General features: G+C 38.1%; 1 protein-coding gene across 1 annotated transcript; it reads left to right on the top strand.

The window, feature by feature from the left end:
• The first annotated feature begins 41,507 nt into the window (after nt 1-41,507).
• LOC127123244 (uncharacterized) lies at nt 41,508-42,770 on the top strand. Its single transcript, XM_051053480.1, has one exon. The coding sequence runs from the start codon at nt 41,508-41,510 to the stop codon at nt 42,768-42,770; it is 1,263 nt and encodes a 420-aa protein (XP_050909437.1).
• Nucleotides 42,771-72,089: the final 29,319 nt, after the last annotated feature.

Below are 72,089 nucleotides of genomic sequence, written 5' to 3'. Positions count from 1 at the left end.
AAAATTAAGTCCAAAAGACAACAATTGGCATATGAATGAAAATGAACAAATGCATCATCCAAATGTGTGACACAAATTGTCACGCCATATATTCATGTGTCTAAAACAGTAATGGAATATGCTAAAAATTCCAAACAAAATCCAAAAGATCATGTTACATGTTATGAATGAGCATGTTAAATTTCAAAGCAATGGGATCAAATATGAGCATTTCACAAATCAATTAGCACCACATGTCACATTTGCACCATGTTCAATCACACAAACACATTTAAAAATCCAGCCACAATAAAATCAGGCAAATGACATCAAAAAATAATAGACATCACAACAATCATGTGGAAAAAAGTTGCATTCAATTTGGACAAGTTTTCTATTTGTTATGATTTTTCAAAGTTGGTGAAAAATATTGAGATAATATGAACATCATGTAAAATAATAAAATGAAATGTGAAAATGGAAAATGCCATAGCTAGGTGATTAACACAGGTATATGAGGTTTAAGGTGCGCTTAAGAGGAATTAATTTGGAAATTGCAAGCGCGAAGAATCGAACAGAGGAGCATAAGGTTGCAAAGCGCTTAAATGAAATCAATTAAAACCAATGCCACATGCTGGATTCGAACAGGGAACAAGCATGTCACCAGCGCGTTTAAGCAAAACGCGGCGTTTGGATTCAAGGGAGGAAAATAAAAGGAATTTCACAAACATTTGGCAAGGGATTCGAACCGTGGACAGTGAGGCTGCAAGGCGCTACAGTGCAAACCCTAACTCATGAACCAGATGACCGGAACAGTATTTCCGATCATCTTCTCCGGTGGTACACCGATGAGGGTTCATCAAAAAATTCCAGAATCATGCAAAAATGATATGGATCGAAAGCTTGCATAACGTACATTCCAAATCCATGCCTAATTCACTCTAAATCATCATATATCTCATGGATCGAGCAAGAAAAAATTTAGCATACAAACTTTAATTCATCATAACTCACTCAATTCCAAGCCAAAATCAATAATATTCATATCAGAATCATCAGTGAGACGAGATCTCTCTAATCCTGGCAATGAATTGGAGAAACGTGAGATTCAAATTTTCACCAACCTGTTATGCAGTGTGATGAAACAGTGGATTCAAGGCCTCAAATGATCCAGATCTCCTCTATCATCCTTGTGGTGAAGCTTTATGCACGAAATATCAGCTGAAAAGGTTTGGATCTTGCTAAATTTCGGAACACCATCTTCATCTTCAAGCTTCGTGTATGCACGTTTCTTGTCCAATTTCTTTAATCCAATGCTTGATTCCTACTCAATCATGCATGCTAAACCAGAATATGCAAGAAAATTCATGTGTTATGTGAAGGATTTTGATGTTTGAATTGAGAGAATTTTTGGAGGGAAATGAGATTTTGAGATATAGAATTGTTCATCTCATCCAATTCAGTTAGGATTAGGCTTATATACTCCCCACTAATCATGCTGAAATCAAGTTTAAACATTGGCTAATTGTGATTAAGGAAATATGAGGTGTGATCAAAAATTGGTAAATGCACCCATGCATGGTTAAAGTACACATGAACAGTGCCATATTAGGGTTCAATTCCACCTAAAATCAGCTCATGAACATGATAAGATTGGTATTTGGCTCATGTGATCAACCAATTTCAAATTATGCATTTTCCCTCCAAAATGCACTTGAATGAACAAGTGGTCATGTGATCCTCTTTCATGCAAGGCAATGGATGATTTGAAAAATATTGGTCATGACAAGCATTTTGCAAAAAGAGTGGCTCAATTTGGAGTTTTTGATCAAAAGTTATGGCACTTTGAAGTTCCATGTACACATTGTGATCCTTTGCTAATAACTTCTCAACCATTCATCAGATGCTCATGATCTTGGAATTTTTGGAAATGGTAGAGAAACATCTTCAACTTTCATGTTCACCAAAAATTCATTTGAAGCTTCGTTGATGTTGGAAATTCAAGTTGAATGTGGTCCAAAAACTTGCCATTTTTGGAAACTTTGAATTACAGGTCACTTTCCATTTTTGGAAACTTTTGATTTGACTTCAAAATCTTCAAGATGGGTGTTTGACATGATGAATAGGCCTCTTTTGAGCATGAATGAAGTGTCTCAACTCAAAGCCCTCAGTTGACTGCACAGTTGACTTTTATGGGCCTCAGATGACCTGGAGATGCACTGATGAATTTGGGCCTCTACCACTTGGTAAAGTTGCTTCAAAATGAACCTTGGCTCATATAAGATCTTTTAGAATAATCATGTGGCCTTCATCTCAAGGAAAAACTTGCTCTTTTGTACTGATGAATCTCTTGATGCCAATGCTCACTGCCAAGATGCAATGCAATATGGAATGATAAATGACAAAAAAAATGGAATGAATGCATTAATGGGTGAGGGCAAATTTTAGGTGCTACAGCTGCCCCTATTCAATTAACGGAGAACCTGAACGGATGAAAGCAGCGGCTGTTAGAATTTCAAGGTAAACAGGGATTGAATACCAAAAGAACCGTAAAATTTGCACTCTGCAGGCGACGAAGTGAAGGAAACGAGGCTCATTTATCGATGGCGGCTTCCACTGCAGGATTTGATATTTTCCGATGTCAAGGAAAGCGAGGCTCATTTACCGATGGCGGCTTCCACTGGGGAGACTTGATATACACTGATATCAAGGAAAGCAAGGCCATTCACCGATGGCGGCTTCAAAACAGACGACTTGATATGCACTGATATCAAGGAAAGCGAGGCCATTTACCGATGGCGGCTTCAAAACAGACGACTTGATATGCACTGATATCAAGGAAAGCGAGGCCATTTACCGATAGCGGCTTCAAAATAGACGACTTGATATGCACTGATATCAAGGAAAGCGAGGCCATTTACCGATGGCGGCTTCAAAACAGACGACTTGATATGCACTGATATCAAGGAAAGCGAGGCCATTTACCGATGGCGGCTTCAAAACAGTCGACTTGATATGCACTGATATCAAGGAAAGCGAGATCATTTACCGATGGCGGCTTCCACTACAGTCGACTTGATATGCACTGATATCAAGGAAAGCGAGGCCATTTACCAATGGCGGCTTCAAAACAGATGACTTGATATGCACTAATATCAAGGAAAGCGAGGCCATTTACCGATGGCGGCTTCCACTGTAGTCGACTTGATATGCACTGATATCAAGGAAAGCGAGATCATTTACCGATGGCGGCTTCCACTACAGTCGACTTGATATGGACTGATATCAAGGAAAGCGAGGCCATTTACCGATGACGGCTTCAAAAGAGATGACTTGATATGCACTGATATCAAGGAAAGCGAGGCCATTTAGCGATGGCGGCTTCAAAACAAGACTTGATATTCACTGATATCAAGGAAAGCGAGGCCATTTACCGATGGCGGCTTTACTGGGGAGGAAATAGATGTTTACAACTGGAACAAAACCAGACGGTTACTGACGACTCTACTGAGGAATTGATATTTATCAAAGAAAGGATACATGACCAGACATTTATCGATGACTGGGAAGAAAGAAACCACGACCAGACATTTACCGATGACTGGGAAGAAAGGATACATGACCAGACATTTACCGATGACTGGGAAGCAAGAAACCACGACTAGACATTTACCGATGACTGGGAAGAAAAGATACATGACCAGACATTTACCGATGACTGGGAAAGAACTCGATGTTTACCGACATCGAAAGATGATCTTCAGAAGTGAAACAAGACCAGACATTTACCGATGACTGGGAAGAAACTCGACGTTTACCGACATCGAAAGATGATGTTTACCGACACTAAACAAAGATACACGACCAGACATCTACCGATGACTGGGAAAGAACTCGATGTTTACCGACATCGAAAGATGATGTTTACCGACACCAAAGAAAGATACACGACCAAACATTTACCGATGACTGGGAAAGAACTCGATGTTTACCGACATCGAAAGATGATGTTTACCGACACCAAAGAAAGAAAGGACACACACGGTTGTTGACATGACACATACCGGTATCACAAGGATGAAATCTACATATGTCAAAACAAGGCAGATGCTTGCCGGGGACTAAACCGGGGAGAATCAAGCTTTCCCTTCACGGACGGGTGAGGAAATAAATCTCTCTGGGGATTATCCATTCTGAATGCTACCAAGAGCAACCGCTGCAAATGTGCCATACAGATGTTGAAAAATGATCTGCCTCCGCTGGGGATATGATCCAATCTGCAAGATGCAAGGGGAGGAAAACTCCTGCTGGGAAAGCAAATGATCACTTTGCTGAGCACACGACTCTGATTCGATCTTCCAACTCTGTGGGGAAACACAACAATTCTGCTTCGGATACTTACTGATCTGACATTCTCGTAACGGCAGAGAAACCAGTTCAAATAGGGAGTCACTTGTTGGGAAAACACCAACCTCTCGACCATGCTGGGGAAACAGATTCTGAAACCGACCTAGATGACCCAACGTCGTGATGCTAAACTCCTCAGACCAACATATTCACCAACCAGCTAAACCGATCCTCGAACGGTAACCACGGCTTGGGACTAGCTTATGCTTGCAATGCTGATGCATGAATTTTACAGCGTAATTCTCCATAACCATGGAAATGCTACGCAATTAATGATGCAATATGCTATGCTCCATTAAATGATGAATGCATAAAAAATATCCCCCTTCGAAGACAACACGAGCAACTCTGCTGAGGAACTCAATATCACTCCAATCTCCACCCTGCTGGGTAATAGCACCGCTGCTGGGGAACGGATAACCCTCACTGGGGACGACCTCCACTGAACCCGATCTGCTTGGGGAGATCACTGGGGAAACAACCAACGCCTACCTCCGTTGGGGAAACAGCAACCTTCAGACTTGCTGGGGAAATAACACTCTCAACCCTGCTGGGGGAAACAACAAACTTCAGGCCTGGCTGCTGAGGGAAACACTGATCTCGAACCCGCTGGGGAGATAACAATCTCAAACCGCTGGGGAGGTACGAAATTTTGACATGGAACACCTGTCGACTCGTCGAACACCGGCATTCACCATCTAATCATAGTGTCAATTTTTCACTTTTGAGAGCTCCCAGACTCATCTGGTCTCTTCTGATTCATCACCTTGTATCCTCGGTTTTTCTCTACTTCGAGACAATCGATCTCCTCAGATCCGGGCCAACTCTCTAGTCCTCAGACTTTGAAGAGTCTTCTTGATTAACCCTCAAGGATCGTCGCAATTCTTTCAACGTCTTTACACCGTTCTTCTATCTCTCGTCCCTGATTGGACTCGAAGGATTCTTTCGTTAAAGAGCTCCACATCATAACCTGCAAGTGAATGAAAATAACCGACAGTACCTGCAAAGGAGATCGTTAGATAAAACGTGCCCCAGGCGTGCCAAAATTTCAACACCTAGGTCACTCAACCTTCCGAATAAGATTTCACGTTTTCAACCTTATAAACATGCATAGGAAGGGACCCCTATGTTTCAAAATGCAAAGATTCTTATCAAAATAAACGGATGTTTTTTGCCATCAAAGCGGTAATGAAAACAAAAAACAAGATTATTTGACTGAGCATGCATTTATTGATTGAAAAAGGTGGCTCATGACTGAGCAAAACACAGGAAGCAATCCCTGAAAAGAGGTAATTGCGTACAAAAGGAGAAACCTATCCTAATGGCAATGTGAAACCGTGATCTCATCGAGTTCCAACTCGGTTACACCCCATATGTCCTCAAGACTCTCCGCGCTTTCTGCCTTCTAAACAAGACGCTTCCGACCGATCTCTGTCGGGGATTATCAAGGTGTCATAACCAAAACACAAACGATCACGCTGGACGTAGTTGTTCGTTTCAATCCCTCTTTTGCCTGGACCGCCCTTTCGGGTTTTCAGTCCATCGGGATACCCTTTTTTGCCCAAGCCGCCCTTGTGGGGTTTTCGACTTGTCGGGTGTACAGTTTTTTCTTTTTATCCCTAATTTTTGCCCGAACCTTTTTCATTTTTTTTTTGGTTCGCCGGGATGCCCTTTCTTGCCTGGACTATTTTATTCTTTTCGTCCAGCGGGGCTCTTATACGAAGTATTTTTTAACTGCATCCGCATTCGCAGGGGATGGAAAATCCTCGCCATCCATGGTCGTCAACAACAAGGCTCTGTCAGAGAAAACCTTCTTGACCACGAATGGGCCTTCATAATTGGGTGTCTACTTTCCCCAAAGATCGTTCTGAGGAGGAAGTATCCTTTTCAACACCATATCTCCTACGTGATACACACGAGATCGCACCTTTCGGTCAAAAGCACGCTTCATTCGTTGCTGGTACAACTGCCCATGACAAACGGTTGCCAGCCTCTTTTCCTTAATCAGGCTCAACTCTTCATACCGAGTCCTTACCCATTCAGCCTCTTTCAATTTCACGTCCATCGGGACTCTCAATGACGGAATCTGGACCTCAACTGGTAGAACGACTTCCGTCCCATACACAGCGAGAAAGGCATTGCCCCAGTAGATGTACGCACCGAGGTTCGATACCCGTGCAATGCAAACGGTAACATCTCGTGCCAATCCTTATAAGTCACGACCATTCACATTAACGACCCCATCAAACATCAGAATCCATTCGGACTCAGGGTCAGGCCCCTCCTCCGGGATCGGTTCCTCACAATCTTTCGATTTGAGAACCATGATGTCCTCATCAGGGAACTCAAATTTCATCGGTTAATAATCCTCAATGGGTTGCTGGGCGAGGTAATCAGACAATACACTCCCCTTGATTGGTTTTTGAGAGGTGCACTAAATATCGTATTCAGTCAAGATCATTTGCCATCTCGCAACCCATCCGGTCAATGTTGGCTTCTCAAATATATACTTGATAGGATCCATCTTGTAAATCAACAAAGTGGTATGAACCAAAATATACTATCTTAGTCGGCGAGCAGCCCAGGCCAAAGCACAACAAGTTTTCTCGAGCAGTGAATATTTCGTTTCACAATCGGTAAACTTTTTGCTATGGTAGTAGATTGCATGCTCTTTTCGACCAGACCCGTCATGTTGCCCCAGTACACACCCCATAGACCCCTCGAGGACCGTCAAGTACAGAATTAACGGTCGTCCCTCCACAGGCGGCATTAGAATCGGAGGCTCCTGCAGATATTCTTTTATTTTTTCGAATGCCGCTTGGCAATCATCATTCCACCTGACCATTTGATCTTTTCTTAACTGCTTGAATATGGGTTCACTCGTGGCTGTTAGATGAGATATAAACCGTGAAATGCAGTTCAATCTACCTAACAAACCACGAACCTCCTTTTCTGTTCTCGGTTCAGGCATTCCTTGTATTGCTTTTATTTCAGCAGGATCAACCTCGATTCCCTTTTTTTTTGCTCACAATAAACCCCAGCAACTTACCGGACTGCACTCCAAAAGTGAACTTATTCGGATTCAACCTCAGTCTGAACTGTCTCAATCGGTCAAATAGCTTGGCCAGATCCACCAGATGCCCCTCTTCTGTTTGGGACTTTGCTATCATGTCATCAACATAGCATTCGATTTCATGATGAATCATATCATGAAACAAAGTCACCATAACTCTCTGATACGTGGCACCGGCGTTCTTGAGACCAAATGGCATCACCTTATAACAAAAAGTGCCCCACGGTGTGATGAACGTTGTTTTCTTCATATCATCTGGCAATATTTTAATTTGATTATGGCCAGAAAAGCCATCCATGAAGGAAAACACCGAGAATTGAGTTGTATTATCTACCAACACATCGATGTGAGGTAATGTTCCAAAGCGGCCCTAACCTTTACTTCCTTTCTGACCTCTTCGGTGCCCAGATTGACATCCTCAACTCGCTCCTCGCACGGTTGAATCACCTTCTCCTCTTGTTTCAACAACCTGGCTAATTCCTCCGGCAGTTCACAATCTTCTTCGCCTTCTTCTTCGATATGATAGATCAGATTGTCGAAGTCATATGAGGGTGTAACAGGATTGTTATCAATGAGATCCAGAGAATACGAAAGTCGAAATGAAGCCAATCAAAAGGAAGGAAAAATGAAAATAAACATTGCCATTTTTATTATTTTTAAACTGCAAAAATAAATGAAAAACAGGGAACACCGTTTTTAATGTGAAAAAACATCCTTTTATTAATGATGCAAAACGTTGCAAGATGAAACACATGAGGTGGCCCTTACAATGGACCATTACGTTTCGGGCAAAACGTATGGCTTTCATGCAAACAGAATTGAAAAACAGAAATATTACTCTTCACGTAGAGAGACAGTGATGATCTTTTAGGCCTTCCAGTTCTGGATCTCCATCCCTGGTACGCACGGTTTTATCCACGATTCGAGCTCGCAGTCACTGTCAATCTCTTCACCCACCGCACAGACGCGATTTGGATCTAGCATCCCAGCACTCGTGAACGTGAACGGTTGACGACGTCCTCTATTCTTCCCCAAGGCGAACCCTTGCATGACGTTGATCAACTCACTCATCTTCTCTTTCAGCTCGAGAATGTCAACGTTGGATGGATCCATTAGTCTGGGTTTGTCGAGTCTGGCAGGATATCTGAGCGGACGAGCTACGTGCAGAGGAATGACTCGGCGTGCACGAGCACTGATTCCTAAGTCAATCAAACATGTTAGAAACCAATACCTGCAAAACAGAAGACAGGTTATTATGACTCACGCATGCATGCAATGTCTATCCGTATGAGGAACACTCTGTCTTTCGATTCTGGCTTCATCGAGACGGATAATAATTTGACAATAACATTCTGACATCAGGATGTCTCTCAACCAGAGTCTCAATCGAGAATGTACCCTGAGTATGGATAAACATGGGTTAGATGCGGATGAATGCAAAATGGTAATGATGCAGATGCATGAATGCAAGTCACAGTGCCATCCTCCAAGTCATCTGAACATCAACTATACGGACATTCTGGTTTCTGAACTGATCACAGCCATTTGAGGGACCAAGTAACCACAAATCCAACTTTGGGAGTTCCGAAATAAACGGAACGGAGGATATACCACCATCATCATAGGACAATCTCTGGACAAATAGCCACAAGATCCTCTGAACAGGTACCTTCAAACTCAACCCGAGGATCTAAAATAAACGGAACCCGCTGATAAATACCGCGGACAGAACTCCGGCGTCCCAGAAATAAACATCCATAAATCTGACTGAACCAAAGTCACCATCACAGAATCACTGACAGAACCTGTACTTGTAGGAATCAAACCCCTCCCCTCACAGGTGAAGTCTAATAAGGTCATCCTAAGGCGGATAATGGTCTCGACAATCGGGCAAGATACTCAACGGGTTTTCCCTTTCGGGTGTGCCGTTGTAGCTCTCATAAGATCATCTAAACCAAAGATCCGGGAAAGAACGGTCACCGAAGTCAACAACTCAAAGGAGATAACCCAACCTGAGTGGAATACTCCAATCGGAAGGACTCTCTCAAAAGAACCTCGTCCGGCTGTGGCATGTCATGTCTCAACATCATGTCATGACAACATGTGAGGAAACATGAGACCACGCTAATCCTAGGTGTATACTCGGGCCTGGGTTTTAGCCCCACTCAGAACACCCACCCCAAATCAGAGGAACCAACCTGTACAGGATCCAACACAATGATAATATGATGCATGCACACATATATGCAAATATATACAATCACAGTATAATAATCACAAATGCAATAAATAAAGCAGTAGAAGCAACCAAAACTATCCTAGAGAGCGCTAGGATTGACTCGTTTAGGGAAGATGGACCAGCAAGAGGTCAACTTCTTTAGTCCCCAACAGAGTCGCCAGCTGTCGCATCGCGAAAAACAACCGGCGGGAAAAAACACACAGCCGCCACCGTGCGTTATTTATCCCAAAGGTGGGAAAGGAAACGCTCGAAGTAAACCTGAAAAAGGGAAAGGAATGGTCTTACGACCAGGGATTACAAGGTATGGGAGTCGGTTACGCAAGGGGAAGGTATTAGCACCCCTCACGTCCGTCGTACTCGACGGGATCCATGCTCAAAAGAATAGAAAAAGGTTGCTAAATAACTGCTCAAAGAGAATGCACACGCTGGAATAATAAACAGGAGGAAGAAGATGGATGAAGGGGACTCTGCAGGATGTCGCATCCTGGGCCTACGTAGTTTATTAAAAACAAACATCAGAGTCAACGTAGTTCGGGGAATGGGGAACGTGCTCGCTAGGATATCGCGTCCTATACATACGTATCTTCTCTAACCAGAGAAAGAATCAGAGCACTCGTAGCTCGGATAACGCACGCCGAAACAAAACACTGAAAGGAGACGCTGAGACGTCAAAAGAAACACACAACAGGAAACGGAATGCCAATAGATGGACTCACATCCGACTCCCGACAAGCAAACATAAACAGGAAACAGAATGCCAATAGATGGACTTATATCCGACTCCAAACAAACAAACACAAACAGGAAACAGAATGCCAATAGATGGACTTATATCCGACTCCTGACAAACACACACAAAAAAGAAGAATGGTGCACACCCACACAACAAAAAAATAAAAGGGTCTCGATTGCAACGAGGGCAAGAGAAAAGGAAGGTCTCGATAGCAATGAGGGCGAGAGAAAAGAATCGCAGCGAGGGCGAAAACCAGCAAGGATTAAATATTAGTCGTCAGTCAAACTCGACAAGACATCGCATCTCGTGCCTACATATCTCATATGAACATGAGAATCAGAGTTACCGTAGTTCGGCTAAACTATTCCTGTTTGTTTTGTATTTTTTAGGTGAACGACGTTACTACGTAATCTACCGGATGCTCGACCTTGGGAGACTTACTCACCTGTAGTAGAAGTAGTTAACGTGTCCTTAAGGGGAGATAAAGTTTGTTTGTGTTTTAGGAATGCTCACGCAAGAAAGGAAGTCCTAGACGAAGGAACCGTGCTACCTTAATTGACATGCAAACGAGAGACTGTACGAAGTCTAGCAATCCTATGGGAAGACACCGAGAATTGAGTTGTATTATCTACCAACACATCGATGTGAGGTAATGTTCCAAAGCGGCCCTAACCTTTACATCCTTTCTGACCTCTTCGGTGCCCAGATTGACATCCTCAACTCGCTCCTCGCGCGGTTGAATCACCTTCTCCTCTTGTTTCAACAACCTGGCTAATTCCTCCTGCAGTTCACAATCTTCTTCGCCTTCTTCTTCGATATGATAGATCAGATTGTCGAAGTCATATGAGGGTGTAACAGGATTGTTATCAATGAGATCCAGAGAATACGAAAGTCGAAATGAAGCCAATCAAAAGGAAGGAAAAATGAAAATAAACATTGCCATTTTTATTATTTTTAAACTGCAAAAATAAATGAAAAACAGGGAACACCGTTTTTAATGTGAAAAAACATCCTTTTATTAATGATGCAAAACGTTGCAAGATGAAACACATGAGGTGGCCCTTACAATGGACCATTACGTTTCGGGCAAAACGTATGGCTTTCATGCAAACAGAATTGAAAAACAGAAATATTACTCTTCACGTAGAGTGGCAGTGATGATCTTTTAGGCCTTCCAGTTCTGGATCTCCATCCCTGGTACGCACGGTTTTATCCACGATTCGAGCTCGCAGTCACTGTCAATCTCTTCACCCACCGCACAGACGCGATTTGGATCTAGCATCCCAGCACTCGTGAACATGAACGGTTGACGACGTCCTCTATTCTTCCCCAAGGCGAACCCTTGCATGACGTTGATCAACTCACTCATCTTCTCTTTCAGCTCGAGAATGTCAGCGTTGGATGGATCCATTAGTCTGGGTTTGTCGAGTCTGGCAGGATATCTGAGCGGACGAGCTACGTGCAGAGGAATGACTCGGCGTGCGCGAGCACTGATTCCTAAGTCAATCAAACATGTTAGAAACCAATACCTGCAAAACAGAAGACAGGTTATTATGACTCACGCATGCATGCAATGTCTATCCGTATGAGGAACACTCTGTCTTTTGATTCTGGCTTCATCGAGACGGATAATAATTTGACAATAACATTCTGACATCAGGATGTCTCTCAACCAGAGTCTCAATCGAGAATGTACCCTAAGTATGGATAAACATGGGTTAGATGCGGATGAATGCAAAATGGGAATGATGCAGATGCATGAATGCAAGTCACAGTGCAATCCTCCAAGTCATCTGAACATCAACTATACGGACATTCTGGTTTCTGAACTGATCACAGCCATTTGAGGGACCAAGTAACCACAAATCCAACTTGAGGAGTTCCGAAATAAACGGAACGGAGGATATACCACCATCATCACAGGACAATCTTTGGACAAATAGCCACAAGATACTCTGAACAGGTACCTTCAAACTCAACCCGGGGATCTAAAATAAACGGAACCCGCTGATAAATACTACGGACAGAATTCTGGCGTCCCAGAAATAAACATCCATAAATCTGACTGAACCAAAGTCACCATCACAGAATCACTGACAGAACCTGTACTTGTAGGAATCAAACCCCTCCCCTCACAGGTGAAGTCTAATAAGGTCGTCCTAAGGAGGATAATGGTCTCGATAATCGAGCAAGATACTCAACGGGTTTTCCCTTTCGGGTGTGCCGTTTTAGCTCTCATAAGATCATCTACACCAAAGATCCGGGAAAGAACGGTCACCGAAGTCAACATCTCAAAGGAGATAACCCAACCTGAGTGGAATACTCCAAACGGAAGGACTCTCTCAAAAGAACCTCGTCCGGCTGTGGCATGTCATGTCTCAACATCATGTCATGACAACATGTGAGGAAACATGAGACCACGCTAATCCTAGGTGTATACTCAGGCCTAGGTTTTAGCCCCACTCAGAACACCCACCCCAAATCAGAGGAACCAACCTGTACAGGATCCAACACAGTGATAATATGATGCATGCAAACATATATGCAAATATATACAATCATAGTATAATAATCATAAATGCAATAAATAAAGCAGTAGAAGCAACCAAAACTATCCCAGTGAGCGCTAGGATTGACTCGTTTAGGGAAGATGGACCAGCAAGAGGTCAACTTCTTTAGTCCCCAGCAGAGTCGCCAGCTGTTGCATTGCGAAAAACAACCGGCGGGAAAAAACACACAGCCGCCACCGTGCGTTATTTATCCCAAAGGTGGGAAAGGAAACGCTCGAAGTAAACCTGAAAAAGGGAAAGGAATGGTCTTACGACCAGGGATTACAAGGTATGGGAGTCGGTTACACAAGGGGAAGGTATTAGCACCCCTCACGTCCGTCGTACTCGACGGGATCCACGCTCAAAAGAATAGAAAAAGGTTGCTAAATAACTGCTCAAAGAGAATGCACACGCTGGAATAATAAACAGGAGAAAGAAGATGGATGAAGGGGACTCTGCAGGATGTCGCATCCTGGGCCTACGTAGTTTATTAAAAACAAACATCAGAGTCAACGTAGTTCGGGGAATGGGGAACGTGCTCGCTAGGATATCGTGTCCTATGCATACGTATCTTCTCTAACCAGAGAAAGAATCAGAGCACTCGTAGCTCGGATAACGCACGCCGAAACAAAACACTGAAAGGAGACGCTGAGACGTCAAAAGAAACACACAACAGGAAACGGATTGCCAATAGATGGACTCACATCCGACTCCCGACAAGCAAACACAAACAGGAAACAGAATGCCAATAGATGGACTTATATCCGACTCCAAACAAACAAACACAAACAGGAAACAGAATGCCAATAGATGGACTTATATCCGACTCCTGACAAACACACACAAAAAAGAAGAAGGGCGCACACCCACACAACAAAAAAATAAAAGGGTCTCGATTGCAACGAGGGCAAGAGAAAAGGAAGGTCTCGATAGCAACGAGGGCGAGAGAAAAGAATCGCAATGAGGGCGAAAACCAGCAAGGATTAAGTATTAGTCGTCAGTCAAACTCGACAAGACACCGCATCTCGTGCCTACATATCTCATATGAACATGAGAATCAGAGTTGTCGTAGTTCGGCTAAACTATTCCTGTTTGTTTTGTATTTTTTAGGTGAACGACGTTACTACGCAATTTACCGGATGCTCGACCTTGGGAGACTTACTCACCTGTAGTAGAAGTAGTTAACGTGTCCTTAAGGGGAGATAAAGTTTGTTTGTGTTTTAGGAATGCTCACGCAAGAAAGGAAGTCCTAGACGAAGGAACCGTGCTACCTTAATTGACATGCAAACGAGAGACTGTACGAAGTCTAGCAATCCTATGGGAAGACGATAAGCAAGTCTCAAAAGAGAACAACAAAAACTGGAAATGGAATGCCAATCAATGGACTTACATCCAACTCCAAAAACAAACGGGAAACAAAAAGCCAATCAATGGTCTTACATCTAACTCCTCAAAACAAAACAGGAGACAGATAGCCAATCAATGGTCTTACATCTAACTCCTCAAACAAAACAGGAAACAGATAGCCAATCAATGGTCTTACATCTAACTCCTCAAACAAAACATGAAACAAATACCCATTCAATCGTCTTACATCTAACTCCTCAAACAAACACGAAACAAAAAGGTTGAACACACTCAAAACAAAAAAGGGTGAAAAAATAAAAAGGGCGCCCGGAGAGATCTCGCTCAATCTCCTGCCTACGTATCTCATCTGGTATGAGAATCAGGGCGACATAGTTCCCCTTAACAGGGGCAAAACTCTCTCCTAACCAGAGACTAGGGAGATAACAGACTAATAGGGAGACTACGACTCGAGCCTAAAAGTTGTCATGCAAACGATCCCTAAGTTGAGGTCTCTAATCAGAACCTAACTCATACAGGCAGCAAGTCAATCTAAACAACAAAAAAATAAACATGCATGAAAAGAAAACACATGACAGATTCACAAGTAAGCAAACAAGCAATCAAGCATCACCCTCTATATACAAACAAGAGGCTCAGACAAGTCGGTTGGGCTTTAGTCAAGAGGGGTCATATCAACCTCGACAAACAAGCCAAAACTGTAGGGGTGTTCTGAACCTCTTAACTACTAACATTGAGAGTTAGGGTGAAGCTGATGAAAGGAAATGAGGATTAGACCTCATGCTCTTAACCTTGGCATGGGTGAGCTTGAATCAAAGAAGACGTGGGGATCCAGAATGAGGGACCCTATTCCACTTGACTGACTCTATACAAGATCTTGGGTTATGTTCAAGAGCATCAGCACGTAGTGCGAGCATAATGAACGACTCAACAAATAACAGGGGATTGATTGCTAATCCCTTCTATCTGTCAATTGCCTCTTCACTTAGGAGGACTTAACAAGTAACATGCCTCAACAAGGAGGTCTTTGGCACAAATATAAACAAGCACAATCATTGCCTCTTAAGGAGGACTTCAGCCAAATGCCTGCCAAAAAAGCGACAGGGCTTCCAGACTACATGGAGAAAAAAGAGTGGTTACCTAAGTGGTATACCAACCACAACCAAAGAAAAGCTCAAGAAAGAGCTAAAAGCGACTAATGTACCTGTACAAAAGCCAAACAATTAATATTTGCATTCGGAAAACCAAAACAGACAACAGAGGAATCATCCAACAATTATACACAAGGTAAGTCTCAAATACAAGCACTCAAGTAAGTTCATCACATCCATGGACCTACAACACAACAAAGGTTAGTAAACAAAGCAAATGGCATCTCAAATGATGAGGCCACACCAATCATTAGTGCTAAATACCTGAAACACAAACACAATTGGTGAGTACAAACCACTAGTACAAAGACTAGGGTCAAAGGCAAGTCAAATGACCAAAATAGAAGTCAACAATTCATATGAAGCACATTTAATCAATCAAGAAGAAAGCCTCAAAAGGACCAAAGCCAAATCATTAAGCAAAGCCATCACATGAACAAGATGAGGCAAAGGCAAACAATGTGATCACAATTGGATATCAAACATAGAAAATCCACATTAAAACAGAAATGAATCCAATGATCATGAATATTTTTATGTGCATACAACATGTTAAGAACAAGCATCATACCAAAAATTAAGTCCAGAAGACAACAAATGGCATATGAATGAAAATGAACAAATGCATCATCCAAATGTGTGACACAAATTGTCACGCCATATATTCATGTGTCTAAAACAGTAATGGAATGTGCTAAAAATGCCAAACAAAAGCCAAAAGATCATGTTACAGGTTATGAATGAGCATGTCAAATTTCAAAGCAATGGGATCAAATATGAGCATTTCACAAATCAATTAGCACCACATGTCACATTTCCACCATGTTCAATCACACAAACACATTTAAAAATCCAGCCACAATAAAATCAGGAAAATGACATCAAAAAATAATAGACATCACAACAATCATGTGGAAAAAAGTTGCATTCAATTTGGACAAGTTTTCTATTTGTTATGATTTTTCCAAATTGGTGAAAAATATTGAAATAATATGAACATCATGTAAAATAATAAAATGAAATGTGAAAATGGAAAATGCCATAGCTAGGTGTTGAACACAGGTATATGAGGTTAAAGGTGCACTTAAGAGGAATTAATTTGGAAATTGCAAGCGCGAAGAATCGAACAGAGGAGCATAAGGTTGCAAAGCGCATAAATGAAATCAATTAAAACCAATGCCACACGCTGGATTCGAACAGGGAACAAGCATGTCACCAACGCGTTTAAGCAAAATGCGGCGTTTGGATTCAAGGGAGGAAAATAAAAGGAATTTCACAAACGTTTGGTAAGGGAATCGAACCGTGGACAGTGAGGCTGCAAGGCGCTACAGTGCAAACCCTAACTCATGAACCAGATGACCGGAACAGTACTTCCGGTCATCTTCTCCGGTGGTATGCCGATGAAGGTGCATCAAAAAAATTTCCATAATCATGCAAAAATGATATGGATCGAAAGCTTGCAAAACGTACATTCCAAATCCATGCCTAATTCACTCTAAATCATCATATATCTCATGGGTCGAGGAACAACAAATTTAGCATACAAACTTTAATTCATCATAACTCACTCAATATCCAGCCAAAATCAATAATATTCATATCAGAATCATCAGTGAGACGAGATCTATCTAATCATGGCAATGAATTGGAGAAACGTGAGATTCGAATTTTCCCCAACCTGTTATGCAGTGTGATGAAACAGTGGACTCAAGGCCTCAAATGATCCAGATCTCCTTTATCAACCTTGTGGTGAAGCTTTATGCACGAAATATCAGCTGAAAAGGTTTGGATCTTGCTAAATTTTCGAACACCATCTTCATCTTCAAGCTTCGTGTATGCACGTTTCTTGTCCAATTTCTTCAATCCAATGCTTCATTCCTACTCAATCATGCATGCTAAACCAGAATATGCAAGAAAATTCATGTGTTATGTGAAGGATTTTGAAGTTTGAATTAAGAGAATTTTTGGAGGGAAATGAGATTTTGAGATCTAGAATTGTTCATCTCATCCAATTCAGTTAGGATTATTAGGCTTATATACTCCCCACTAATCATGCTGAAATCAAGTTTAAACATTGGCTAATTGTGATTAAGGAAATATGAGGTGTGATCAAAAATTGGTAAATGCACCCTTGCATGGTTAAAGTACACGTGAACAGTGCCATATTAGGGTTCAACTCCACTTAAAATCAGCTCAAGAACATGATAGGATTGGTATTTGGCTCATGTGATCAACCAATTTCAAATTATGCATTTTCCCTCCAAAATGCAATTGAATGAACAAGTGGTCATGTGATCCTCTTTCATGCAAGGCAATGGATGATTTGAAAAATATTGGTCATGACAAGCATTTTGCAAAAAGAGTGGCTCAATTTGGAGTTTTGGATCAAAAGTTATGGCACTTTGAAGTTCCATGTACACATTGTGATCCTTTGCTCATAACTTCTCAACCATTCATCAGATGCTCATGATCTTGGACTTTTTGGAAATGGGAGAGAAAGATCTTCAACTTTCATGTTCACCAAAGATTCATTTTAAGATTCATTTTAAACTTGCCATTTTTCGAAACTTTGAATTATAGGTCACTTTCCATTTTTGGAAACTTTTGATTTGACTTCAAAATCTTCAAGATGGGTGTTTGACATGATGAATAGGCCTCTTTTGAGCATGAATGAAGTGTCTCAACTCATTTCCTCAACTAAAAGCCCTCAGTTGACTGCACAGTTGACTTTTATGGGCCTCAGATGACCTGGAGATGGACTGATGAATTTGGGCCTCTACCACTTGGTAAAGTTGCTTCAAAATGAACCTTGGCTCATATAACCTCTTTTATAATAATCATGTGGCCTTCAATGTGTGCATACAATTTTCGAACATTTGAATATTCATATTGCATTTTTTTTGCCATATATCTTCTGTCGTTATTCTCTGCTAGTTGGTAATACTTTTCCCAAGCAGGTGTCGGTGTCTGGTCCCTCAACGTAGAGTCAGCACATTAAGCATAAAGTGTTTATCTTTCCTTCCGCATTCCCCATTGAGTTATATCCTCGTGGACGATGGTTGTTTTCGCTTCCTCCCAGCACATATATTGGGATGGGTTTCCCTGTTGAGTTATATCCTCACCAGGACAAGTCTTGATTCAGTTTGCCTTTTTGGTTTGATCCTAAATTGGCCCCTCGAAGCTGTTTCCTTTGTTTCCCCGCGGTATAAATGAAAATTACTCGATAATTAGTAATCATTCATATTATCCCCGGCGGAGTCTGTAATTTTCTACCCTGATACCGGTAGTTGTAAACCTTTTTTTCCCCCTTTGCAGAGTTAACATTTGGTTCATCATAATCGATGACGGTTACTTTTCTGTGGTTTCCTACCCAGTATCCGGTAGGTATAATCCCCTCCTTGGTGGTTATCTTCATCCAATATTCGATGTTGATATTCCCTCTTTTGCCTAGATAATTTCCCTATTTACGCAATTTATCCCCAGCGGGTCATCTCTCGTTTACCTTTTTTGTTGTTGATGACGATTGTTTCTCCCCTAGATTGGTCATCATTATATACCTAGTTTTGGTATCCCGATGCCTTTTCTTTTCGGTCGATTTATCCTTTATCAACCCAGTAACCGGTTGTAGATAATCTTCCATGCGAGTATATTATCTACGTTCTGACGGTAATAGATGGTATATCTCATGCACTCTTCGGTCGAAGCCTTTTGTTCTTCCCCAGTTGAGTAAGATTCGTTTCCCCTTTGCGGAGTCGAGTATCCATCCTATAATCGAGTTTGCTTTTAGCCCTCTTTTGCATGATGAGTGTCTTGGGAATATTCCCCAATTCATGCCTTGGTTGGTCACCTATTATATGCCTAGTAACCGGCATCCCTGGTGTTCCTTCCTTCTGCTCCCTATTATGACTTTTGTCCCCTTTGGAGTCAGATTTTCCTGAGTTGAAATATACCTTTTAGGTCTTCCTCAGATGATTTGATTGATTGATATCTCTCACCCTTATACCGGTCTTAGATATTCAGTCTTCCCGAGCATGTTGTATCTCAGACCATTATGGGTGTTCATATCACATGTCTCATTGAGCTTGTTACCCAGTAACCGGTAACATCTCATCTCGCTGCTTCCCCAGGAGAGTCTTTTAGACATCCCCAGCGAAGTATCTGTTGTGGATCGTTTTTTGCTGTATTGGCATATTCCCCAATACGGGCGTGTTGGAGTCAGCTCGATGTCTTTCCATTGGTTTATTTCCCTTTGGAATTTTGCTCCCTAAACTTTGAGTCGTGCCCTGCTCACGCATTTCTTTCTTATCCCCATAAGAGTCCCCAAGTTTTTGACCCATGGAATGTATCACTCATATGGATTGTCAGTGTCTCCTGATTGTCTTTACTCCTTTGTGGACACATATCCCCACAAAGTATTATCGTTTTACATACATACATTTGCATCATGAGGTCTCTTAGGGACCAAAATTTGTCTCTTTGTTATTATTTAAGCCCATTCTACCTCGTCGAGACGAAGATTTTAACCTTCTCTTCTCCGGCTAGAATGACCTTCAATAGGGGCATCTATAAGACCCCAATTTTGTCCCTAAGATCCCTCATAGCATCATAACATTGCATTGCATAGCCACAAGGATCATTGAGCATCTTGGTCCCTTGCCTTTGGGTGGGACTCCTTGCGAGTGGTTTGAGATCACCAAGCATGCTTGAATTGTATATCATTGCTTTTCCCATTTTTATTTACTAACCAAAAGCATAAAAATATGTCACTAACATCTTTTGTTTGTAGCTTGAGCAATCACAAGGTCAAAAGCTTCTGGGAGATCATTGGTGCAAAGATATTGCCAAGAGAAGATGAAAGCAAGCATGGTAATGGTTCCCAAAGCTCTCATCCATCAAATATGCCTCCCTAGCATCTTAATTCATCATTTTGATCAAAGCAAGTCAAAGGGTTGGAGGTTTGTTTCTCAAGGAAACCCTAATTCATCTGCGCACCACAATGCCTTGCCCATGACGCAACCTCAACCCATGGTCAAATACAATCAAGGGAAGTTCTTTAATTCATCATTTCATGCATATTTGAGTGTCCTCAATCATCTATTCACCAAGATGTGAATTGTGGACTTGAGAAGTTGATCAGTCAATTCATCTGACTATTTTGAAATGCACTGAGACCTAACTTTCTATGTGTTAGTCAAATGGAGATTGTTCCAAAAGCAAAAATGTTCTTAAGGATAATATGAACAACTTTCATGTTCATCAAAATATGATTTGAAGCATGGAAGACCATCTGCCATTCCAATACATTATAGGTCATTTTGACTGAAACCTTAATTTTGGGTCAACTTCCCAAGGACATAACTCATTCATTTTTTATGATTTTGAGGTGGGATCAAATGAATTGGAAACCCTATACATGTGATAATGCAATGCATTATAGGTCCTTTTTGACCAAATGCCTTAAAAGGCAAAAAAGTCCAACTTCAAGTGCCCATAACGTCTTCATCAAAAATCCAAATGATGCAAAATTTAAGTCCATTTTGATTGCCTTGAAAAGATCTACAACTTCGGTGTTGTAGGTTTTTCCATTTGAAGCTTGCATCATCAAAACAGAGGGGCCTGAAAGTTGGCCAATTTTAGAAACCTTGCATTGACATGTTTTGCACATCACACTTTAAACTCAAATTTAATAAATTTCCACACTTCAAATGAGTTTTTGTCCAACATAACATTTGTTCCTCATACAAAGACCTTTCCAACCATTATCCATATGCCTATGCTTGGATTTTATTAATGGTACTTTCAAAGAGATGATTGTTTAGGTGCAATTGGAAAATTCACTTGAAATCTTGCTACATGAGCAATTGCCTTTGCATTTCACACGTCCAATTCCATCTGGCTGGTGTGCAGAACTCATTTGGCATTGTTTTTGGGCCTTGTGCATGATCATGCAAGCCCATGCAATGAAGCTTCACATGCCATGCACACGGATCCTTTCACACTCTCCTTGCCATTTCCTCTATAAATAGAGACTTCATTCCCTCCATTTCACACGCCAATTTCAACCTGAAATGCTGCAGGATTCTCTTCCTAACCATCACCAAAAAAGCAATTGCATTTTTCTCAAAAAATTTCAGATCTAGATTTCAGCTTCATCTGGTTGTATTCTTAGATCTAATGCTTCTAGACCTTCATCATACACTTCATTGAACTTCTGTTTGGGTAAAGCAAGCAAGGCAACAAGCTCAAGCTACCAGAATTCAAGCACACACTCCAACTGGTATTTTCTTCGATTCTCCAAAATCATTTACCTATTGGCTCAGATTTTGTGTTGGCTGAAGTCCTCTCAATGGAGGCAACATGTTTATGCTTTTAATTTTTGAAATTCATTGAGTTCATGATGAACACCAGATTTTTCCATCTCTGATTTCTCACACTATAGAGATCTAGAAGGAAAATGGATGGTATAGGGATGATGTACATCATCCCTGCTTTCAAATGATGTATAAATCGCAGGTTTTGATGGAGGTTTGAGTTTCTACAGTTTGGCCGGAATCCTGGAGCTCACCGGAGAAGACGGTGGCTCAGGTGGCTTCATCATCTCTAGTTTGGATCCTGGCCATTGGATTTATTTCCCAGATTGAATCTTAGCCATTGTTTGTTATGACTTTCTATTGTTTCACATGTGCACGCATTGACCGTGGATCACCATAGGCGCGCGCGTGCCTTAGGAGCGTGTGATCTGTCAGCTCAATTAATGAGCTCAGATCCAACGCTACTCCTTTTTTTGCATTTTTATAATTTCTGTTTTTATTTTCTTAAATTCCTTTTATTTCAAAAAATCATATCTCTCTCATTTTTAATCCAAAAATTATGGGACCAATTGAATTATTTCCCAAATAATTTCTAGTTTCTATTTCTGATTTTTAATATTTTTTATTTTGTCATTTGATATTTTTTGTGAATTTTCTCTTTTCTGGTTATTTTTAATTCATTTTAAATAGTTTTTGGTATTCAAAAAATACAAAAATATTTTCCTAACTTATTTGAATGATGATGGATCTATGAAAAATATTCTCATCAATTTTTGAATTGATTTGAGATTTATTTGAGATTTTAGTTCAATTAGGTTATTTTTATTCATTTTTAATTGATTAAAAATAGTTTCTGACTTTTAAAAATGTTGAATTTTTTGGTCAAACTTTGGTTGACCTTGTTGAACTTAGGATAAATCACTTGGACCTTTCAAGGTTGATTTGAAGTGATTTTGAAGTTTGACCTTTCCATTTATTTTAATTCAAGTTTATTTTTAAGTATTAAAAAATGCCAAAAATATTTTACTCATTTCTTGACTTCCAATCTTCATCTCACTTTTGTTTTTGGTTGTTTGACCTTGACTTTCAATGTTATTGGTCAACATATGAGGATTGGTACATGATGTTCCATTTAATGCATTTATATTTATTTTACCATTTTGTCATTTCCATTTCTCTTATTCATCTCCTTCTTCTTCTTCTTCTTTTCTTTTTGATCAATGAGTTGAAGGTGGATAAGTTAGCATTGATTAGGGGGATTTAATCTTCTTTGATTCAAATCTAATTCATCTTGATCAATTGATCAAGTGAATGGCTTTGCATTAAGGATAGGTTGTCTTTTAAATCATGCAAAAGGCTTAAACCAATACAAGATCAATTTTCTTTTCCTTTTTGGCATGGCAAGTTGTTGGGACTTGGTTCACTAATCAAGACTCCTAACTTGTGTTTGTTGCCTACATTATTATTGACCGGCCTCAGATAGTTGTGACTTCTACATAAGTCCAATTACGATTGCTTAACATAGCGCTAAATTTGCCTTATGGCACACTAACTACTAACACTAACTATTGACAATTAACATTTACCTTATGCAATTTACTTTAATGCAATTTACTATTCTTGCACATATTATTCATTTGCTTTTCTCTTTGCTCACTTGAGCACATGTTTATGTTAATGCCATTTTCCTTTTGCTCACTTGAGCACATGATTGTGTATATATCGTTTTGCTTGTGTTTTGTTTTGATTGTGGTGAACCAAATGCTAAGAAATGGACTTAGTTTCTAGGACTTTCCCTATGCAAAGAAATGGAGAATTGGACTTAGATTCTAGGACTTTCCTTATGCAAAATTGGAGTAAAAGGATCTTAATGGTGAAGATGGACTAGGAGAACCAAATCTCTAAACTCACTCTTGCCCATTCTTGTTTTACTTCATGGAACTTTTGATGTGTCTGCTTTTGTGCTAGGAGTTTCAATTTGAGCTTAATTGGAGGACCATTGCCATGTACATCCAAATGGAAGATACAAGATACAGTGAGGATCTCTTATGAGACTTGTTGGATTGCTTATACTTTGTGGTTGCTTATTCCAAAGGATGGGAGCTACTTGGATCATCAATATGATCTCAAGAGAGGAACTCCATTGTGGTTTTGATTCTTCATCCCTTCTCTTTTTGTTTACCTTAGGACTTAGCCCCTTCTTCTTCATCTCTCCACTCTAAGCCAAGCCAAAACCTTTGTGCAAACATTTAACATTTGTTTTCAACATTAGAAACTTAAGCCTTATGCTTTTGATTTTTTTTCAAACTTTCTTTTCCTAATACTTACTTTGAATTGAACCTTTTAAGTCAACATTGACCATTTTTTTGTACATACTTCTAATTGATAAGTATAACCCATTCAAATGTGCTTTTGTGGTTCCAATGGCCACCTTCTTAATCAAATTTTTCACAACCTTTAGCTATTAGGTTTGAGTTATCTTTGTTGTAGATGTAATACTTACCTATATCCTTAGTGATGGACAATGAGCCTTCCATGCTTATTATAGGGTTAAACCCTCACTAGCATGTTGAAGCTATCCTTACATGGTGGATTTGTGGTTTGGTTGAGTTTTCTCCCTTTGATAACAAAAGACCTTAAGGCTTTTGGACCAATCAATTCACCAATTCATTTTGAGATTTTTACCCCGAACTACGAGGTTTTGATCCTAATCTTTTTTAAAGATGGTACGCAGGCAATGGGTTTATCCATTCAAACACAAAATGTAAATAAACTTGTATATTCTCTTCTCATCTCTTCAATCATGTTTGCACAAATAAATTTTCACAAGACAACAACCTTCACAAGTGTGAAAAGGGCTCCCTAAGAGTACCTAGGATGTTTTGGGTGCCTAACATCTTCCCATTACATAACCAACCCCCTTACCCAGATCTCTGTTTCTTTTACTAGTTTTTGTTAAAACTTTTAGGTTTTTGTTCGCTTTCTAACCATTCCATTGGATAAATAGAAGTGCGGTGGCGACTCGACTTGTATGATTTACCTTGGATTTGGTCAATATCTCTAATGGTAACGAATACCCCGCTACAATCACTCATTTCTATTTTTGGATTATATGTTCAAGTGTGCAAATATCAAATCAATTGGCTATAAATAGAGACCTCTAGGTTGAGAATTGAGGACCCTGTGCTCCAACTTTGATCCCAGGCATTCAAACCCTCCAATTCCAAAGGATAATCTTGATAATTTCCATTTGGAAATTGAGTTTGAATCTCACTATTTTAGGATTCAAATCTCCTAGGATCCATAGCCTTTTGATCATTCTATTCTACTTGTTCAAGCGTCCTGAGCAAGATCAAGTACAAGAAAGAGCAAGAGCAATAAAATTCAGACCTACATTGAAGGTATTTTCCAGAATTTTTCATCTCTTCGATTCTCACTCAATTCTCTATCATTCTCTTGGATCTTTGGTTGTCTGAAGTCCTACCAATGTAGGTGACAAGATTGAGTTGCTTTGAGGTTAAATCGAAGTAACTCAGATCGTACACCTAAAATTTCAACTCCTTGTATCTCTCAATATACTTAGAGTTAGGATAAATTGAGGCCATATTCGAGGTCAGTACCATTTTTACCTTAAAACCATGTCCTTCTTTTTAATTTTTGTGATGGTTGTGACTGAACTAGTCCGGTGAGGCTCACCGAAGAAGGAGATCTGAGCTTTGGTTGCGGTAGTGAGTTGGCAGTCATCAGAACCACATGATCCATTTGATTTAATCTAATCTTGAGCGTTGAATTGGATTATCGTTTGTGTGGCGCACTAACTCAAGACCATGGTGGAAAGCACGCTGAGAGCCACTTGATCTGCCACCTCAATTAATGAGGGAGATCAAGTGGTCCACATTTTTTCTTATTTTATGATTTTCATTTTATTTGGTTTATTTTCATTAATTCATATTAACTTTAATATTGATCCAAAACATATGAGAGTTTCACCAAAAAAAATTTAAATAAATTCCTCTTTCATTTTCTGAATTAAAATTACATTTTGAATCATTATTAATAATTTTTCATGATTTAATTGATTTTATGAATATTTTTAATTGTTTAAAAATAGTTTTAAGTTTCCAAAAATTATGAAATTATTTCTCCAAGGTCCTTTGACCTTGATTGACAAACCATAATTTAATTTAATGCATATTTTAATTGATTTTAATTATTTAAATGCCAAATAAATTGTGCTGAGCTTCTAATTTTGACTTGTTGAGTTTGACTTGTGTTGTTGGGTCTTGGTCAAGGTTGATTTGCATTTGTTGAGTTAAAATAATTGGATTTAGGGGATTGATGAAATGTATATTTCATCTCCCAAAATGAATGAATGATTTTAATTTGGTAAAAGTCCTCCTTTGACCAATATGTGTTTATTCCATTTCCCCTCCCTCTTCATCTCAATCCCATTGTCTATTCATTCATGTCATAGACCTATGATATCTACATATCCTAAGGCTAGTTGATTGAAAAATCAACATGAGTGTTGATGAGATTAGGTTCACCCTTTTGCATATTCTTTTTAAGTGTGGTATGTTTTAGGAGCATGGTTCATAATACCATGTCTCTAACATGCATTAACACTAAAATCTCTATTGACCGGACTCAAATAGTCGTGACTTCTACATAAGTCCTATTATGATTGCTTAACATAACGCTAAATTGTTGACACAAAAGGCATAGCATTCTAGTAAGTGAGATTGTAAGTCTCCCCTCTTTCATGGTATTGTGTGGAAACTTGGCCTTTTTTCCTTCCTTTGGAAGATGTCTTGGCTCAAAGATCTATGCTTGTGAATAGTGGGTTGAGTGTTCTCCAAAGAATGACTTAATCAAAATAAAAGCAAAAGCAATAATAACTTCTAATAAACTAACAACTAACATTAAATTTCAAGCCATTTACTTTTATGGACTTTAATTTTTAGTCTTATTTCATTTGCCATTATTCATACCATTAAATTTATTTAATTTAATGCCATTTTTACTTTGCTCATTTGAGCAATATCTTTGTAAGACCCCAATTTTTATCCTAAGATCCCTCATGCAATTCCATCATAATCATTAGCATTGAGATCATACCTTGGCATCCTCCTTACCCCTCTTTCATTAGGTTTATTTTGGGAGAGATCACCAAGAACTTTATGATTATATCATATTTGTATATTATCATTTTACTAACTAAAATACCAATATATGGCTTTGCATTTACCTAACTCTTTTGTAGGTAGGACATGATCTAATTGATTCATCAAGTTCACATCTAGGGTTTGAGACCCTCATGAACAAAGAGCACAACCAAGAATTGATTCAAGAATGGTTATGAACATCATATATGAGTCTCAATGTTCTCTACATGTTATATTGATCAAGTTTTCTTCAAGAGTTAGAGGGTGATTTGCCTTGGAAACCCTAGTTTGACTAGGTATATTGAGTAACTTCTCAAACAAGCTATGTCACCAATTGATCAAATTTCTCAAGAGAAACTTCAAAATTCATCATCTTATGCATATATTATCTACCATGAGCCAATAAAGTCAAGGGAATTGGAAATTATCAAGTTGGTTGATGGTGGTTGGCCAGATGAATTAATCTGATCAAAACTGGGTCTCCCTAGACCCTATCTTCTACAATTTTCACCATATGAAAATGATTCCAAGAGAAAACATACTCTAAATGACATTACAAACAACTTTAATGTTGAGACCTAGAGATAGTTTTTCTTGGAAAATCATTTTCTATGTTGAAACATTATAGGTCATTTTGTCTAAACCCTAATTTGAAAGTCAACTTCCCAATGCCATAACTTGCTCAATTTTTATTAGATGAAACATTTCCAAGTTGCACAATCAAATTCAATGTGTCTAATTAAACTTTGATGTTTTAAGTGGGAGCTAATTAAACTTTTATGAGCATGTGATATGAGGCTACATTATAGGTCACTTTTGACCAATACCATTGATCAAGTGATTTTTCCAAACATCAAAAATTCCTAACTCTATCATTTCAAATCCAAATGACATGAAATTGGTGACCATTTTAAAGGTATTTGAGAGAGATACAACTTTGATGAATACACTTTTCTTATTTGAAGCTCATACAAAAAGTCAAGCAAGGTGGAATATCGAGACATATGGCTTGACACTTAGAAAAAATTTGATATGTCAAAAATTTCCAAACTTCCACCTCAAATTTCTCCAAGTTCCAAGATCCAAATTAAAAAAATGTTGAACATTAAAGTTGTTCCTCTTGATCTCGCCTTTCCAAAGAGCTCAAATTCATTCATTTTGGACGAGAAATGCATAGGTTGTGCATGACTTAAACAGGGTGACATCACTTGGCATGAATCAAGCTTCAAACATCAATGTGCATTTGCCTTGCAATTCAAGCTTACTTCAGAGCATCTGATCTTCACTTGTGGACCTCTAGCAATCATTTCATGGGCCTATGCGTGCCCATGCACCATTGCATCACCATTTTCCAAAATTGGAAAGTGAATTAGAGTGTGCAATTATCAACCATTTCAGCTATAATCAAAGCTTCAATTGCTCAGAAATAAAGAGACTTTCGCGCCAGCTTTGATCCCCCATTCCAAAACCTCACTTTGCAAAGGATAAGCCTGAAAAATTCTCTTGAATTTGAGCTTGAATTTCCACTATTTTGGAATTCAATTCTACAGGAATCCAGAGCTTCTTAACCATTCTATCCTTCTCCTGCAAGCAAGTAGAGTGAGATCAACAACAAGCAAGATCAAGATCAACTGAATTTAGAACTTCATTGAAGGTATTTTCCAAAAAATTTAAACTCTTTTATTCTCTCAAATTCCTGCTCAATCCTATTGATTCTTTGGTTGTCTGAAGTCCTACCAGTGTAGGCAAGAAGTTTGAGTTGCTTTGTGGTCAAATCGAAGCAACTCAGTTCATATACCTCAAATTTCAATTCCATGTATCTCTCAATATGCTTGGAATTGGAGTAAATGGAGGCCAGATTCAAGCTCAGTGCCATTTTTTCTTTAAGATCATGTCATTGTGAAGCTGTTAATTTGAACCCGTGACTTGTGGAATTCATCTGATATATCTTTGAAGACCTCTCTAAGGATTCATCTGCAACATGATCATTGTGAAGCTGTTAATTTGAACCCGTGGCTTGTGGAATTCATCTGTTGCATGGGCTATTTTGAAGAAGGTCATTGAGTGGATAAGCTTGGATGAGGCCATCTTTATTTGATGCCTTTCTCTTCAAGATTATATAATTATGCATCTGTGTTGCTTAATTCTAAAAGTCCAAGGGAATTCTAGGTTTCTATTGACATTTTTGTCTATTTGATTGCTACTCACTTGGTTAAATCTTTTCAACTCTAAACTTTTAAATTTTGTACATAGGATAGTCTCTTCATCTTCTCCCCATTTCTTTAATTTCAAAATCTCTCCCTCCATTTTTTCAAAATCTTATTTGTGTGAACTACTTTTGTTCTAAACTTTGACCACTTTGCAAAAAGATAAAAACTTTGGCCTTATGCCATTGCATTTTCAAATTTATTTCCTTAAATCAAAATTGTAAATAAACTTAACCATACTTGACTTAAAATTTCAAAAATCCAAAAAGAACTAACTCATTCAAATCATTTTAGGCCTTTGTGCCTTTCAAACTTAGATTTTGTTAAAATCAATGCATCCATTTTTGAAATTTGTAACACGAACTACGAGGTTTTATCCCTCATTTTTATGTTGGTACGTAGGCACAAGTCTGAAGGTCTTGTCAAACACAAAAATATAATTAATGATTTATTTTCTCACCCCCCCCCCATTCTATTTGTTTGTAAACATCACTTTGTATAAAATACATATGCACACAAAAAGGGATCCCTAAGAGTACCTAGGACTCTTTGGGTGCTAACACCTTCCCTCTGTGTAACCACCCCCTTACCTGTTATAGCGGGGTTTTCATTACTTTTAGGTTTATTGACTAAACCAAAAGTAAGCATACAATTCGAGTCGCCACCGCACTTTTATTTGTCCAAAGGAAAGGCTAAAAAGTGAACAAAAGCCAAGTAAGAAGTTTTATCAAATCAAAAACTAATAAAAATGTCAGAGATCTAGGTAAGGAGGTTGGTTATGAAATGGGAAGGTTTTACGCACCCAAAACATCCTTAGTACTCTAAGGGAACCCTTTTTGCAAATTTGTGTTGTAGGTTGGTATTTGTGAAAAGATTTGTGAAAAAGATTGGGGGGATGAGAAAAGAATAGATTATATTTACAAGTTTTCTTGTTTGAATGGATGAACCCATTGCATACGTACCATCACAAAGGTAGGATCAAAACCTCATAGTTCGGGGTAAAAATCTCAAAGATTGGTGAATTGATTTGATCAAAAGCCTTAAGGTCTTTTGTTATCAAAGGGAGAAAACTCAACCTAAACCAACAATCCACCATGTGAGGAGAGCTTTAACATACTAGTGAGGGGTTAGCCCTATAATATGTATGGAAGACTTATAATCCAATCACTAAGGATAAGGTGAGGTTTACATCAACCACTATGATAACTCAAACCTATGACTAATGTTTATGAAAAGGTTTTAATAAGGTGGCCATTTGAACCACAAAAACAACTTGAAGTGAGTTATATTTATAAGTTTGATGTATTTACAAAATGAAGTTAATGTTGGATTATCATTCATTCACAATGAGTATTTAATGAAAATATTTTGAAAAGTCAAAGTCATAAGGCCTAGGTTTCTAATTTGAAACAGTGTCAAAGTTGGAAAGAAAAGATTTTGGCTTGGGTTAGAGTGAGGGAAAGAAGAGAAGGGCTAGTCCTAAAGCATACAAAGATAAGAGAGAAGATAAAACTTTTGGAGTTCCTTTTCTTGAAATCATAGATATGATTCAAGATGCTCCTTTCCTTTGGACTTAGTAAACAACAAGCAATCACACAATTATAGATTCAAGCTCCTAGGATCTCCATTTGGCTTGTCTCTCTTAACTTTACTATCCATGACAATGGTCCTCTTTACTATCTCAAGATGGAATCCCTATCACACAAGAGCAAACATCAAAAAGTTCATAACACAATAAGAGGAATGGACAAAGAATAAGTTTTGGAAAGGAAGTCCTTTGAAGTCAACTTAGAAATTTAGCATTCTAAAGGCATGAGGCCTAGTTGCTCTTTAACATATTTAGCATTCTAAAGGCATGAGGCCTAGTTGTTCTTGAACTCCTTTTAAGCATAGGTAAGTCCTAATTCTAAGTCCTTTCTCAGTAGGTTCACACAAAACAAAAGCAAAACCAACACAAGATAACAATATATTTATATATAATAATGAGCTCAAATGAGCAAAAGGAAAATGACATAAACATAAAATATGTGCTCAAGTGAGCAAAATGAAAAGCAATATGAATAAATGAGCAAGAAATGAATGACATTAAAGTAAATTGCAAGAAATTAAATGCTCAAATTAAAGTTAGTAATTAGTATGGTTATGTTAGTTTGTCATAAGACAATTTAGTGCTATGTTAAGCAATCGTAAGTGGACTAATGTAGTAGTCACACCTATCTAAGGCCGGTCAATAAAACTATATGCAAATAAACACAAGTTAGTGATCATGACTAGTAAGCCAAGCTCCACAAACTGGCCAGGCCAAAAGAAAAGAGAAAGGCCTTGTATGGACTTTAGGTTTTTTGCTTGACCAAGAAGCAACCTATCTTGGACACAAAGCAACACACTTGATCTTGGATCAAGTTGAGTTTGATTTGGATCAAAGAAGGTTAAACCTCTCATTTGTCAAGATTAACCATAAGACATTAACTTATTGGCCAAAAATAAAAAGAAATGGGATGAAGGTGAAATGGATGGAAAGAGAAATATAGTATCAAACACAAATGGTCAAATGTGAATCAAAACATCATCAATCAATGTCAAAGGGAAGAGAAATGAAGACCCCAAGTCCACAAGTCAAACATATTTTTTTGGTATTTTTTGAATTAAAATTAAATGCAAAATAAAATGGACAAAATATGGTTAAACCTCAAATTTAATTCAAATCAACTTCAACAAGTCCAATTAAATTCTCATAGGTCTAACATGGTCAAACAAGCTTTGACAATTTTTCTCAACAATTTTTGATATCAGAAATTATTTAAAAATAATTAAAACAATGAAAAATAACACAATATGAATTAAAATCTCAAATAAATCTCAAATCAAATAAGAAATTAATGAGACTAATTTTCATAGACTTATCATGATCCATTGGTGTTAGGGAAATATTTTTGGATTTTTCAAATATCAGAAAGTATTTTAAATGAATTAAAACTATTAAAAAACCAAATAATTCACAAAAAATATTAAATTAAGTCACAAAAATAATTAAAAATCAAAATATGAAACTAGATTTTTCAAGCAATTTTTTGGCATTGGTCTCATATTTTTATGAATTCAAATAAAATATTTATGAATTTTTGAAAATAAAAGGAATTAAATGGAACTAATAGAAAATAAGAAAATAGCAAAAATGCGTAGCCACATGATCATTTCATTAATTAACGTGACAATGATCCTAGGACTCAGAGGCGCGGATACACGAAACACCTTGGTCAAACGCGCTACACTTTGATTTAAAATAAGTCAATACATTGGAAGGCTGAGATTAAAACGTTTGAGCATCATCCAAGGGCCCTGAAGCTCCCATATGGGGATGGTGGTGGAAACCACCATCTTCTCCGGCGATCTAACCAGATCCGGCCACCACGCGCAGGAAATCAAAGTTCAATGAAAATGAAAAAGGAAGGTATCAAAATGAAGCTGAGGTGATGTACATCACCCCTATCACCATGGATCATCCTCACAATTCCTATTTAGAGAGAAAACAACACAAACCAAAGGAATTCACATCATATTGCAAGATCTGAATCAAAGAAAATTGAGATTCTACCTCTAAAATGGAGCTTCAAACAACACGAATTGTGCATGCTCTTGATCTACTTTTGCTCTGGAAGTGTGATGATGATGCAAGGTTAAGGAATTCAGCTTTGAAAATCAACTAATGATGTTGAAATTCAAGCTTGAAATTGAAATAGAAAACTGAAAATTCCTTTAGTGAGGGTTTGGTTTTCAATTCAGTAGCACTTTAGAGCTCCACTTGGTTACCATTTGAATGAGAATGAGCTTCTATTTATAGCTGGAATGTGATGCACGGCAATGCTTGGCTCGTGTGCATGAAGTTTGAAATCTCCTTCCATGGGCCTGTACAGGCGCATGTAAGGCCCAAGAATGAATGCAAATCCATGTTGAACTCATCTGGAAATGAAATGGACGTGCACAATGGACTACACAAGCTTGCACACTAAGTTACAAAGTGAAATGCACAAATGAACATAAACATAAAGCTCTTCGAAAGTCACTCATGGAAAGTCAGAAAAATTAATGTGAGTAATGGTTGGATAGCCCTTGAAGTAAGGAACAAAAGTAATGTTGGGCAATAATTTATTTGGCAACTGGAAATTTATGAAAACTAGCTGTGAAGGTTTGGGTACAAAACATGTCTAGGTTCCCTTTGAAAATTTTCACCACAAGCAAGCATCTTCAAGCCCTTCTATTTCAATAATGCAAACCTCAAATGGAAAAACCTCCAACATCAAAGTTGTAGATATTTTCAAGGTGATAAATTTTGACTTAAATTTTGAATTATTTGGATTTTTCTTGAGAACTTTATGGGTACTTGAAGTTAGGAATTTTTCAAATTCAATGACTTAGGTCCAAAGTGACCTATAATGTTTTGTATTATCACATGTACTTATTTTAGGATTATGAAAGTTTGTCCAACATAACATTTGAATTAGACGTCTTAAGCTTTCCAGTGCATTCGGTCTCATCTCAAAATCATAAAAATTAAGGAAGTTAGGTCCTTGGGAATTTGACCCAAAATTAGGGTTTCAGTTAAAATGACCTATAATATTTTGAAATGAATGATGACCTTCGAAGTTTCAAATGGATTTTTAATGAACATGAAAGTTATTTATATGGTTCTTAAAAACAGTTTTTCTCTTGGGGTCATCTTCATTTGACAAAGACATCAAAAGTTGTATCTCAGTGATCCTCAGTTTAGTCAGATGACTTGACTAGTCAACTTCTCAAGGACAAACTTCCAATCTTGATGAATGAATGATTGAGGATCCTCACATAGGCTCTGTCGCACCCCAAAATTTGACTTTGGTTTTGTTGACCAAATCCTGATTAATCTCGTTGTCTCGTATTCATCTCAATTTCTTAAACTTCGCATGACAAATGGTTTTATTAGGTTTTGTGTGTTTTCGTTGCTTACCGCGTTGTATTTCGTTGTTTTAGCAAAACCTGGCCGATATCGTTGCCTCGTATTTATCTCGCTTATCTCTTTTGTGCGTGGCATCGCTTCGATTAGGATTTGTGCGTTTTTATCTATTTAATTGTTTGTTTGTCGGTATTTTGACTGTATTTTGAATATATTAGAGTTTTTGTATTGTCCGATTATTTGTGATTGTGTTTGTCAGCGTTTTCGTGATGTCGTGTTGATTTTATTATTGCCTAGGGTTGTTTATTTAATTACGTGTTGTGCCGTGTGATTTAATCGAGTCTGTTTGAGTCGTGTTGTTGATTTTACTGGTTTACCGGTTTACTGGTTTATTGGTTTTATCAATTTGTCTGTTTTGCTGTGCAAATTGTCATCGTTTTTATCGCGTTCGTATCGCTCGATTTTATCGTATTTTAATCGTGCGACGTTTAATATTATTTGTGCTTAATATTAATTGTGTTTAGTTGTTAATTAGTTTATTTAATTAGGATTAATATTATATTAGTTTATTATTATTATTATTATATAATATATAAATTATATTATTAATTTATGTTAGATATTTTTTTTTAGGTTTCCTATTGTTTAAGTAATCTAAATATATATTATTAATTTATGTTAGATTTTTTCGGTTTCCTATTGTTTAAGTAATCTAAATATATATTATTAATTATGTTAGATATTTTTTAGGTTCCTATTGTTTAAGTAATCTAAATATATATATATATATATATATAATATATATATATATATATATATATATATATATATATATAGATGTTGTTAGTAAGAAAAAAGAGGTGGGTGGATCAGTAAGGAAAAAACGTGTGGTGAGAGAAACAGAGAATTGAAAAGAAATATTTTTCCAAAAGTATTACCGTATTTCACTTGTTCTTCATTTTCGGTAACCCAAAATCGTCCCGATTATTCACCGAAACACAAAACCGATTTCATATCTTTGAAGTTCGTTGAGTCCAGGTCACAAATATCCAAGGTTCATTTCATTCCGGCGTCGTTTCACCGATTAAAAGCGACGTTGAAGTCAGGTACTCACGAAGGCAGCCAGTACTGCGTCGGTGACGGTTTCCAGCTTTCGGTCGATCATTTGAACGATCAGAAGTTCATCCTCTTCACACAAGGTAATATTCTTCACTTATCTCTGAAATCGGCAAAGTTCCGGCTTGCCGACATGTGTTTTAATATATTATTTATCTAATATATATACATATATATATATATATATATATATATATAATATATATATATATATATATATATATATATATATATATATATATATATATAATATATATATATTATTTTTGTCTATTATATATCTAAATAAATATATATATATATATATATATATATATTTATTTAGATATATATAGACAAAATAATATATATATATATATATATATATATATATATATATATATATATATTATATATATATATATATATATTATCTTTGTCTATTATTATTATTTGTCTATATATATATATATATATATATATATATATATATATATATATATATATATATATATATATATATATATATATATATATATATATATATATATATATATATATATATATATATATATATATATATATATATTATTTTTGTCTATTATATATTATTTGTCTAAATGTACATATATATTATTTTTGTCTACTATATATTTATTGTCTAAAGTATAAATATATATATATATATATATATATATATTATATATATATATATATATATATATATATATATATATATATATATATATATATCTATATATATATATATATATATATATATATTACTTTTGTTTACTAAATATTGTTTATCTTTTATTATTATTTTGCATATATGTTTTATTTAAATGTTAGTTAAATTATTTATTTGTTTAAATGTTTATTTTAATTAAATGTTTATTTATATCAAATGTTTATTTTGTCTAAAGTAAATGTTTATATTGTTTTTTTTTGTTTTTTTTTATATTTGTTTATGTTGTTACTAACCGTTTCGTTTCAGTTTCAGCTCGATTAACTCCACTAACTATTCGTAATACTAACTATTCATAGCTAACTGTGTTGTAATAATTTACTTTCTCGCATTTTTTATGTTCTGTATTGTGTGTTTAATCGTATTGTTCACGTTTTATGTTAAAAAATCGAAAAATCCAAAAAAAAGAAACCCGATGCGATTCCAACGGTCGCCGTTTAAGAAACCCATTTCACACACTCACAAGCTTACTCTTGGGCTTCCTTATAATGAGCCCATTTATTTATTGTTTCAGGGTTTAGGCTCATTCAAATCTTTTGCCAGCTTTGGCTTTTCAGTTTAAAAACATTTTCAAAAGGACGTGTCAGTCTCGAAGCCTCCCGCCTAGGTCGAGCAAGAGATGGCAAGACACGCCAATCTAAAATCCACAAAACAGACTTTCCCCTTTTCTTTTGGGAGAACTACGTGGATTCTGATTTCTCCATTGCGCCTTGGAGATACGTAGGCATGAAGTCTACGACTTTATCGAGTCCAAAAGCAATAAAATCAAGTTCTTTTCTCATCTCCCCAATCAAACGATCAAAGCGAAAAAAGCAAAGTATTCACATAAACATAAGCAAAAAGGTTCTTGTGGAGTACCACAGATGTAGAGGGTGCTAATACCTTCCCTTTGCATAACCAACCCCCGAACCCGTAACTCTAAAGGGATTTATCGTTATTTTTCCTTTCCTCTTTTTGGATAAAATAAAAGACGGTGGCGACTCTTGCATTTAAAATGGGTTAAGTTCAATCAATACTTAATCTCGTGAAAAATCCCGCCGCGACAGAATGGCGACTCTGCTGGGGATAACAATGCTTAAACTTATTTGAGGGTTTAGCCTATCTTTGCTTGTTTATATGTTTGCTTTGTGAATATTTGCTAAATTGTATTGTTTGTAATGTTTGTTATTTTGGGTTTTGGGGGATACTTGTGATAAATCCTATACCCGGATTTGGGGCACATTTGAGATAGGATGGATGATAATTCTGGTTGACTTGATAGGAGACAATCCTTACCGAGTTGATTTGAGCCTTTGTCCGCTTGGTGGAGGCCTCTTTGAGGGTGATAGTGCTAAACAAGTCATTTGTGAGGCATTGTTGCTTTCGACGGGCCCGTGAAGCCAAGGACCTTAGTTTACCTTTACCCCATCTTGGCCTTACTTAGGATGTGATGCGGTGACCACTTCGGACGAAAAGTCTGGTTTGGTTGATACGCGATATCACACTCAAGCGAGATTCTTTTGAGAATAATATTGGAAAGCGTGCAGTTGCTTTACCCGGTATTATCCGAAGAAGGATCCATAACCTTGGGAACTTTTAGAACCCGTTTGGCAGGTGAACCTTAGAACTTATCTTGGGGCTTTGTCCTAAACTCCATGCTGGTGATGAACTTTGAGCCTTGTATTGTTTGACCATGTTTGTGTTTGTTGCATTCATGCATGACATGCATTCGTTCCCATCATTTCAACCTTTTTCCAAGGAACTTAAAGTGAGGATTGTAAATATTGCAGGAAACATGGATTTTGGACGGAGAAGTGTGAAAAAATACAATCTCATCAATCCAAAGATAGATGAACTAAAGGAACTGGTTTCTTCGATCGCAGATCCTATTGGTTTTAGAGACAGATATGGGGCACTTATATCTTTATTGACACTTAGGATGGAAGAAGGGTTATTGCAGACATTAGTACAGTTCTATGATCCAGTCTATCAATGTTTCACATTCCCAGACTATCAACTCATGCCTACATTAGAAGAGTATGCCCAGTTGCTTCACATCCCAGTTGCTGATACAGTACCTTTCTCTGGTTCAAAAAAGTTACCCGAGCACAGTTCTCTTGCAAAAGTGTTGTACATGAAGAAGTCAGAATTCAAGAATAACTTCACCACCAAAGGAGGACTTCCAGGTTTCACTGCCAAGTTCTTAATGGGGAAGGTTTCTTATTTTGCCAGTCAAGGTTGTGATATTATTGTGGAGCATCTGTTCGCCTTGTTGATCTACGGTTTGTTACTATTTCCTAATATTGAAGGTTTTGTGGATTCATATGCTATACGCATCTTCCTAAGTGGTAATCCTGTTCCAACTTTGCTCGGAGACACCTATCATTCCATCCATTAGCGTACTTTGAAAGGAGGAGGAACCATAGTCTGCTGTATACCGTTACTCTACAAATGGTTTGTCTCTCATCTTCCTAAGTCAGCTACTTTTTGGGATCGCAAGTCAGGACTTCAGTGGTCACAGAGGATTATGTCTCTTACCCAGTCAGATATTGCATGGTATAGTAGAGTTTTAGACGATGTGAAGATCATTGATAGTTGCGGGGAGTTCCCTAATGTGCCCCTCATGGGCACAAAGGGAATCATTTCTTATAATCCAGTACTTGCTAGGAGACAACTCGGTTACCCTATGAAGGACAAGCCTCCTAACATTCTTTTAGAAGGTATTTTCTTGAGGGATAACGAGGAGGACCCTACCATGAAAGAGAGAGTAGTAAGAGCTTGGCATCGTGTTTGTCGCAAAGGGAGACTTGAATTGGGTAAGAAAGATTGTACCTCCCATGAGCCGTACCTCCAGTGGATCAGAGCCAGAGCTATATCATGATCCTATCAAACCCGCTCCGTTGAAGACCCCCTACCTTCCGCTAGATGACAAAGAAGAACTCCAAGCCACCTTGGAGAGGGTCAAGAAAGAGAGAGACGCTTGGAAGGATAAGGCCCAGGTGCTTGAAATGGAAAATGAAGAACTTCAGAGACAGTTAAAGGAGCAGAGTGGAGAAGATTGTTCAGGTAAACGTCCAAGGGTGCAAGAGGATTTATTTTCCTCAGGCACAACAAATTACTCCCAGATTCCACAGTCCTCAGGTGCATGGAAAGGTCTTGTAGACAGTTTGGTGAAGGAGAAAGCTTTTATGCAGAAGGCCTATGAAGAAAGAATTGAGAGACTTGAAGGACAACTCCTACTTGTTTATGCTCGTCCTGATGACACATGTCCTTAAATGGTTTTCTTGGTTGTATTTTGGGTTGATAACTTTGTATATTTTGATAAAAATGCTTAAAATGAAAATTTTGTCTTGTTATCAAAAATGTTTGCAATTCTATCTTTTCCTTCACTTAGAGTTCCTTGGAAAATCATTCATTTTGCATATCCATGCATCACGTGCATACAGGTTGTCTGTCTTGGTCCAGTCTTCTAACAGTTGCTTTCCGCCAGCAGATCCATTTCAAGCTGACGCATAATTACAACACAAGAGCCAACTACAAAAGAAGAATGGAGATAACAGATAACGAGAACCGAGAATTGAAAGCTCAGGTTGACCGCCTTTCTGCTATGGTCGAGACATTGATAGCAAACCAAGCAGCCCAAGTTGCTAAACTTCAAACAGCACAAGCTCAGGTTGCCGAAGCACAAGATGCACAGATCCAGGCGCAAGCACAGGCAGCAGACATGCGCAACCAAATGTTAACCGCCCGTCTACAAGCAGAGGAAGCCCAGGCTAGGGCTCAAGTTCATAATTCAGGACAGACTTCGGCCCAACGCTGTCCCAGTCACTTCTGTTACCATCACAGCATCCCGTCCTTGGGAAATACCCAGGGATCTTAATCAAGATAGATATCAACAAGAGTTCGTTCCACCAAATGCTCCTGTCTTCACTAATGTGCCTCCCGTTGTTCACTATACTCCTCACCTAGGAGAACCTGTCTATCACGGCCCTACCCCAAGTGAGGATCCTGGTCTCAATGATAGAATGGATGAATTCCAGGATCAGTTTGCGGAATTACAAAAAGAGATAAAAGCTCTTCGTGGGAAAGAACTGTTTGGCAGAGATGTAAATGATATGTGTTTGGTTCCAGACGTAAGGATGCCAGCAAAATTTAAACTACCAGAATTTGAAAAGTACAAAGGAAGTTCTTGTCCACAGACCCATTTGGTTATGTACGTGCGAAAGATGTCAATGTACACCAACGACCAAAGGATGCTCATTCATTGTTTTCAAGACAGCCTTACCGGTGCAGCTTTACGCTGGTATATGGGATTAGACAGTTCTCAGATCAAGACTTTCAACGATTTAGGCAAGGCCTTTATCAAACATTACAAATACAACCTTGATAATGTGCCAGACCGAGATCAGTTGAGGTCCATGCAACAAAGAGAAAAGGAGACATTCCGTGAATACGCGCAAAGGTGGCGCGAAATTGCAGCACAGGTTGTTCCACCTATGGAAGAAAAGGAGATGACGAAAGTGTTCTTAAAGACTCTTGATACTTTTTATTACGAGAGGATGATTGCAAGCGCTCCTACAGACTTTACTGACATGGTAAACATGGGAGTCCGTTTAGAGGAAGCAGTTCGAGAAGGGCGTCTAGTCAGAGAAGGAAGTTCATCTTCAAGCGGGGCAAAGAGGTACGGCGGTTTTATGAAAAAGAAGGAACAAGAAACTAATGTTGTGTCCTATAATCATCCAAGAAGGATCAATTATCCTTACCATTCCCAACACCAACATATAGCAGCCGTGACTCCAGTAATCACTTCCGCTCCAGTTCAAGTCCAATACCCTCAGCAGCGTACCAACCGCTTCCAACAGAATACTCAGTATCAGCAACAACATCAACCTCAACAACATCAACATCAGTTACAACAACGTCCACCACAGCAGCAAAGAAGAACCAATTTTGATCCAATTCCAATGTCATATGCAGAATTGTATCCAGCTTTGATCACTAAAACCCTTGTGCAACCACGACCACGACCTCTTGTACCAGAAGTGCTACCTTGGTGGTAAAAGCCAGAGGTATCTTGTCCCTTTCATCAGAATGCTCCAGGTCATGACTTAGACAACTGTTTTGCTTTAAAGGGTGAAGTACAGAAGTTGACAAGAGCAGGTATCCTGACCTTCAAGAACATGGGTCCCAATGTGAAGGACAATCCAATGCCAAGTCATGGTCCTTCATCAGTGAACAATATAGAAGTTTGTCTCAATGAACAACGTGTTCCGAAGATAGAGGAGATTCGGCGGTCTTTGGTTGAAATTCATTCTGTTTTATGTGCTCATGGTCTATTCCAACATGACCACCAGATCTGTGGTACATGTTCAGTCAATTCAAGAGGTTGTAAAAAGATTCAAGATGATTTGCAAGGCGTCCTTGATCAGGGTTTGATTTAGATTTCTAGACAAGAGAGTTCTCCAGAATCACAAGAACAAGAGGTGAATGTCATCATTCCTTGCTTCAACATTCCAGAGAAAGTAGAGATAGCTTATCATCCGAGGGAGCCAGTGGTGATTTGCCCTCCGGGCCCAATGCCTTACACTTCAGATAAAGCGGTCCCCTACCACTATGCAGCAACTATTATTGAGAACGGTAAAGAGGTCGAGATTAAAACCTTAGCCTCAGTTACCAATATCCCAACAAATAGCCGAATGACGCGCAGTGGCTGCGTGTTCGCTCCGCCGGTTATCCCAAGTAGAAATGTTGAGAAAGATCCAGTAGTCGTGGTACCAGTGACAAGAGAAGCAGAAGGGCAAACAAGCAATTCAACCCTTGATAAAGAAACAGATGAACTACTTAGAATTATCAAGCTCAATGACTACAAAGTGGTAGATCAGTTGCTACAGACACCGTCAAAAATCTCGATCCTGTCCTTATTATTGAATTCAGCTGTCCATAGAGAAGCACTACTGAAGGTGCTTGATCAAGCCTTTGTAGAACAGGATATAACAGCAGAGCAGTTCAACAATGTTGTAGGCAGCATCACTTCGTGCAATGGCTTAGGCTTTTGTGATGAAGAACTGCCAGAAGAAGGAAAGAATCACAACTTCGCTCTCCATATCTCAGCCAATTGTCAAGGGGATTCTTTGTCTAATATCCTAATTGACACCGGTTCATCTCTGAATGTCATGCCCAAGTCTACCTTGGTGAAGCTAAAGTACAAAGAAGGGCAAATGCGGCACAGTGGAATTATTGTGAAAGCGTTCGATGGATCAAGAAAATCAGTCATTGGAGAAGTTGATTTGCCTATTGGTATTGGACCACATGTATTCCAGATCACTTTCCAGGTTATGGATATAGTGCCAGCTTATAGCTGTCTGCTCGGACGCCCATGGATTCATGAGGCGGGTGCCATTACATCCACGTTACACCAGAAGTTAAAATTTTTCAAGAATGGGCAAATAGTGACGGTTAATGGGGAGCAGGCTATGCTGATTAGCCACCTTTCATCGTTTAGTGTGATAGAAGCAGACGAAACGGCTGTTCAAACTCCATTTCAGGGCCTGACCATCGATGATTACAAGAAAAGTGAAGGTTCAATCGCGTCATTCAAAGACGCCCAGCAGATTGTCAAGACAGGTCCTACAGAAATGTGGGGCAAGGTGATAGAGTTGCCAGAAAACGTTAACCATGCAGGATTAGGCTTTGTTGATGAAAAAAAAGTGCAGACTTCAGTGGTGCGACCTTTCAAAGATATCTTTCACAGCGGTGGGTTTATCAACATGGTAGCAGTTGAGGAGGATACTTTTGAGGGAAAGACAGAAGACGAAGGCCCCAGATTTGTGACACCATGAGTAGTTATGAAGAACTGGACCGCAGTTGACATCCCACATTGTGTCCACATATCAAAGTAATTAAGCTTTTCAGTTTTCAAAAAATCTTCCGCTTTAGCCCAAAGCGCGAAGCATTAATTTTGTAAAATGGGCACTTTTGTCAAAAACGTACTATCCATGAAAAAGATCTTTTGTGTTCCTATACACTTGTGTCCTTTTATCTTTTCAGCTTTTTCGGAAAATGGTAACACAAAAAAAAAAAAAAAACCTTAAAAAGAACACATTTTTGCATGTCATGGTCAGTCCTCTAAAAACAATTGTTTGTACAGGTTACTTAAACCCGTTGAACACAATGACATCATGCCCCCCCCAACTTTGAACATTTTGTATTCGAAGCTGAAGAGGAAGAGTGGGATGAGATTCCAGAAGAGGTCGCCCGCCAGCTTGAAAATGAAGAAGACATTATTCAGCCATACAAGGAGCCTTTGGAAACAGTCAACTTAGGTTCGGAAGAAAATGTGAAAGAAGTCAAAATTGGAGCATTGTTATCCCCACAGGTCATGGAGCAATTGATCAGCCTGTTGAAAGAGTATGTAGATGTGTTTGCTTGGTCTTATCAAGATATGCCTGGTCTCGACACTGACATCGTAGAGCACAAGCTACCTTTGAAGCCAGAATGTCCACCGGTCAAACAGAAATTAAGAAGAACACATCCAGATATGGCCGTCAAAATTAAAGAAGAAGTTCTGAAGCAAATAGATGCTGGTTTTCTTGCCACTTCAGTGTATCCAGAGTGGATAGCAAATATTGTGCCAGTTCCTAAGAAGGACGGGAAGGTACGAATGTGTGTCGACTATCGTGACTTAAATAGAGCAAGCCCAAAGGATGATTTCCCCCTGCCTCACATTGACATGTTGGTAGACAATACAACAAAGTTTGACATATTCTCCTTCATGGACGGATTCTCCGGGTATAACCAGATCAAAATGGCTCCTGAAGACATGGAAAAAACTACATTCATAACACCATGGGGAACATTTTGTTATCAAGTGATGTCGTTTGGGTTGAAGAACGCAGGTGCTACTTACCAGCGAGCCATGACAACGCTCTTTCACGACATGATGCACAAAGAGATTGAGGTTTATGTGGATGACATGATCGCAGAGTCTCGTTCAGAAGAAGGTCACTTAGTAGATCTATTGAAGCTGTTTCAACGATTGAGGAAGTTCCGTCTTCGCCTCAATCCGAACAAATGCACATTTGGCGTCAGGTCAGGTAAACTCTTGGGCTTCATTGTCGGCCAAAAAGGCATTGAAGTTGATCCAGATAAAGTAAAAGCTATCCAAGAGATGCCCGTACCAAAAACAGAAAGGCAAGTGAGAGGTTTTCTAGGACGATTGAATTACATCTCCCGGTTTATTTCTCACATGACTGCCACTTGTGAACCTATCTTCAAATTGCTGAGAAAGAGTCAGAATTGTGTTTGGACAGAGGATTGTCAGAAAGCATTTGACAATATCAAAGAGTACCTCATGGAGCCTCCTATCTTGTTACCACCTGTTGCTGGAAGACCGTTGGTTATGTATTTGACAGTGCTTGAGAATTCTATGGGCTGTATTCTGGGTCAACAAGATGAAACTGGAAAGAAAGAGCATGCCATTTACTACTTAAGCAAGAAATTTACTGACTGTGAATCACGATACTCCTTACTCGAGAAGACATGTTGTGCATTGGCTTGGGCTACTAAGAGATTGAGGCAGTATATGTTAAGTCACACCACTTGGTTGATATCCAAAATGGATCCAATCAAGTACATTTTTGAGAAGCCTGCACTCACTGGTAAGATTGCAAGATGGCAGATGCTGTTATCAGAATACGACATTGAGTATCATACCCAGAAAGCTATCAAGAGCAGTGTGTTAGCCGAGTACCTTGCTCACCAACCCGTTGAAGATCACAATGATAATGAGGATGAGTTTCCTGATGAAGATGTCATGTTCCTAAAATCCAGAGATTGTGAAGAGCCACTTCCTGAAGAAGGACCTGAACCAGATTCTCAATGGGGTTTAGTATTTGATGGAGCTTCCAACGCTTATGGACATGGAGTAGGTGCAGTCATTATCGCTCCAGAAGGTTCTCATATTCCTTTCACGGAAAGAATTTGTTTTGAATGTACAAACAACATTGCTGAATATGAAGCCTGTATCATGGGTCTTGAAGAAGCCATTGACCTCCGCATCAAAGACTATGCAAGAAGATTGCTGAATATGGTGACTCAGCGTTAGTTATCAATCAGATCAAAGGAGAATGGGAAACACGCCACCCTGGCTTGATCCTATACAAAGACTATGCAAGAAGATTGTTGACTTTCTTCACCAAGGTTGAGTTGCATCACATTCCTCGGGATGAGAATCAGATGGCGGATGCTCTAGCTACGTTGTCTTCAATGTATCAAGTGGGTTTTCCAAACGAAGAACCCAGAATTGTGATCAAGCGACTTGATAGACCAGCACATGTGTTTACAGCTGAGGCCAGTTTTGATGATAAACCATGGTACCACGATATCAAGCATTTCCTTCAGACTCAGGAGTATCCTCTTGGAGCAACAGAAAAAGATAAAAAGACTTTGAGAAGATTGTCAGGCAGTTTCTTCCTTAATCAGAATGTGCTCTATAAGAGGAATTATGACATGGTCTTACTCAGATGTGTTGACAAAAAGGAAGCAGAAATGTTGATGAAAGAAGTTCACGAAGGGTCCTTTGGTACTCATGCAAATGGCCACTCTATGTCAAGAAAGATGTTGAGAGCTGGTTACTACTGGTTGACCATGGAATCAGATTGCTACAAATTTGTAAAGAAGTGTCACAAATGTCAGATCTACGCTGATAAGGTTCATGTACCACCAACCTTTTTGAATGTGATTTCTGCTCCTTGGCCATTCTCAATGTGGGGCATTGACATGATCGGTATGATTGAACCCAAAGCTTCCAACGGACACCGTTTCATTCTCGTGGCAATTGATTACTTCACCAAATGGGTGGAAGCAGCTTCGTATGCAAAGGTGACAAAGTAAGTGGTGGTCAGATTCATCAAAAATAATCTCATTTGCCGATATGGCATTCCAAACAAGATCATCACTGACAATGGCTCCAATCTGAACAACAAAATGATGGATGAATTATGTGAAAGTTTCAAGATCGAGCATCACAACTCTTCTCCTTACCGTCCCAAGATGAATTGGGCAGTTGAAGCTGCAAATAAGAATATCAAGAAGATCATTCAAAAGATGGTTGTTACCTACAAAGATTGGCATGAAATGCTGCCTTTTGCACTACACGGATATAGAACATCAGTCCGTACTTCAACTGGGGCAACCCCATTTTCACTTGTATACGGTATGGAAGTTGTGTTACCGATAGAGCTTGAAATTCCATCAATGAGGATACTAATGGAAACTCAGTTGTCAGAGGCTGAATGGTGTCAAAGCAGATACGATCAGTTGAATTTGATTGAAGAAAAAAGAATGACTGCCTTGTGCCATGGACAGTTATATCAAAAGAGAATGAAGCAGGCATTTGATAGGAAGGTTAAGCCGAGAGAATTCAAAGAGGGTGACCTTGTACTCAAGAAGATGGTACTATTTCACAATGATTCTAGGGGCAAGTGGACTCCTAACTATGAAGGACCCTATGTTGTCAAGAAAGCCTTCTCAGGCGGTGCTTTAATTCTTACAATCATGGATGGTGAAGAGCTTCCACGTCCCGTGAATACAGATGCAGTCAAGAAATACTTCGCCTAAAAAATGAAAAGAACAGCTCGCTAAGTTGAAAACCCGAAAGGGCGGCTTAGGCAAAAATGAGCGTCTCGGTGGACTGAAAACCTGAAAGGGCGGTCCAGGAAAAAATTAGAGACATAAAAAACAAAGAAAATATTATCCCGGTAGATTGAAAACCCGAAAGGGCAATCTAGGCAAAAGTTAGGGATTTCAGGCAAGTAACTGCATAACGGAGACAAGATCATTGAAGTATCAGAATATTTTCAACAGTTCTCCAACTTTCTTAAGGCTGCAATACGGGTTTCAAAAGTGGAAGAGAGAATGATGTCATTGTAGTTCAACGTACCCTTTTCCCACGAAATTACCATTTTCCAATTTGTAAAGATATATGGAATCATGCTGTTGGCTGATTACCATCCTATCAAATCAATTTGAGCCTTTCTATATTTCTTGGCACTCTTAATTTTCATTTCAATTTACGAAAGTTCTTTTACTTTGACAGATATGTTTTGAAACAAAAGTTTTGAATTAAAAACAGTTTTTGAAAACTATAAAGATTATTTACTTTGATTTGTGGACATCAATAAAAGGATTGAGACATGCGGTCCCAGTAATTCTAAAATCATGTGATTCCAACTAGACATGTTCATGTTACTATCCTCATATGTATATGATGAAAAGATCTCCACAGGTGTCTTCGCAGTAATATTTCTCCCGCAGAGGTTGTGATTCTGGATATCCCCAGTTTTGCTTCCTACTTTTCCTCAAGAGATCATGCAAGAAATATTTCAAGAAGATTGTTCCCTTCACTTGGGGCATGAAGACTCCCCGGTTAATTGATCATGAAGACTTTGATCCAGGTTTTAAGTTACAGATTTGGCCTATGGGATTACTACAGGTATTTCCCCAGTAATTTATTAAGGAGGGATCAACAATGTCCCCAGCAGAGGATGAGAAGGAAGCTTTGATTTCCCCGAGCAGGAGTAATACAGAGGTCTCCATCCCTCAGCGAGTGAAGAAAGTTGATATTCAGAAACTACAGGGAATCTCCTGTTGTTCTCTGTCCATTCAATAGAAGGATATGTCTCCTCCTCAGTAATGTTTTGTAGTAAAGAAGAGTGTGTTGCATTTTAAGCAAATTCAAGAATTGCAGGACTTCTCTTACAATATCATCTTATTTCCAGAGGATAACACCTTGTATCCCCAGCGGAGTCCTCAGAAAGGTCCAATCCTCATATACCTCACAAATTCAAGAACCACAGGGAATCTCCTGCATTTTTGAAGTAGAAGGCATCTCCATTCTTCTACGGAATCCTCAGCAGAGACAGACTTTTAAAGAAACCTGGATATGGTGCTCTTGTACCAATTCCCCAGCAAGTCTTTGTACTACTCCCCAGCGAGTCTCAGTGCAAATCTCCAGCAAGTCCTTATGCAGCTGTTAACATTTCTAGTTATTCCTAGTTTTGTCTGTCCATCATGCATTCATTACTAAATATTCATGCATATCTATGACATATCATGCTTGCATTCATATGCACCTTGTTTCCTTGTTTATATTGTGGGTTGAGTCAATCTCTCCATATAGAGTATCCTCATAAGCAGCAAAATACCTTTTATTGGTCATGTTCCCCACAGAGATCTATGCCTCGTGGAAGATGGTTGTTTCAGTTGTAAATCCTGATGAGTTCATTCCTCTTCAGTTGAAGTCTTGTTTGACCGTTTCATTCTAGTTCTATCCTAGTTTGAACCTCGTGTCTCCAGATAAAGCTCAGAAATTGCCAGTAAAAGAAGGCAACAATATAGTCTTTGTGACTCTCATTCAGTAAAACAGACATGACAGATATTGTGTCCAAGTCCTTTATACCTTCATCTTTGAGTTGGTACCCATTACAAACTTGAGTTACCTACATCCATGAGTGGTAACCTTTGTTATCCCTCGGATAAATTAATTACTACCTCCATCTATGAGTTGATAACATCCTCACAGAAAGTTCCATGGTTCTACCTGCAACTTTGAGCAGGTAGCATGCTTTCGTCTTTGAGTTTAGCACAGATTCCTTTTGATTCCACCTTCGTCTTTGAGTTGGTGAAGTACCTGCAACCTTGAGCTGGTAATATGCATTCATCTTTGAGTTAACAAGATTTCTTTTGATTCCACCTTCGTCTTTGAGTTGGTGAAGTACCGTCGTCTATGAGCTGGTAGTGTGCATTCATCTTTGAGCTTGCACAGGTTTCTTTTGATTCCATCTTCGTCTTTGAGTTGATGGAATGCCTTCATCTATGAGTTAGGTACACTTTATCCTGTTACCTTCATCTTTAAGCTGGTAACGTGCTTTCGTCTTTGAGTCAGCACAATTTTCTTATGTTTCCATCTCCGTCTTTGAGTTGATGGAGTACCTTCATCTATGATTTAGGTACATAGTGAGCCCTCATCTATGAGCTGGTAGTATGCGTTCATCTTTGAGTTCGCACATTTTCCTGTGATTCCATCTTCGTCTTTGAGATGATGGAGTACCTTCATCTATGAGAGGGTATGTTTGATCCTTGTTGAACTGATAGTGTGCTTTCATCTTTGAGTCTGCACAGATAACTTCTGATTCCATCTTCGTCTTTGAGTTGATGGAGTACCTTCATCTATGAGTTAGGTACATTTTGTCCTTCCACCGTCATCTTTGAGTCGATAATGATAAACATCTCCAGGAGAATATGTTCTAAATTCTTTTAAACACCTTTGTCAATGAATCGGTGGTTGCCTTCAACTTTGAGTCGGCATTTCTCTGTCTACCTCATCAATGAGTTGGTAGTGTGCATTCAACTGTAAGTCTGCACAATGATCCTTAGATCTGATTCTTCATCTACACCATCATCAATGAGTTGGAATTTGATTTCCCTAGCAGTGTTATTATCAATCTTTTGAAGCTTGCCTTCAACTTTGAGTTGGCATGTCCTGTTTACCTCATCAATGAGTGGGTAGTGAGCTGTCAACCATGAGTTAACGCAGTTCGATTCTTATTATGCCCTTGTTATACCTTCATCCTTGAGTTGGTATTCATCTTTTCTGTTACCTCCATCTTTGAGTTGGTAATGTACTGTCACATCAGTACTCTTGTTATATTGATCTTTTCCCACTTTCATCTATGAGATAGTGATGTATCGTCAACATTGAGTCGATATCTTTTTTCCTCCTATTTTCCATCTATGAATAGGTAGTGAATCTTCCCCAGCTGAGTATTCTCAGTATTTACCTTCATGCATTGAGTCGGTGTATGTCCTTCCCCAGTAGAGTTTGCAGTCCTGTGTCTCTGTGTCTGTCTGTCTTTTGCATCATGCATACATGCATTTGCGGTCAAATTTTGTGGCGTTTGTCATATTTAATTACCTTACGCCATTCGATAGCCTCCGGCTATCTGGCCTAAGTTAATTAAATAAGGGCATCTGTCGCACCCCAAAATTTGACTTTGGTTTTGTTGACCATATCCTGATTAATCTCGTTGTCTCGTATTCATCTCAATTTCATAAACTTCGCATGACAACTGGTTTGATTAGGTTTTGTGTGTTTTCTTTGCTTACCGCGTTGTATTTCGTTGTTTTAGCAAAACCTGGCCGATATCGTTGCCTCGTATTTATCCCGCTTATCTCTTTTGTGCGTGGCATCGCTTCGATTAGGTTTTGTGCGTTTTTATCTATTTAATTGTTTATTTGTCGGTATTTTGACTGTATTTCGAATATATTAGAGTTTTCGTATTGTCCGATTATTTGTGATTGTGTTTGTCAGCGTTTTCGTGATGTCGTGTTGATTTTATTATTGCCTAGGGTTGTTTATTTAATTACGTGTTGTGCCGTGTGATTTAATCGAGTCTGTTTGAGTCGTATTGTTGATTTTACTGGTTTACCGGTTTACTGGTTTATTGGTTTTATCAATTTGTCTGTTTTGCTGTGCAAATTGTCATCGTTTTTATCGCGTTCGTGTCGCTCGATTTTATCGTATTTTAATCGTGTGCCGTTTAATATTATTTGTGCTTAATATTAATTGTGTTTAGTTGTTAATTAGTTTATTTAATTAGGATTAATATTATATTAGTTTATTATTATTATTATATAATATATAAATTATATTATTAATTTATGTTAGATATTTTTTTTAGGTTTCCTATTGTTTAATTAATCTAAATATATATTATTAATTTATGTTAGATGTTTTTTAGGTTTTCTATTGTTTAAGTAATCTAAATATATATTATTAATTTATGTTAGATATTTTTTAGGTTTCCTATTGTTAAAGTAATCTAAATATATATATATATATATATAGATGTTGTTAGTAAGAAAAAAAGAGGTGGGTGGATCAGTAAGGAAAAAAACGTGTGGTGAGAGAAACAGAGAATTGAAAAGAAATATTTTTCCAAAAGCATTACCGTATTTCACTTGTTCTTCATTTTTGGTAACCCAAAATCGTCCCGATTATTCACCGAAACACAAAACCGATTTCATATCTTTGAAGTTCGTTGAGTCCAGGTCACAAATATCCAAGGTTCATTTCATTCCGGCGCCGTTTCACCGATCAAAAGCGACGTTGAAGTCAGGTACTCACGAAGGCAGCCAGCACTGCGTCGGTGACGGTTTCCAACTTTCGGTCGATCATTTGAACGATCAGAAGTTCATCCTCTTCACACAAGGTAATATTCTTCACTTATCTCTGAAATCGGCAAAGTTCCGGCTTGCCGACATGTGTTTTAATATATTATTTATCTAAATATATATATATATATATATATATATATTATTTTTGTCTATTATATATCTAAATATATATATATATATATATATATATATATATATATATATATATATATATATATATATATTATCTTTGTCTATTATATATTATTTGTCTATATATATATATATATATATATATATATATATATATATATATATATGTATATAAATATTATTTTTGTCTATTATATATTATTTGTCTAAATGTACATATATATTATTTTTGTCTACTATATATTTATTGTCTAAAATATATATATATATATATATATATATATATATATATATATATATATATATATATTACTTTTGTTTACTAAATATTGTTTATCTTTTATTATTATTTGCATATATGTTTTATTTAAATGTTAGTTAAATTAATTATTTGTTTAAATATTTATTTTAATTAAATATTTATTTATATCAAATGTTTATTTTGTCTAAAGTAAATGTTTATATTGTTTTTTTTTTGTTTATATTTGTTTATGTTGTTACTAACCGTTTCGTTTCAGTTTCAGCTCGATTAACTCCACTAATTATTCGTAATACTAACTATTCATAGCTAACTGTGTTGTAATAATTTACTTTCTCGTATTTTTTATGTTCTGTATTGTGTGTTTAATCGTATTGTTCACGTTTTATGTTAAAAAATCGAAAAATCCAAAAAAAAGAAACCCGATGCGATTCCAACGGTCGTCGTTTAAGAAACCCATTTCACACACTCACAAGCTTACTCTTGGGCTTCCTTATAATGAGCCCATTTATTTATTGTTTCAAGGTTTAGGCTCATTCAAATCTTTTGCCAGCTTTAACTTTTCAGTTTAAAAACATTTTCAAAAGGACGTGTCAGTCTCGAAGCCTCCCGCCTAGGTCGAGCAAGAGATGGCAAGACACGCCAATCTAAAATCCACAAAACAGACTTTCCCCTTTTCTTTTGGGAGAACTACGTGGATTCTGATTTCTCCATTGCGCCTTGGAGATACGTAGGCATGAAGTCTACGAATTTATCGAGTCCAAAAGCAATAAAATCAAGTTCTTTTCTCATCTCCCCAATCAAACGATCAAAGCGAAAAAAGCAAAGCATTCACATAAACATAAGCAAAAAGGTTCCTGTGGAGTACCACAGATGTAGAGGGTGCTAATACCTTCCCTTTGCATAACCAACCCCCGAACCCGTAACTCTAAAGGGATTTATCGTTATTTTTCCTTTCCTCTTTTTGGATAAAATAAAAGACGGTGGCGACTCTTGCATTTAAAATGGGTTAAGTTCAATCAATACTTAATCTCGTGAAAAATCCCGCCGCGACAGGCTCATATATGCATAAAATAATGAATGAAAGAACTTACCTTGATTAAATTTGATCATAGGTTGAGGTTGCTTCGTGAGCATGGCACAACCAAAACACAGTTGAATTAGGGTTTCCTTTGGGAAACAATCCTCAAGCCCTTTGGGTTGTCTTGATCAAATTGGAAAATTGAGATACTTGTGAGGCATGTTGGATGATTAGGAGCTTAGTGTACCATTGTCATGCTTTTTATCATCTTCATCTAGCCACTTCATTGAGCTTAGGAGCCTCCTAGGAGCATGGGAGCACATGATCACTTGAGCTTCAAAACAAAAAGAGTTAGTGACATATTTTTGTGCTTTTGGTTAGTAATAAAAATAAGAAAAGCAATAATATACAATACAAGCATGCTTTGTGGTCTAAAACCACTCATACAAGTCCCAACCCTAGGGTTAAGGAGCCAAACATGCTATGATCCTTGAGGCAATGCATGGAGAAAATGATGTGATACCATGAGGGATCTTAGGGTCAAAATTAGGGTCTTACAGATGCCCCTATTTAAGGTCATTCGAACCAGAGATATGAAGGTCAAAATCTTCGTCTCGACGAGGTATAATGAGCTTAAATAATAATAACGAGACGAATTTTTGTCCCTAAGAGACCTCATGATGCAAATGCATGTATGCAAAAATAAAATCTTCATGGTGAATACTTGCTACGAAGGAAAAGAAATCAGGAGAAACTGAAAAATCCATGGGAGTAACACACTCATTAGGGAGACAGAGACTCTGGGGGAAAAGGTAAAAATGCGTGAGCAGGTCAAGACTAGAAAACTTGCTGGGAGACACAAAGGGATTCCACGAAAATAAATTGATAGAAAGACTCGAGATGACGCAAGGATGCATGTATTGGGGAATATGCCAATACAACAAAACTATCCATAAAGGATACCTCAGATAAAAATCTGGACTCAAACAGGGACGTCCACAAAGGACTCAGTTGAGGAAGAAACAACGAGATATTACCCGCTACCGGGTAATAAACTCAAAGAGAGACATGTTATCAAAACACCGGTTACTGGGCGGAAGAACAACATGCTCATGGAAATAGAACATCTAAGACCAGTATAAGGGTGAGAGATATCAATCATCCGAAACACCTGAGGAAGACCTAAAAGGCACATCTCAACTCAGGAAAATCTGACTCCATAGGGGACAAAAAGTCATAATAGGGAGCAGAAGGAAGGAACACTATGGATACCGGTTACTGGGTATATAATAGGTGACCAACCAGACATGAATTGGGAACATATCCAAGACACTCATCATCCGAAAGGAGGGTTGAAAAAGCAAACTCGACTTACAGGATGGGCATTCGGTTTCACAAGGAAATATGAATCTTACTCGACTGGGGAAGAAAAAGACTTCGACTGAAGAGCACATGAGATATATTATCTATTACCATTATAACAAATAATATACTCGCATGGAAGATTATCCACAACTGCTTACTAGGTCAATAAAGGATAAAACGACCAAAAAGAAAAGACATCGGGATACCGGTTACTGGGTATAAAATGATGACCAATCAAGAGGAGAAACTGTAAGACCCCAATTTTGTCCCTAAGATCCCTCATGGCATCACATCATAACATAGCATTGCCTTAAGGATCATTGGACACATTGCTTCCTTCCCTGTGGGTGGGACCTTTCTTGAGAGTGGTTCTTGATCACCAAGCATTGCTTGCATTTGTATATCATTGCTTTTCTTTTTATCACTAACCAAAATGTACAAAAATATGTCATTAACCCTTGTTACTTGCAGCTGAAGTATTTGCAGGTTAAGCAATGAAAGGCATTCATTGAGCAATAGATGGTGGTTATTCTTGAAATTTGGACCCCATGATCATTATCAAGAGTTCATATGAGCTATGATGTCATTTTGAAGCAAAATCCCAAGTGGTAGAGGTTTAAATTTTATCAGGACATTTCCAGGTCATCTGAAGACCCAGAAAGTCAATTGCAAAGTCAACTGTGGATTTGGAGGTGGGAGATGATTAGAAATACTTCATTCATGTTCAAACAAGTCTCATTTGACATCTCAAACACTCACAATGAAGAATTTGAAGTCAAGTCAAAAGCTTCCAGAAATGGAAGGTGACCTAATATTTTCAAAAATGGAAGGGTTTTGGACCAACTTCAACTCAATCTTACATCATCAAAAAAAGCTTCAAATGAAATTTTGTTGAACATGAAAGTTGTAGATCTTTCTCTCCCATTTCCAAAAAGTCCAAGATCATGAGTATCTGATGAATGGTTGAGGAGATATGATCAAATCATCATCAAGTGTGCATGACCAAAATGTGCTATGTATTGATACATACGAGTTTCGTATCGATCCATGCAGGGCAAAATGTGCTATGTATTGATACATACGAGTTTCGTATCGATCCATGCAGGGCAAAATGTGCTATGTATTGATACATACGAGTTTTATATCGATCCATGCAGGGCAAAATGTCCTATGTATTGATACATACGAGCTTTGTATCGATACATAACTCTGTTTTGATCATGTATTGGCTACTGTTCACGTCCATATTACTTCATGCACCACTAATTTTCAAGTTTTGCCAAAAACACCTCATTTTTGCCAATTACCATTAACCAAGCTTAATTAACATTTTCAGTGTGATTAAGACTTCATATAAATACCATAATCATAACAGAATTTGGGGGAGGTTAATCACAATTCACCATTTCTAGATCTAGTTTTCATCTCCCTCCAAAAATTTCTCATAATCAAATTTCAAAATTCTTCAACATAACACCTTGTTTTTGTTGAAGATTCATGATCAGTGAGTATAATTGAGTGTGAATCCATCAATCATTTGAAGATTTGGAGCCATTCTCGAGCAATTGAAGTTCAAGAACCTTGCCATGGAAGTTGACTATTAAGCTAGATCTACACATTTCCAAGCATCAAACTCTTCATCAATCATCATTACAAACACTCTGGAACTGATTTGGATCATCTGGAGCTTTGAATCGTGCAAAACCATAACCTGCTCTTCAAGAGGTACCTAAGTTGCTTTAAGTTCATTTGAACTTTGCTTTGCTTTTGCTTGTGGTTGGCATACCACTTAGGTATAATCTCTAATCTTCATGTAGTCTGGAAGACCTGTCATGTTACTTTGGCAGGCACCTGTCTGAAGCCCTCCTTAAGAGGCCATGTTTTTGTTTGTTTAATTTTGTGCCAAGCAGGTAAAGTCCTCTTAAGAGGCAATTGGCAGATAAAAGGGATGTGTAATCCATCCCCTGCTATTCAGTTGTGTCATTCACTTTGCTCACACCATGTGTTGATGCATTGTGAATAAGAACCCAAGATCTTATAGAGTCAACCATATGTGGAGAAGAGTTTCTACATTCTAAACTCCCACACTTTCTATTGTTTAAAGCTCTCCCAGGCCAGGGATAAGAGCTATGAGGCATAACCCTCATCTCCATTTCATCTGCTTCACCCTAACTCTCAATGTTAGGGTTAAGAGCTCAAAATGCCCCATTCCAGTTGGCTGTAAAGCCTAACCTTGCTTGAGCCTAATTGATTGTGTATAGTGTGTGCTAATTGACTTCTTGTTTGCTGGTTTTCCCATATGTGCATAATTGGTTGAGTGTGCCTTTGTGCATTGTTTTCATCTTTGAGCATTAATTGTATATCATTTCATGATCATTGTTCATATCTTTGTGACACTTTGTTCGTCCATTGAGGAGTCAATTGTAAGTCCATTTATTGGCAGTTGTTTCCTATGATCTGGGAGGAGTTGGGACTAAGACCATTGATTGGCATCCCATTTCCTTGGAGTCGAGTGTAAGACCATTTATTGGCAACTTGTTTCCTCTTGCTTCTTGCATTTGTTTTCTTTGTTTTGTGAGACTAGTATAAGTCCATTGATTGGCATCTGGTATCCATGTTTCTCTTTGTTTTAGGAGATTGGTATAAGTCCATTGATTGGCATCTGGTATCCATTTTGTTTTAGGAGATTGGTATAAGTCCATTCATTGGCATCCGATATCCATTTTGTTTTGTGAGATTGGAATAAGTGCATTGATTGGCATCCGGTATCCATTTACTTTGTTCATCTGTTATTTGCTTATTGCCTTTTCCAAAGGAATCACTTGGATCATCTATATATGATCTCAAGAGGTGAATGTCTAAGAAGTTTTGCATCCCTTAACCTTCACCCTTTTTGTTCTAAACCTCCATTTGCATGTTAACTCAAACCAAAAATATTGTGCAAACATTTTCATTTCTTTTCAAACTAGAAACATAGGCCTTAAGCCTTTGATTTTCAAGTTTCATTTTCATAATACTTCTTTTGAATTGAATTCTAATCATACTTTGACTTCATTTTGTGAATAATCCTAATTGGTTAACTTCACTCATTCAATTGTTTTGTGGCTCAAGTCCACTTCTTGATAAGTTTTCATACATTAGCCATAGATCTCAATTATCTTAGTGGTTGATGTTAATCTCACCTTTTGTCCTTAGTGATTGAATTGTAAGACTTCCTTGCTTATTATAGGGAATGGTCCCTCACTAGCAAGTTGAACTTTTCTCACATGGTGGACTTGTGGTTGTATAGGTTGAGTTTTCTCCCGTGGATAACGAAAGACCTTAATGCTTTTGTTTAAAATCAACCCATTCATATTTTGGAAATCTTTTAGCCGAACTACGGCGTTTTGATCCTTATCTTTCATGAAAAGGTACGTATGCAATGGGTTCATCCATCCAAACACAAAAAATAATAAAAATTTGTATATTCTTTTCTCATCCTCCCAATCAATGTTTGCACAATAAATATTTTCATAAACAATATCTTTTGCAACAACGTGTGAAAAGGCTTCCCTAGGAGTACCTAGGATGCATTGGGTGCCTAACACCTTCCCTTTGCATAATTACCCCCTTACCCAGATCTCTGTACCTTTTTCATTAGTTTTTTATGTGTAAAACTTCTTAGGCTTTTGTTCGATTTTTAGCCATTCCTTTGGATAAATAAAAGTGCGGTGGTGACTCTATCTTTGTATGCTTTGCTTTTGATTTAGTCAATAAATCATAAAGTGACGAATACACCGCTACAGAAACAATCATTATCGAACAAGGGTAAATGAAAGATGACAGGGATACATTGACAAGAGCAATTATCCAAGAGATTTATCACTGGTTACTAGGTGGTATACTCAAAAATGAAGGAATATCAATACCGATTACTGGGTAAAGATAACCAACAAAGTGGGGATTACATCGACCGGTTACTGGGTAGAAAACCACATAAATAGGACTTACAACTACCGGTTACTGGGTAGAAGGCCACAAGATCCGCTGGGGGAAAAATATGAACAATTACTGGTTACTGAGCAATTGAACCATTAAACCGCAGGGAACTACAGGGAAATAACAAGAAAGGAGTTAAGCTAGGAACAAACTAGAAAGACACAATCAAACAAGACTCAACCCAATGAGGATGTAACTCAGGGGAATAGTTCCATCCCAATACACAACTGGGGAGGAAACCGAAACAACAATCATCCATGAGGACATAACTCAGTGGGGAATAAAGAAGGAAAAACAAACACTTTCTGCCTATGGGGCTGACTCTATATGAAGAGATCAGACACAAACATCTGCTTAGTGAATAATATTTCACCAATAGCAGGAGATAACAAGCAAAGATATATGGCAAAGAATGCAAACATGAATATCTGAAGGCTATGATTATGCATGTATATACGTGGTTTATGTATGATTAATGCAGACAAACAGACATATCTAACACAAACAGGCTTAAGAGCCACGAACGACCATCTGACATAACATCCTTATAGAGAAAGGCCATGCCCCCAAGAGAAATCAACTCTGATGGGGATAATCGAACACGGGGAAATATTGATCACAGCTGGGGACAGGCAAAGTCATAACTACCAACTGTTGGGGATCTTTCATCAGTTCTCGGGAACAGGTGGCTAAACACCAATAAGATCTGTTGTAGAAGAAACTCTACTAGGGATCTTATCAAGGAATGATGTGAAACTCTGTGGGGAACAAACACCAACCGGGTACACATCAATCAAACACTCCCTTCTAACTGCTGGAGAGACATCTCTACTAAAGGGAGAAAGAACAATTTGCTCCACTGGGGAAGGAAACAACACATCTTCCTTAAAATCCCTCAATACTAGAAGAGATCTTCAGACTCAGAAGGGACACAAATTATTAAGCCTGGATCAGGCAACCTTACTGGGGATGGACTGCAGGTGACACTTGAAGGAAGCTTCCTGGGCCGAGGGGATCGAAAACGAATCCTTCGTCAACAAGTTGTAGTTGGGGTTGAAAAGGGAAACAAAACCCTTCACCCACTGCTCTAGACAACTTCATGTTGAGGAAACAATTGAAAGCTGATGAAGAGGATATAAACATGCCAGAATATGAATAAATGTCATACCCTTTTGGAAATCGTACTCTCCTTGGGAGAGCATTAAAGACGTTCCAACTATCCTTTTAGTCATTGTGAATCTTCACTTTGTTTAAAACAGTTTATAAACTTTATTCGTTTAAAAAAATGATATTTATCAATTAAAACATGCAAACATTTGTTAAACAGAAACAAACAAGAGTGCCAAGAATTGGATAAAGGCTCAAGTTTATTTCATAGAATGGTAGTCCGCAAATGGCGAGACTCCATGGATCTTTTCAAATTTGAAATTGGTGATATATATTGGAAAGAGGGCTACATTGAACATAATGACCATTTCTCCACCAACTCTGAATCCAATGTATTTGAAACTTCAGTTGATGAAGACTGAGTGAGAATCTTTGACAGAAGATAGTTGTAGAGCAAGGTCTTGTCAGGATGCAGTTACTTGCCAAATCCCTAATTTTTGCCTAGATTGCAACATGGTGAGGTACTCAATCTAGCGGGACATATATTTTATTTTTTTCATGTCTCTAACTTTTGGATGGACCGCCCTTTCATATTTTCAATCCACCGAGACGCTCATTTTTGCCTAAGTCGTCCTTTCGGGTTTTCAACTTAGCGAGCTATTCTGTTTTTATTTTTAGGCGAAATATTTTTTGACTGCATCTGAATTCACAGGTCGAGTGAAGTCCTCCCCATCCATGGTTGTAAGTATTAAAGCACCGCCTGAAAAGGCTCTCCTAACAACATATGGACCTTCATAGTTTGGAGTCCACATGCCCCTGGAATCGGGCGTGAAAGACAAAAGTTTTTTGAGCACGAGGTTACCCTCTCCGAACACACGACGCTTCACCTTCTTATCTAAGGCTTTCTTTATCCCTTACTGATATAACTGACCATGGCACATGGCAGTTAATTTCTTCTCTTCAATCAAGTTCAGTTGGTCATAACGACTCTGAACCCATTCAACCTCAGTCAACTTGGCTTCCATCAAGACTCTCATTGATGGGATCTCAACCTCCACGGGGAGCACAGCCTCTATGCCGTATACAAGAGAGAAAGGGGTTGCCCCTGTTGAAGTGCGGACATATATACGATAACCATGCAGAGCAAATGGCAGCATCTCATGCCAATCTTGGTACGTAGCAACCATCTTCTGGATAATCTTCTTGATGTTCTTGTTAGCAGCTTCAACATCCCCATTCATCTTGGGTCTATAGGGAGAAGAATTATGATGTGCAATCTTGAACTCGCTACACAGCTCTTTCATCATCTTGTTGTTCAAGTTAGATCCATTATCAATAATGATCTTGTCTGGCACACCATATCGGCATATGAGTTGGTTCTTGATAAACTTCACAACCACCTGCCTGGTCACATTCGCATACGATGCCGCTTCAACCCACTTGGTGAAGTAATCAATAGCTACGAGAATAAAATGGTGACCATTAGACACCTTCGGCTCAATCATGCCAATCATGTCAATTCGCCACATGGAGAAAGGCCGTGGTGAGGAAATAACATTCAGAAGTGTCGGGGGAACATGAATCTTATCCGCATAAATCTGACACTTATGGCATTTCATCACATATTTGCAGTAGTCAGACTCCATTTTCAGCCAATAGTAGCCTGCTCTCAACATCTTCTTTTCCATAGCATGTCCGTTGGAATGAGTACCAAATGAACCTTCATGGACTTCAGTCATTAACAGGTCTGCTTCGTGTCTATCCACGCATCTGAGCAAAACCATGTCAAAATTCCTCGTATAAAGCCCCTCACCGTTAAGGTAGAAACTGCCAGATAATCTCCTCAAAGTCTTCTTGTCTTTATCAGATGCCCCAGGCGGGTAAGTCTGACTTTGGAGAAAGCATTTGATATCATAATACCATGGCTTATCATCTTTCACTTCTTCAACTGCAAACACATGAGCTTGTCTATCCAAACGTGTCATGGTGATATTGGGGACTTCATTCCAATACTTCACCATAATCATTGAAGCAAGCGTAGTAAGAGCATTTTCCATCCGATTCTCATCTCGAGGAATATGATGGAAGTCAACCTTAGTAAAGAAATTTGAAATCCTCCTCGCATAATCTCTATATGGGATGAGGCCAGGCTGATTCGTCTCCTATTCACGCTTAATCTGATTAACAACAAGGGCCGAATCACCATAAACATCAAGATCTTTGATCCTAAGATCAATACACTCTTCCAAACCCATAATACAAGCCTCATACTCCGCCATATTATTCGTGCATTTGAAAGTTAGTCTTGTTGTAAAAGGAAAGTGTGTGCCTTGAGGAAAACGCCATCGAACACCATACCCCATCGAGAACCAGGCTCTGGCCCTTCATCGAGCGTAGGCTCATCACAATGTTTCATCTTCAAATACAGAATCTCCTCATCAGGGAAGTCGTACTGCACGGACTGATAATCTTTAATTGGTTGATGTGCCAAATGATCAGCCAAGATACTACCTTTTATAGCTTTTTGAGCTTGATATCATACTCAGATAACAACATCTGCCAACGGGCAATTCTCCCAGTTAAAGCAGGCTTCTCAAAGATATACTTGATTGGATCCATTTTGGATATCAACCAAGTCGTATGATTCAACATATACTGTCGTAAATGCTTAGCAGCTCAGGCTAAAGCACAATATGTCTTCTCAAGCATTGAGTACCGAGACTCAGAATTACTGAACTTCTTACTCAAGTAATATATTGCATATTCTTTCTTCCCTGATTCATCTTGCTGACCCAATACACAACCCAAGGAGTCATCAAGCACAGTCAAGTACATAATTAAAGGTCTCCCTTCAACAGGCGGAGACAGAATCAGAGGCTCTAACAAATATTCTTTGATACTGTCGAAAGCTTTCTAGCAATCCTAGGTCCAATCATGACGCTGATCTTTCTGGAGGAGCTTGAATATAGGCGCACATGTGGTAGTCATGTGGGATATAAATCTCAAAATGTAATTCAAGCGTCCAAGAAAGCCTCGGTCTTGCTTCTCAGTTTCGGGCGCAAATGTAAGACCCTAATTTTGACCCTAAGATGTCTCATGGCATCATATCATTGCATATTGCATTTGCCTCAAGGATCATAGTATCTTGGCGCCTTAACCCTTGGGTTAGGACTTGTGTGAGTTGGTTTGGACCACCAAGTATGCTTGAATTGTATATTATTTATTTTCTCATTTTGTTTACTAAGCAAAAGCACAAAAATATGTCACTAACTTCTTTTGTTCTGAAGCTCAAGCAGTCATATGATTCAAGGCTCCTAGAAGGCCCCTATGCCCATTGAAGTGGCTAGATGAAAGTGATAGCAAGCATGACAATGGTTTCCAAAGCTCTCAAACATCATATATGCCTCCCAAGTATCTCAACTTGTCAATTTTATCAAGATAAACCAAAGGGCTTGAGGATTGTGTCCTAAGGAAACCCTAATTCAACTGTGCATTGACTCTGCCTTGCTCATGAAGCAACTTGAACCTATGATTAAATAAAATCAAGGGAAGTTATTTCATTCATCATTACATACATATATGAGCTTTGTGAGTGTCCTCAATCATTCATTCATCAAGATTTGAAGTTTGGACTTGAGAAGTTGACCAGTCAATTCATCTGACTATTTTGAAATCCCCTGAGACCTAGCTTTTGATGTGTTTTTCAAATGGTGATGACCCCAAGAGAAATAATGTTCTTAAGAACTATATGAACAACTTTCGTGTTCATATAAATTTCATTTGAAACTTGGAAGGTCATCATTGATTTTAAAATATTATAGGTCATTTTGACCGAAACCCTAATTTTGGGTCAACTTCCCAAGGACCTAACTCCTTCATTTTTTATGATTTTTAGGTGAGACCAATTGAATTGGAAATTTTGAGATGTGTAATTCAATTGTTATGTTGGATAAAATTTCATAATCCTAAAAGAAACACATGTGATAATACAAAACATTATAGGTCACTTTGGACGAAAGTCATTGAAATGTGAAAAAGTCCAACTTCAAGTGCCCATAACTTTCTCATCAAAAATACAAATGATGCAAAATTTAAGTCCAAATTGATTTTATTCAAACTATATACAACTTTGACGTTGGAGGTTTTGTCATTTGAGGCTTGTATCATTGAAACAGAAGGGCTTGAATTTGATCCATTTTGGCAAAATTTTCAAATACATGTTTTGTACCTTGAACTTCATGGCCTGTTTTCAATATCTCCCCAACTCCAAATGAACTTTTGTTCAACATAACATTTGTTCCTTATGTCAAGACCTTTCCAACCATTACCCACATACTTATGTTTCAATTTTCCAATTGGCATTTTCGAAGAGGTGAGGTTTTATGATCAATTATGCATAACATGTTTAATCTTGCTACACAATCCATTGCATTTCCATCTGCACGTCCAAAATTGATTCATTTGATTTCAGCATGCAAAACCAATTGAGTTTGGGCCTCACATGCGCCTGTACAGGCCCATGCATGGAGGACCCAAGTTCATCCACACCCGAGTTTCCCACACCTTGCATCAGCTTTTGCTATAAATAGAAGGCATTGCTCACTTCAAATCTCAACTTGAAGGCGCCTGAAACCCTGCTGGATTGCTTCCCTAACCTCTCACTCAATGGAATTCTGAATTTTTTCTTCACTTTTCAAGCTTGAATTTCAACTTCCCTGGTTGATATTCAGCTTCTAATTCCTTAGCCTTGGTTCATTTTTACTTCAAGAGCAAGCTACACTCGAGGATTGGATTGGATTGGCATCTCTGAAGTCCTCATGTGAGAGGAAATTGATTTGTGGTTTTCATTATGAGAATTGGACAACTTCAGATTGAACACCTCATTTTTCAATCTCAGATTTCTTCCTCCATAAGAATCTTGAAAAGAAACTAAGGTCACAGGGGTGATGTACATCACCCCAGCTTTCGAATGGTATATGGATCGCGTGTTTTAGTTGAGGTTTGAAAACCTACAACTGGTGGCCGGATTATGGCTTCTCACCCGAGGAGACGGTGGTTTCCACCACCGTCCCCACACGTCCAAACACTGGCCCTTGGATCTAGTCTTCCAGATCTAATCCTGGCTGTTGATTGTTATGACTTTATTTAATGCAATGTGTTTCGCTGTTGACCAAGATGAATCATGCGCGCGCGTTTCCTGGCCATGTGATCAGCCACTTCAATTAATGAAGTGAGATCTGACGCTTCAGGATTTTTCTCTTTTATTAATTTCTGTTTTAATTTCATTTATTCCATTTTATTTTAAAAATTCATAACTTCTTTATTTGGAATCACAAAAATATGGGACCAATTGCAAAAAATTTCTCTTAAATTCTAGTTTCTAAAAATGATTTTTAATTATTTTTGTGATTCCATTTAATATTTTTAATGAATTATTTCATTTATGATTGTTTTTAATTCATTTAATATACTTTTTGATACTCAAAAATGCCAAAAATATTTTCTTAACATCTTTGGATGATGATGAATCCATGAAAAATATTCTCATCAATTTCTTAATAAATTTGAGATTTATTTGAGATTTTAGTCCATTTATTTTATTTTTCTTTATTTTTAATTGTTTAAAAATAGTTTATGTTTTCAAAAAATGTTGAGGAAATTTGTCAAACTTTGTTTGACCCTGTTAGACTTATGATGATCCAATTGGACTTTTCCAAGTTGATTTGAATTGAATTTGAAGTTTGACCTTTAGTTGTTCATTTTATTTTATGTATTATTTTAATTCCAAAAAATACCAAAAATATGTTTGACCTTTCTTGACTTCTAAGCTTCATTTCACTTTTGTTTACTATTGATTGATGTTGATTCCATATATGTTTGATCAATGTGTTTTGGTTATGTCTTTTGAAATTTCAATTTTGTACATTCCATTTCCATCTTCATCTTCTTCTTTTTATTTTGAGCAATGAGTTAATGATTTGTGGTTAGCCTTGACATATGAGATGCTTAACCTTATTCGATCTAAATCAAATTCATCTTGATCAAAGATCAAGTGAATTGCTTTGTGTCCAAGATAGGTTGCTTCTTGGTCAAGAAAAAAACCTAAATCCATACAAGGTCATTCTTCTTTTCTTTTGGCATGGCAAGTTATAGGAGCTTGGCTTAGTAGTCATGATCTCTAACTTGTGTTTATTTGCCTATAGTTTTATTGACCGGCCTCAGATAGGTGTGACTACTACATTAGTCCACTTACGATTGCTTAACATAACGCTAAATTGCCTTATGGCACACTAACACTAACTACTAATTACTAATTTTTAATTCAAGCATTTAATTCTTACAATTTACTTTAATGCAATTTAATTTCTTGTTCATTAATTCATATTGTCTTTGTCCTTTGCTCACTTGAGCTCATGTTTATGTTTATGCCATTTGCCTTTTGCTTACTTGAGCACATTATTGTGTATATACTATTGCCGTATGTTTGTTTTGTTTTTGTTTGTCTGAATCCAATGCAAATGGAGAAAGGACTTAGATTTAGGCCCGTAGAATGCTAAATATGTTGAAGAGCAACTAGGCCTCATGCCTTTCTATTGCATTGTGGAACTTTTTGTTTGTTTGTTCTTGTGTTGTAGGGATCCCAAACTTGAGCCAATTAGAAGGACCATTGTCTTGAGCATCCAAGATTAAGAGAGACAAGTCCAAAGTGAAAGATCCTAGGAGCTTGATTGAATATTTTCTTGATTGCTTGAGTTAATTTCTTATTGCTTGCTATGTTCAAAGGAAAGGAGCAACTTGGATCATATTTATGATCTCAAGAAGGGAACTCCAAGGGTTTTATTTCTCTTCTCTCATCTTAGCATGTTTAGGACCTAGCCCTTCTCTTCTTCTCTCCACTCTAACCCAAGCCAAACTTTTTGTGCAAACATTGACATTGTTTTCAAATTTAGAAACCTAGGCCCTATGCCTTTGATTTTTCAAACTCTTTTCCTAATACTTATTTTGAATTGAACCTTAAGTCAACTTTGAATTTACTTTGTGAATACTTTTCATTTGTAAATACAACTCACTCAAATGTTTTGTGGTTCCAATGCCCATATTTTCCAAAGCTTTTCATAAACATTAGCTATTAGGTTTGAGTTATCATAGTGGTTGATATAAACCTCACCTGTAACCTTAGTGATTGGACTATAAGCCTTCCATACTTATTATAGGGCGAACCCCTCACTAGTATGTTGAAGCTCTCCTCACATGGTGGATTTGTGGTTTAGGTTGAGTTTTCTCCCTTTGATAACAAAAGACCTTAAGGTTTTTGACCAATCAATTCACCAACTTATTTTGAGATTTTTACCCCGAACTACGAGGTTTTGATCGTACCTTTGTGATGGTACGTAGGAAATGGGTTCATCCATTCAAACAACAAAAATTGTAAATAATATGTATATTCTTTTCTCATCTCCCCAATCATGTTTGCACAAATATTTTTACAAATACCAACCTACCATACAACATTTGCAAAAAGGGCTCCCTTAGAGTACTAAGGATGTTTTGTGTGCTTAAAACCTTCCCATTGCATAACCAACCCCCTTACCCTGATCTCTGACATTTTATTAGTTTTTGATTTGATAAATCTTCTCGGTTTTTGTTTGGTTTCTAACCTTTCCTTTGTATAAAAAAAAGTGCGGTGGCGACTCGAATTGTATGATTTACTTTTGATTTAGTCCATAAATCTAAAGGTAACGAATACCCCGCTACAGAAAAGTGGCGACACTGCTGGGGAGGAATACACCTTCCTAGTGGGTTTAGCCTACTTTTTGCCTTTGTTGTATTGTGTGTTTATATTTATTTGTGACATATTTTTGTGCAAATTTGGGATGACTATATTGTTTGTAATGTATGAATTTCTTGATATAGGGTTGCTCATCCTCAGTAGGGTTGCTCACATTAGACCTTCCCTTGTTGGTTCGCGAGCAGATTATCTCCAACATGATCGCCTGCAGGTTTTCCCTTATTCAGTCAACAACAATTTTTCCCCAGTGGAGTTTCCTGATCAGAGCCTGATTGTTCGTTACTTCCTCCTTCTTCAATAGTTTCCTCCTAGCAGAGCTGGTGTTGAAAATGTTTATTTCCTTCCCCAGCGGAGTAGTGTTTCTCTTCTCCTCGGCATAGATTGTTTCTCCAGCAATATGAGGAAATTTGATGATTATTGGAACTTCTGTTTGGTGGTTATTCCCCACAGAGCTTCATATCTTTCCTTGATAAGTTCCCTAGTAAAATTGCTTCTACGATGGATCTTATCCGTGTTGAGCTCCCTCGCAGTGGCTCTGTAGCTCCCCCAATTGAGACTTTACCGAATCTTAGCTTGGCGTTGGAACTTTCAGGAGGATGTGTTGTTTTCCTTCCCCAACAAAGTGATTGGTTCCTTCTCCGTAGCAGAGATATTCCTTTCGTGGTTAGAAGTGAATGTTGCTTGGTGTGTTCCTGTGTTGTGGTTGTTCCCCATAAGAGTTTCATGTCTTGCCCTGATAAGATCCCCAACTTTGGTGGTTGTGACCCTTTTCTTATCCCCAACAGCGGTCTCTGATCCCCGGTGATCCTATTTGTTCCCCTAGCAGTGGCCTTTATCCCCGGCAGTGACTCTGTTTGGTCCTCAATAGTGATTGGTGTTTCCTGGTATTTGTTGCCCCCCTACCAGATTGGAATTTCTCATGTGGGCCTGGCTTTCTCTTTTGAGATGTTGTACTAGATGTCTGTCCATTGATTTTCGGACCTGTTTGTGTTAGATATGTCTGTCTGTCAGCATTAATCATACATAAACCTTTATAACATTCATATATTCATGTTGCATTCTTCGCCATATGTCTTTGCTTGTTATTTCCTGCTAGTTGGTGAATGTTCTTTCCCCAAGCAGATGTCGGTGTCTGATCTCTCCATATAGAGTCAGCCCCATAGGAAGGAAGTGTCTATCTTCCATTCATTATTCCCCACCGAGTTATGTGCTCGTGGATGATTATTTCTTCAGTTTCCTTCTGGAATATGTATTGGGATGGAATTACTCCCTTTAGTTATATCCTCATTGGGTTGAGTCTTGTTTGATTGTGTCTTTCTGGTTTGTTCCTAGATTGATTCCTCTTGTTATTTCCCCTGCAGTTCCCTGTGGTTCAGGTGACCAATTGCTCAGTAAACAGTGATTGTTCATTCTCCCCAGCGGATGCTGTGGCCTTCTACCCAATAACCGGTAGTTGTAAGTCTTATTTCTGTGGTTTACTACCTAATAACCGGTAGTTGTAAACCCCATTTGGTCCCCTTGCAGAGTTAATCCATGATATTGTTCGTCCTAACCGACGACGGGCACTCTCTTTCTTGGTTTTCTACCCAGTATCTGGTAGATGTAATCCCCTCTTTGTTGGTTATCTTGATCCGATATTCGGTATTGATATTTCTTCGTTTTGAGAATACTACCCAGTAGTCAGTGATATATCTCCCGGATCATTGTTATTGTCAATGTATCCCCAGCGAGTCATCTTTCATTTACCCTTGTTTGGAAATGATTGTTTCTCCCCTTGATTGGCATCATTTTATACCCAGTAACCGGTATCCCGATGTCCTTTCTTTTTGGTCGATTTATCCTTTATTAACCCAGTAACCGGTTGTGGATAATCTTCCATGCGAGTATGTTATCTACGTTCTGACGGTAATAGTAAATATATCTCATGCGCTCTTCAATCGAAGTCTTTTTTCTTCCCCAGTTGAGTAAGATTCGTATTTCCTTATGGAATCGAATGTCCATCCTGTAATCGAGTTTGCTTTTTCAACCCTCCTTTCAGATGATGAGTGTCTTGGAAATATTCCCCAATTCACGCATGGTTGGTCACCTATTATATACCCAGTAACCGGTATCCCTGGTGTTCCTTCCTTCTGCTCCCTATTATGACTTTTTATCCCCTAGGGAGTCAGATTTTCCTGAGTTGAAACATACCTTTTAGGTCTTCCTCGGATGTTTTGGATGATTGATATATCTCACCCTTATACCGGTCTTAGATATTCTTTCTTCCTGAGCATGTTGTTCTCTCACCCTCATACCGGTGTTTTGATCAAATGTCTCTTTGAGTTTATTACCTAGTAACCGATAATACCTCATTCGTTGTTTCCTCAGCTGAGTCCTTTGTGGATTTCCCAGCTGGAGTCCGGATTTTTATTCGAAGTATCCTTTATGGATAGTTTGTTGTATTGGCATATTCTTCAATACATGCATATTTGCGTCAGCTCGAGTCCTTCCATTAATTTATTTTCGTGGAATCCCTTCGTGTCTCTCAGTAAGTTTAAGTCGTGACCTGCTCACGCATTTTACCCTTATTTCTCCCCAGAGTCTTTGTCTCCCTAGTGAGTGTATTACTCCTTCGGATTTTCAGTTTCTCCTGATTTCTTTTTCCTTTGTGGACACATATCCCCACAAAGTATTCAATTTTGCATGCATACATTTTCACCATGAGGTCTCTTAGGGACCAAAATTCGTCTCTTCGTTATTATTTAAGCACATTCTACCTCGTCGAGACTAAGATTTTAACCTTCATATCTCCGGCTAGAATGACCTTAAATAGGGGCATCTGTAAGACCCTAATTTTGACCCTAAGATCCCTCATGGCATCATATCATTGCATATTGCATTTGCCTCAAAGATCATAGTATCTTGGCTCCTTAACCCTTGGGTTAGGACTTGTGTGAGTTGGTTTGAGACCACCAAGTATACTTGAATTGTATAATTTTGCTTTTCTTATTTTGCTTACTAACCAAAAGCATAAAAGTATGTCACTAACTTCTTTTGTTTTGAAGCTCAAGCAGTCATGTGATTCAAGGCTCCTAGGAGGCCCCTATGCCCATTGAAGTGGCTAGATGAAAGTGAAAGCAAGCATGACATTGGTTCCCAAAGCTCTCAAACATCATATATTCCTCCCAAGTATCTCAATTTGTAAATTTGATCAAGATAAACCAAAGGGCTTGAGGATTGTTTCCTAAGGAAACCCTAATTCACTTGTGCATTGATGGTGCCTTGCTCATGAAGAAACCTGAACCTATGATCAAATACAATCAAGGGAATTTCTTTCATTCATCATTTCATACATATATGAGCTTATATGAGTGTTCTCAATCATTCATTCATCGAGATTTAAAGTTTGGACTTGAGAAGTTGATCAGTCAATTCATCTGACTATTTTGAAATCCCCTGAGACCTAACTTTTGATGTGTTTGTCAAATGGTGATTACCCGAAGTGAAAAAATGTTCTTAAGAACCATATGAACAACTTTCGTGTTAATCAAAATTTCATTTGAAACTTGAAAGGTCATCATTCATTTCAAAACATTATAGGTCATTTTGACTGAAACCCTAATTTTGGGTCAACTTCCCAAAGACCTAACTCCTTCATTTTTATGATTTTGAGGTGAGACCAAGTGAATTGGAAAGTTTGAGATGGGTAATTCAATTGTTATGTTGGACAAAATTTCATAATCCTAAAAGAAACACATGTGATAATACAAAACATTATAGGTCACTTTGGACCAAAGTCATTGAAATGTGAAAAAGTCCGACTTCAAGTGCCCATAACTTTCTCATCAAAAATCCAAATGATGCAAAATTTAAGTCCAAATTGATTGTATTGAAAATATCTATAACTTTGATGGTGGAGGTGTTTTCATTTGAGGTTTTCATCATTGGAAACAGAAGGGCTTGAAGTTAGTCCATTTTGGCAAAATTTTCAAATACATGTTTTGTACCTTGAACTTCATGGCCAGGTTTCAGTATTTCCCCAACTCCAAATGAACTTTTGTTTTACATAACATTTGTTCCTTATGTCAAGAGCTTTCTAACCATTACCCACATGCTTATGATTTAAATTTCCAATTGGCATTTTCGAAGAGGTGAAGTTTTGTGATCAATTATGGATAACATGTTAAATCTTGCTACACAATCAATTGCATTGCCATCTGCATGTCCAAAATTGATTCATTTGATTTCAGCATGCAAAACCAATTGAGTTTGGGCCTCACATGCGCATGTACAAGCCCATGCAAGGAGGACCCAAGTTCATGCACACACGAGTTTCCCACACCTTGCACCAGCTTTTGCTATAAATAGTAGGCATTGCTCACTTCAAATCTCAACCTGAAGGCGCCTGAAATCCTGCTGGATTTCTTCCCTAACCTCTCACTCAAAGGAATTCTGAATTTTTTCTTCACTTTTCAAGCTTGAATTTCAACTTCCCTGGTTGATCTTCAGGTTCTAATTCCTTAGCCTTGCTTCATTGTTACTTCAAGATCAAGCTGCACTCGAGGATTGGATTGGATCAAGCTCTAAAAAGCTGCACTTCAAAGGTTTTCACCATAACTATTTTCCTTCGAATCTCTATTATTATTGTACATTGCCTAGTTTGGTTGGCATCTCTGAAGTCCTCATGTGAGAGGCAATTGATTTGTGGTTTTAATTTGGAGAATTGGACAACTTCAGATTGAACACCTCATTTTTCAATCTCAAATTTCTTCCTCCATAATAATCTTGAGAAGAAACTAAGGTCATAGGGGTGATGTACATCACCCAGCTTTCGAATGGTATATGGATCGCGTGTTTTAGTTGAGGTTTGAAAACCTGCAACTGGTGGCCGGATTATGGCTTCTCACCGGAGAAGACGGTGGTTTCCACCACCGTTCCCGCGCGTCCAAACCTTGGCCCTTGGATCCAGTCTTCCAGATCTAATCATGGTTGTTGATTGTTATGACTTTATTTAATGCAATGTGTTTCGTTGTTGACCAAGGTGCATCAATGCGTGCGCGTTTCCTGGCCATGTGATCAGCCACGTCAATTAATGAAGTGAGATCTGACGCTTCAGGATTTTTCTCTTTTATGAATTTCTGTTTTAATTTCTTTTATTCCATTTTATTTTAAAAATTCATAACTTCTTTATTTGGAATCACAAAAATATTGCATTTAATATTTTTTGTGAATTATTTTAATTCTGATTGTTTTTAATTCATATAAAATTCTTTTTGATATTCAAAAATGCCAAA

This window comes from Lathyrus oleraceus, chromosome 2, assembly GCF_024323335.1.
Source record: "Lathyrus oleraceus cultivar Zhongwan6 chromosome 2, CAAS_Psat_ZW6_1.0, whole genome shotgun sequence".
NCBI classification, from domain to species: Eukaryota; Viridiplantae; Streptophyta; class Magnoliopsida; order Fabales; family Fabaceae; genus Lathyrus; species Lathyrus oleraceus.
Note: the sequence above shows the minus strand (reverse complement) of the source record. Positions and strands in the feature narration are given on the sequence as shown.

Bases quoted from the DNA above. Each gene is read 5' to 3' on its own strand.
- LOC127123244 (XM_051053480.1), top strand. From the start codon at position 41,508: ATGCCTTACACTTCAGATAAAGCGGTCCCCTACCACTATGCAGCAACT.